The following is a 72,089-nucleotide window of genomic DNA, read 5'->3' on the forward strand; positions in this document are numbered from 1 at the left end:
AGTACGTGGTTGTGAGACTTAATGTTGAAATCTTTATTGCTGTATTTTGTCAGATAATGACAATAAATGAGGAAGCACAGTTATCTAATATCAGAGACATATGAAAAAGTTTGGGAACCCCTCTTAATTCTTTGGATTTTTGCTTGTCATTGGCTGAGCTCTCAAAGTAGCAACTTCCTTTTAATATATGACATGCCTTATGGAAACAGTAGAATTTCAGCAGTGACATTAAGTTTATTGGATTAACATAATATATGCAATATGTATCATAACAAAATTATACAGGTGCATAAATTTGGGCACCCCAACAGAGATATTACATCAATATTTAGTTGATCCTCCTTTTGCAAATATAACAGCCTCTAGATGCCTCCTATAGCCTTTGATGAGTGTCTGTATTCTGGATGGAGGTATTTTTGACCATTCTTCCATACAAAATCTCTCCAGTTCAGTTAAATTTGATGGCTGCCGAGTATGGACAGCCTGCTTCAAATCATCCCATAGATTTTCGATGTTATTCAAGTCAGGGGACTGTGACGGCCATTCCAGAACATTGTACTTCTCCTGCTGCATGAATGCCTTTGTAGATTTCGAACTGCGTTTTGGGTCATTGTCTTGTTGGAATATCCAACCCCTGCGTAACTTCAACTTTGTGACTGATGCTTGAACATTATCCTGAAGAATTTGTTGATATTGGGTTGAATTCATCCGACCCTCGACTTTAACAAGGGCCCCAGTCCCTGAACTAGCCACACAGCCCCACAACATGATGGAACCTCCACCAAATTTGACAGTAGGTAGCAGGTGTTTTTCTTGGAATGCAGTGTTCTTCTTCCACCATGCAAAGAACTTTTTGTTATGACCAAATAAGTCAATTTTTGTCTCATCAGTGCAAAGCACTTTGTTCCAAAATGAATCTGGCTTGTCTAAATGAGCATTTGCATACAACAAGCGACTCTGTTTGTGGCATGAGTGCAGAAAGGGCTTCTTTCTCATCACCCTGCCATACAGATATTCTTTGTGCAAATTACGCTGAATTGTAGAACGATGTACAGATGCACCATCTACAGCAAGATGTTCTTGCAGGTCTTTGGAGGTGATCTGTGGGTTGTCTGTAACCATTCCCACAATCCTGCGCATATGCCGCTCCTGTATTTTTCTTGGTCTGCCAGACCTGGGTTTAACAGCAACTGTGCCTGTGGCCTTCCATTTCCTGATTACATTCCTTACAGTTGAAACTAACAGTTTAAAACTCTGAGATAGCTTTTTGTAGCCTTCCCCTAAACCATGATATTTAACAATCTTTGTTTTCAGATCTTTTGAGAGTTGCTTTGAGGATCCCATGCTGTCACTCTTCATAGGAGAGTCAAAGGGAAGCACAACTTGCAGTTGACCACCTTAAATACCTTTTCTCATGATTGGACACACCTGTCTATGAAGTTCAAGGCTTAACGAGCTAATCCAACCAATTTGGAGTTGCAAGTAATCAATATTGAGCAGTTACATGCATTCAAATCAGCAAAATTACAAGGGGACCCAAATTTTTGCACAGCCAGTTTTTCACATTTGATTAATTTCCTACAACTAAATACCGCTTCACTAAAAATCTTTGTTCGGAAAACACCCCAGTACTCAGATGTTCCTAGGAAATGAAAGACATACCACTGTTATCTTTTTTGTTGAAAGTAGAGTAAATTATTATACAGGCTGAGAGGGGTTCCCAACCTTTTTCATATGACTATACCAGCATCCTATTACTTGATTGATTTTCTGGAATGCGAACAGAATGTGAACATTCACCTCTCTTGAATCATTAGCAAACCAGGACCAAATATTATCAGTTAGGTAAGTTAATGTTAATTTTAACCACATTTGCACACATAAAGGAAAACTGTGTTATGGCCCAGCAGAATTTTCATGCCAAAAATACCACTGCATTTACTGCAGCAGAGCACAGAAGTTAGCAGACATTCAGATGGTAAGGATGACCCAAATGGCCTAGCTTTGCAGGTTCTTTTCCTTTTTCTGTCATATGGGGTGTCTTTTTCAGATTCTCATATGACAAAATAGCCTCTCTGTTTTTCCACTGGTCTCTCTTCTTTCTTGACAGTAAGCTTTATCTCTCTAACTGACTACTCTACTCAAAATGACTTCATAAAAGCTTACAGCTTTTTTACAGGGTTTTTTTTACAGGGTTGGTTTGGTCCGTTTATAGGAGATGTATAGGAGATGGACGTCTGAAGCAGAGCTCCGCTAGCAGCGGCTTTATTTTCCCACGTATTTCATATTATTTAGAGGTATCCTGTATTTAACCCGACCAAGGAACTTCCACTACAATATACAAGCATGAGTAACAAGAAGAAAAGTCAGAAAGAACCAGAAAAGAAACTTAAAGCTGCATCGAAGTCCGGACAGACTTCCGGCCTGAGTGCAGGTGTGAGGTATGGCATCACGGAGACTGACCTGGAACAGGCAGAAGAGTGCGCAGAATTCCTGGGGCCCCGCTCCATTGTATCGTCTCCAGTCGAGAGTGAAAATGGGAGCGAAGGCGCAAGTGACACAGGTCGCGAGGGATCGCCGATTACTGAGGATCATTCGAGACTAGAAAGGGCTCTGCAGGACGTGCTCTCATCTACTCATCGCGAGCCTGTAACAGGAGCTGCATTTTCACTTGCGGAGCACGAAAGCAGAAGCGAACTGTCCGAACTGAAAGAGATGATCGCTACACAGATAGCTACACAGATAGCTACACAGAAAGAGATGAACACTACACTGGCCACTGCCATGGTTACGGCCATGAATGAGCTTAAGAAAGATAACACAAATGATCTTAAGAAGGTGGCCACTGAGCTCAAGAAGGATAACAAAGATAAGGAAACGCGTCTATTTGAACGTTTCGACGTGAACTTTAAAGGCATGTTGGAGAAATTAGTGGAACACATTGAAGAAACTAACTCCAAACTGAAAAGGCTTGATGATCATATTAATGACGTTTCAGACCAGCTGGAAGACGTTAAGCAGGGACTCACGGCTCGAGTGGAAACAGCGGAACAAATGGCATCTAACGCCGATGAAAAAGCCACAGCTGCGAACTCGGAATACAAAAAACTTGGAGACAGACTTGCAGCCCTGGAGGATGGGTGCAGAAGAAATAATATAAGAATTGAGGGTATACCTGAGAAACGAGAAAGCTCAAGCCCAGTGAAATTTGCAGTAGAATTACTGTCTAAAATAATTGGAGATGACTTTAAACTCGACAATGAGATAGCCACGGCTTATCGCACAAAGATACCAAGCGCCTTTAAATCTAGGTCTTTTATTGTCCGCTTCGAACGACTAAGATGTAAGCTTGATGTGATGGCACTTCTCAGACACAAGCAAGAGATTATATTCGAAAATAATCTTATTCGTATTTTTCCCGACTTCTCACCATCAACAGCTGCAAAACGCAGATCCTACAACGACATTAAAAGGATGCTACGGGAAGCCGATATCAAATACAGCCTCTTGTATCCTGCCAAACTGAAAGTGGAAGTTCAAGACGGACATTATATTTTCTTCAGCAAAGAAGAAGCTGAAAAAGAATTAAAGAAGCTGTTTCCGACACTTTTTTTGAAAGTTAATTAAAATTAAAGAGCCGTATTCTATCAAGGCACGGGAAAGACCGATGATCTGATCGCTGGATCCATGTTTAAAGAGACTGGTATTATAATTATACATCTCTTATTCTCTTTTTTTAAATTTTTTTTATATCTGGACTTTATATGTTATATGTTTATGTTTTAATCAGAGTTATAGAGCTATAGACGTGAGTGTGAAAATGTGGAAGTGATTAAAGTAGGATTCGTTTTATTTATTTATTTTTTTATTTCTTTTCCTTTTTTTTTTTTTTTTATTTTATTTTATTTTATTTTTTTTTAATTTATTTATTTATTTTTTTTTTTTTTTTTACTATACCTTAAAGTAGACTGTTTAACTTCATACCCTTGGTTTAATGCTTGTTCTACTATTTATACAATTACCATTATACTATTACAGTATGAATTACCAGGTTTATCCTGGACTAGTTTTTAAAATCACTCCCAGGGTTGTTTTTTTTTTTTTTTTTTTTTTTTTTTTTTACCTTAATATCTTAACTTAAAAGCGCTGAAGATTATTTCAAGATTAAATATTGTTAATGAGAACATTTTCGGCAGATAGTATTAAGGATTTAACTGTAAAAGATATCTCTGTTTTAATTCTGTAACGCCGCTGCAGGGTGGGGTTTGTTTTGTTTCGGACGTGCTCTGTCTCTTCGTATGTCAGAGGACTGGAACATCGCGAAGTGGGGTCTAGCCTCATGTGGGGAGGCAAAATGGGGGGGTGGGGGGATAAAGGGGGGAGAGAAGGAGAGCAGGTTATATCTAATCTATTCTTATAATCCTTATAATTATAAATATCAATGCAGCAACAGGCTAACATGCAACAACTCCTGGGGAATCTTGAAACTAAGATTAAAACTGCCATATTACCAATTAAAACTATAAAATGACATTAAAAACTCAGAATCAATGTCTCCATGATGGGACAGTTAACTTTGTGAGCTGGAATGTTAAAGGCCTGAATCACGAATTAAAGAGAAAGAAAGTATGCTCTCACCTAACAGGCTTAAACGCTAAAATAGTATTTTTACAGGAGACCCACTTACTAACCAAGGATCAGTTCAGATTACAAAAAGACTGGACTGGCCAAATGTTCCATTCTAGCTTTATAAAGAAAACTAGAGGGGTGGGAATTCTCATACATAGAACAGTTCCTTTTGTAGCATCAGAGGTAGTGTCGGACCCTGAGGGAGATATGTGATGGTCATGGGCAACTTATATAACAGTAAAATGATTTTGATAAATGTTTATGCACCCAATGTTGATGATAAGGAATTCATGCAAAATCTATTTGCATCCATTCCCAGTGTGAACACTCATAAAATTATAATGGCTGGGGACTTTAATTGTGTTTTAAATCCACTCTTAGATAGGACTCCTGTGACAGGGGGGACGACATCTAATACTGCAAAGATAATTACACAGTTTTTAAAGGATCACAACTTATCAGACCCCTGGAGGTTTCTTAACCCAAACTCAAGAACATATTCGTTCTACTCACCAGTGCATTATAGCTACTCAAGAATTGATTATTTTTTTATAGATAATAATTTCCTGCCTACAATTAAATTATGCAAATATGACACAATTGTTATCTCTGACCATGCCCCTCTAGTCTTGGAGCTAAAATCAATAAGCCCCTCGTACTCACCTCGCAGATGGCGTCTTAACCCTCTTTTATTGGCAGACGAGAACTGCACAGAATTTATATCCAAACAAATCAGCTTCTTCCTAGAGACAAACATGTCTACAGAGGTTTCTGCAGGAACACTCTGGGAAACTCTAAAGGCCTTCCTAAGAGGCCAGATTATTTCATATCTTTCCCATAGAAATAAATTAGAAACCAAGAAAGTGTCAGAGCTAAGAAATGAAATTACTAGAATAGATGAAGAACAAGCCAGGCGTCCAAGTGAAGCTCTTCACAGGAAAAGGCAGGCCTTGCATACAGAACTTAACATCTTAACAACTAAAGAAACTGAACAACTTATTTATAAGTCTAGACAGCATTACTATGAACACGGAGAAAAAGCTAATAAGCTTTTAGCTCAACAAATTCATAAACAAGAAGTTCACAATGCAATACCAGTAATCACCAACAAGAATGGAGAAGAAATCATCGACCATAATAAAATAATGCACACATTTAGAGATTACTATAAGTCTTTATATTCCACTGAGCCCAAAGAAGACAACACGCAATCTAATGCATTTCTGGATAATTCACAAATACCACAAATAGATGCTTTAAGTGCTGAGGAACTAGATAAACCTCTAACGCTAACAGAATTACTAGACGCTATAAAGTCACTACAAAGCGGGAAATCATCAGGCCCTGATGGTTACCCCGTAGAGTTTTATAAGAAATTCTCCACTCAGCTAGCTCCACTCTTATTGGTAACATTTACAGAAGCTAAAGACCACCAAATACTACCTCAAACATTTCGACAAGCATTAATCACCGTCTTTCCTAAACAAAATAAGGACTTGTTACAATGTGCATCATATAGACCAATTTCACTCCTGAATAATGATGTTAAGATACTCTCAAAAATCCTAGCTAGAAGGATGGAGAAAGTGCTGCCCTCGGTAATATCACAAGATCAAACTGGATTTATTAAAGGCCGACATCTATCTTCAAATCTCCGACGCTTGTTTAATGTTATATATTCACCAGCAAAATCAAACACCCCAGAGATATTACTATCATTAGACGCAGAAAAGGCATTTGACATGATCGAATGGAATTACCTTTTCACTGCATTGGAGAAATTTGGGTTTGGCCCGAATATTTGTGCTTGGATTAAACTACTGTATACCAGTCCAGAAGCTTCAGTTTGTATTAATAAAATTTGCTCAGACTACTTTAAACTAGAACGTGGTACCAGACAAGGATGTCCCTTGTCGCCACTGTTGTTTGCAATCGCTATTGAACCACTGGCGGTTCACTGCCGAAATTCTCATCAGATAAAGGGGATTGTCAGAGAAGGACTGGAACAGAAAATTTCTCTATATGCAGATGATATGGTCTTATATATATCGGACCCAGAAAACACTGTCCCTGCTGTTTTAACAGCACTAACAGAATTTCAAAAGATATCTGGTCTTAGAATTAATCTGAATAAAAGTATACTCTTTCCAGTGAACTCACAAGCATATAATATTAAATTAGACACCCTACCTTTTACCATAGCAGATCAGTTTAAATACCTAGGGGTAAATATCACTAGAAAACATAAAGCTCTTTATCAACAAAATTTTGGCGTCTGTATGGAAAAAATTAAGCAAGACTTGCATAGATGGTCAACCCTTCATCTCACTCTAGCCGGAAGAATTAACATTGTTAAGATGAATATCCTTCCTAAACTTCTCTTTTTATTTCAAAACATTTCAATATATATCAATAAATCGTTTTTTAAACAGTTAGATTCAATAATAACCTCATTCATTTGGAACTCAAAACACCCACGTATCCGAAGAGCGACCCTACAAAGACCTCAGGCAGAAGGTGGCATGGCTTTACCTAATTTTCAGTTTTATTACTGGGCAGCAAACATACAAGCCATAAAAACCTGGACACAAATAAATGCACATACACAGGCTTGGTCTGCAATAGAAGTAAAATCCTGTAGTACTTCTTTATATTCCCTGCTTTGCTCTCCAATAAATGAAAGTTATCGCAAATATACTAATAACCCAATTGTGCTTTACTCACTCAGAATATGGAACCAAATTAGGAAGCATTTTAAGATGGAAAATCTTTTATCAGTGGCACCTTTGCAAGGGAACCACCTCTTTCAACCTTCGCAAGTATATCCAGTTTTTAATACCTGGAAAAGTTTTGGGATTAAAATGCTCAGAGATCTTTATATAGACAACATATTTACATCTTTTGAACAATTACGTTCAAAATTTAACCTCCCAGCTACACATTTCTTTTACTATCTTCAAATTAGAAATTTTGTTAAACAGAAATTGCCCGATTTCCCCCACCTTGCACCCTCCACAATGCTGGAAAAAATACTGCTCAATTCCGAGGAAACAAACACTATTTCCGCAATATATAAAATCTTATTAGAGTCCCTACCTTTCAAAGATCCAAGAGGACATTGGGAAGAAGATCTCTTAATCAATATATCAGAAAAGGAGTGGAAGGTAGCAAAGCAGAGAATTCACTCGAGTTCTATATGCGCAAAGCATAGAATTATTCAACTAAAAATTATATATCGAGCTCATCTGTCTCGCTTAAAACTGTCCAAAATGTTTCCAGGCCAGGATCCGACCTGCGAGCGCTGCAACCAAGCTCCTGCCTCACTGGGTCACATGTTCTGGGCCTGCACCAAACTAACATCATTTTGGACAAAGATTTTTAAGTGCCTCTCAGACAGCCTTAGTATCACAATCCCTCCTAACCCACTAACAGCTGTGTTTGGTCTCCTTCCAGATGGACTTGAATTGGAGAAGGACAAACAAACGGTGATTGCATTCACTACACTCTTGGCACGCAGACTTATTTTGTTAAATTGGAAGAATCCTAATTCTCCTCTTATAAGTCAGTGGGAAACTGATGTTTTATATTATTTGAAATTGGAAAAAATCAAATTTTCAGTTAGAGGATCTGTACAAAATTTTTTCAAAACTTGGCAGGATTTAATCAATATTATTTTAGAATAAGAGAATTAACTATTATTGTATTTAACTCCCTTCTCCATCTCTTATTTATATAGATATTTACTTCTCCCCTTCTTTTGTCTAATGTTGCCTTATTAAAAAGCTTAAAGAAATTCTCCTTTAGCTAAGCTCTCCTTCTCAGGGATGGGGTTTGATTTGTTTTCAAATTTGTTGGGTTATAAATGGATCTGTTTGTATGGAATGATTACAATGAAAATTAATAAAATAAAAATATAAAAAAAAAAAAAAAAAAAAAGCTTACAGCTTACCAGACCATTGTGTGGCTATTATATAACTTCTGCTGTTGACCTTTGGTGGCCCTGAGTCCTGTTTTACCCTTAATTTGTCAGATCCCACTGGCAACATCCAGGTTAATGATGCATGTATGTGCTACAGGAGTTTTTGGAAACATGAGCTTATCACTGGGAAACTTTGCATCAACGCTTTTCAAGTGGTACCTTCCAGTGGGACAATTCAGGGATAACTTTTATTACCTTATTCTGCCAAGTTGTGAAGTTACCCTGACCCATTACTTTCGTCCATTGCACAAAAAAGTCTGGGTTACACCAGAATTGAGAATTTGCCATCAAACTGTATTTAGGGGGTTGAAATAGCAGGTGACACATTAACTAAGAAATAATATTGTTATTTATAATCAACTCCTAGCCAAGTTAGCACCTTGTTTCTGCTCCTCTTCTTAGACGCTATACTGCCTTTTCTGAAAAAGTGCAAGAAAAAAGAAACAATATAATTAAAGGAGAAGACTGGTATTTTTCAAGTTGATGCCATTCCTTCACAATCATGGTACTACTGTATATATTATTGTGCTACTTGAAACTGTGTTCTAAAGTGAAGCATTTTTTGTAAATTTAAAAAATTCCCTGTTCTGTACTTGCAGTTTACAATGAGGTATATCGGTCCATAGTCATGGCCGGATTAAGGTGGGTGCTATTGATGCTGCAGCATTAGGCCCATTCCTGAAATAGGCCCAGATGAAAACAGACGAGAATTTTCCGGAAGCTGAACAGTTTTCCTTTGCTATATTAACCTCAAAATAATTCTTAGAATGAAATTTGGAGTCCAACTTTCAGACACCTAGACACAGCGTTACTTACTATACAGTTACTATTGTTCTTTGTGCTGTGACATAACTATAACGTTGTTGTGTTTATTGTTAACCGAAGATTTCAAGTTAATGCTATCAATTTTACGTTAAACAGTTTACTTAGTAATTTAGCTGCGTTTTTTGCAATATCTTGGGGATTCTTGCCACTTTATTATTGTTCAGTAAGTGCCACGTAGTAAATTTTTCGCCTTGAAAGTTATTTGTACAGTAAAAATCGATGGCTATTTAAATGGTTATCTGTAAAGGTAAAACTAAAAGCCGGTCCGCGGGCCTGGCATGGATGTTTACAATTTTTAAAATCCTTGACAGGATTCTGGTCTATTATAAAATTTAAATCGTGGACAAATTTTTACCCTCAAGAGCCTGAACTGAGTCACTTTGACCCAATGTCTCTGCAAATTCATTTTTTCTTACTCTGTTTCGTAAGAGAATTGCGACATTTTCTGTATTTCATTGTTAGGTTTTCTGCATTATGTACACTTTTCAGACAATTGCTATTGAATGTTGATGTTACATAGTTTGATGTTAATCTCGAGTTGTTACGATACTACGTCGTTATTATTATTCATGTTCAATAAAGACTGGCTGGTTGCGTCGCAAGCAATTAAGGCTCCTTGGTCGGTCTGAGTGTGCATGTACGGTGAGTGTCGAATGCACATGCACCAATGGCGAGAAAAAATAGGCCTTTTTTGCGCTTCAGCATCAGGCCCAATTTCGTCTTAATCCGGCCCTGTCCATAGTTAATAGAAAAGACCTTAAAACGTACTAAGTATGTCCATTTTCCAAGCCAAAAATGTTATTGAGTATTGATCCAGGTCTTACAATTGCACACCTATTGCAAAACTGTGTATCCATGTTGTTTTAATAAGGAAAAAAAGCAAAATGACAGCCTGAAGATTAAAAAAAAAAAATCTGAAGATTCCGCCATTTTAAAAGGAGACCAGCTATGTACTTTACTACCATGTTTGTCTGACTCTACAGCAGTGCAGCACGTTTCAGGGTCAGCGGTGAGTGGATTTACCTTGGAAAGTCATCACAGTGCACCGTTATTTATATTGAATGTTGATGACCAGGTGTGAATTGTTGTGTTAGTTTTGTGACAGCTAGACAATAATACCTGAAAAAAGTCACATCATCGCTTACATTCTTTCACTATAAGGAAACATTTTTTCTTTTCTTGGCAAAGAAACTGTGTGCTGCTGCTGGATTATTAAAACACGCATGTACTTCAGTGAGAGAGAATTTTGAGCAGGCATGTAGCCTGAGCCTGAAGTGTGGCATTTCTCTGTTTAAGTAGGAGAGTACCTGCTGTGAACAGGGCAGTCTTAACAGCATCATAGGCCCCCGAGCAAAGTAGTGCGCTGGATCCCCTGTTTTGACAGCGAAACCAAAACATACATAGACAGCAGGAACATCGTGGAGCCCTGTGCTCCTGGGGCCTTCGGCCAGTGCCCGTTGTGCCCATACATTAAGACAGACCTGGGCCTGTAAATGGCTGCAGCACCAGGTGCTCTGATAGCAAATGCACAGTACAACAAACTTTTTTGTGCTCTTTTCACTACGCTGCCACTTAGCATGCATCTTGCTCCATGGGTCATGTAAAATAACAACACAAAATGTAATGTAGGGGATATTCAGCATTGGGTTGTCATAACTCCATCCATAATGGCTGCTGCAAACAAACAAATGAGCAAGAAACATACAATTACCTTGACAAACTATTACTAAGAATTTTTGAAAAAAATAGTTATTTCTAGTTTCATTATGTTATCACAAGAATGCTTCATAAATATGGAAGATTTTTTTTATTATTAAATTGAAATCTTTGCTGCTTCAAAGCAGACATATTTGGTCATTTTTAAGGCTTTTTCTGTCTTCTACAGACCGTTGTACACTAAAGCCCCACTGTAAACTGCAAGGACAAGGCATTTTTTTAAATTTACAAAAAATGCTTCACTTTATAATATAGTTTCAAGTGTCAAATTAATATATACCATGATAGTGAAGAAAACGCTTTGACTTGAAAAATGCCTAGCTTATTAATTAAAACTAATAATTATCAAACAAACGCCACCCCATTTTGATCATAAATGCCCTCAGTTCTAAACCCATATGATAAATATGCATTTGGTTGCGATTGTGAATGGACAAATTTGTAAGGAGCTCAGAATTACCTCACATATACAAAGAGACACCTCATTGTCCAGCTTGTCCCCAGTTTCCTCTTCTGACTATAGTACATACTTAAAAGTACGCAGGATTTCTTCTGGTGACTGCAGTTTGAGCTTGGTTCAACAGAATGTGTGCAAATGTCAGCTTAGACAAAACCAGATTTCTCCAAGTTTACTATGTCAAGCACACACACACATCTTCAGGGCTCAAATAAGACAACGATACCACTCAAGCAAAGAAGGGGCACAGATGTGTGAGCAAATTTCCACTTCAGCCCTGAAGCCCCGCCCTTCTGGGTTGGCGGTATAAAAATGCAGAAGCCATTGGAAGTTAAAGTTCATTTGGGGGATGTCACTTGAAGAAGGTGGAACATTATCCTTTGATTTGTCCTATATTGAATTATTCCAGTTTTGCACCCATGTGTGTTCTTTAATTTTTAATCATTTTTTTTTTACCATTGTTAAACACGGTTAATGGCTGGTATCCTAATTCTTTGTTGACTAATTTCTGATTCTTGAATCCTTTACAACTAATAAGATGTCTACTTTGTCTCCCCTTTTTTTCTGTGTTCTCTAGGTTAAACTAAAACTTTTTTTGCAGTTGAATTTTTAGTTTTTCAAAGTATTTACAAATAAAAAACAGGGTCTTATTGTAATGCATATCTATGACCCAACTACAAAACATTTGGCTTTGTTGATAATCTTAAATGTATAAGCCAGAATACACAGATAAGAATCTACAGCAGATTGAAGATGAGAGAAAAAAGAAAGAAAATGAACTTGAGAGACGACAGACAAATATACAACCTGTAGTTATGGCAGGGCTCTGAGTAACTGATGATTGTACTGTATGAGTACTTGGAAATTGTAAAATAGTGTGTGTTGAGAATGAATATTCCAGAATGTTGAGAATGTTCTCTTTGTTCCAGAGTGGGACTCCTACATTATTTTTTTTTTTTGCCAAAAGTTCAATGTGTCTCACAAGGCCACCATTTGTGTTACTGATGGGTACGATATTCCAGCTATCGACAGTAATGGTTTTTCTATTTTCTGAAATTAAATGCAGAAAAAAAAGCCAGAAAGACTAATGGACAGCCTTCATTATAGTAAGCTTGTTTATAGATCTTGTGATCTGCGGCGGCACATTGCTGAATACTAAATTCTCACAGCTTCTGCCTAAGTGCTGTAAGGCATAACTTTAAAATATCAGGATTACAGAAAGAAGGCCAATGAAAACTGTACAGTCTATTGTTTAATTTTATTTTCTTATATTAAAAATACATTCGCACCCTGTGTTGGCTGGGATTGGCTCCAGCAGACCCCCGTGACCCTGTAGTTAGGATATAGCGGGTTGGATAATGGATGGATGAATGTTTCCAAACTGTTTAAGGTGAAAGTCAAAAAGCAGTTCGGAACCTGTCTATCTTCTGGATTATTCGTCATATTCTATCTAAGGATTCCTACAATTGGCTCCATAGTATTCTTTATACAAACTGTGTAGGAAAAGACCACTCTAGTCAGTCATAGTGAAAGGAAAGCATGTATCCTTTACTCAGAAAAGAATGTCAGGTATCAGAAAGCTGTGATTTGTGTTGCTGTTGGTGTAACGAAAGCATCTCCAAAATGCAGAAGAAAGGCTTTTTTAATCTAGAAACTTTATAGCTTCTAAGTGGGAATTGAGCCCTTAGTTGCTTCTTATACTTGTAAGTAGCTGAATTTGCTATTTTATTTACTTCATTTAATTAACTAGCCTTTAGTTAACAGTGAGATGTCAATGACAAAGGAACAAGCAGGCCTAATTTACATCTACAGTATGTATCATTTTAATGAAAGTTTAAAAAAGGACTAAAAAATGAAGAGAAGTGAAATAATGTTCTGATCAGGCAGAACGTGAACACTAACAAGCTGAAGAATTATATAACGTTACACTAATAGCAAAGGAGGACTGTCTTTCTCTCCATAGCAGTGGCTTAATTTTGAATGAACATGTGATATTAACATAGCCAGGTGTACACATGATTCGGTTACATGTCCATTATTCTCATGACCAAACAGTAGGGAGACATTTTTTAGATGTGCAAAAGCAATAGCATTTGGAAAATAGTGATTGTAGAATGTTTGTACTGACACTCTATTGCACTAGTGGTGTTTTAATGAAGTTACCTTCCTTGTCTTTGAGATTTGGGTGGAAAAATATGTGTATTCAGGTGATAGAGGCATGGAGACACTCTGAAAACTCCAAAGAGGTAGTAACCAGGACAGGATTCAGATCTAGGACCCTTTTTTATGTCTGTGGCCGCAGAGTGTACCACTGAACCAGTGTGTGTGTGTGTGTGTGTGAGTGTGTGTGTATATAAAGCGCATGCATACACACCATATACAAAAGCATACTAGATATTTGGAACAGCTATTCCAATTTTCAGAACTGCCTCCCAGGACCGTTGAGAAATTGTGCACTGCTGCACACATCAGTTTGAAGACTGCACACAGTGAATGAAGGCTTGGCCTGGAACCCACTTGGCAAGAGCTGCCGTCTCTTAAGAATCACAGGCAGACCAAATGGCAGCTGCAGCAACAGCAGGTTGTAAATAATACTTGGAGGGACAGAGGAAGGGAATTGGTTTTATTTATTCTGTTCTGGCTAATTAGGTAAATACGAGAGGAGGCCGATTCCCTTTTCCCAGTAAACACAGTGCTCTTCAGACACAGTTGGGGGAGCTCAGCTGAAATATGCAAGCTATAAACAGGATATGTGTGGAAAATTGAGCTGCCAAATTTTTTACCTTATAGGAAAACAAAGCCCACTGTATCCTTAAACTGCATTTGTTTTCTTTACCTTAGGTGTTAAATAAAATCTGTAAAATGTCAGTGCTACCTGTAAGAGAAGCTACTTGACACACACAAGCACAATAGTAGCTCTAATAGATTTTATCTTTTTTTTTTTATTTTGAAGTCTAGACAAAAAAAACGGATAACGGAGCCTTAGATTTGACCTTTAACCCCATCGCTTCCAAAAAGACAGTTGTGATGAATTGCAGGCATTAATTTTTAACTGTTTACTTACACTTGCTTACATATTTTGTTCCAGAGTTTCCTTGTCAACCACAATTATGGTCCTTTTAATATATAACGCTGCTGTCAACATATTGACCAAACTCTGCATTGTCTCGTCTACCTAGTAAAAGACATGCCAGTAGAATTGAACATAGCAGTAGTACCTCACAAACCTTTATGTCAATTCCACTACTTTATCTTTTTATCCTACAAAGAGAACCTAAAAGGCAGGAGTTGCTCCCAACTAGCCCTTTACCTACACTAGTAACCAAAGCAGACTGCAAGCAATTAACAGACAGCAGTTGCAAAAAAATAGAAATAGACTTCAAACTGTGAGGATTTAGATACATTCTATGTCTGATGTTTACAATTAATAAATGCTCCCAAGCTGGAGGTAGAGGGAGAGTCACTACATCAGAATAAATTCCCTAAAACTGGTAGCATTTTTTTCTTCCAGCACTTTACATAATCTGCAGTAACATTCTATTTGGTGTCTGAGCCTACAGCACACTATACAGGACCCACAGTTTTAAAATTTACAGCCGTACCTAAAATCTTGGAGTAAGTGTGACGGCACTTCACTGGGAATTAAAAACATAAACATCATTTTCTTTTCAAATATAAACACTGCAACCATTTTTTTCCTTTTTATTTGACAGCAGGTATACAGCATAATGTATATATGCATTAGAGAAATAACCAAACCATTTGACACAAAAACCTGTACATTTTTGGATTTGAGGCTATAAACAGCACAGTCAGTCTGTGATGCACTTTTGAAGAAACACATAATTTAAAATTTGAAAAATGTAAAAACATTCATTCACACTTTAATATTTATTTTTAAAAAAAGACATTAAAAGTACCAACATTGACAAGCTCCTTGCCTTTGGATTAAAAGAGCTGCCATTTTTAATACCAGGGAACACATTTTAACATTTACAGAAACAAAGCAAATCTTTTCCATTGTTTTTTTTTTTTTTTTTTCTTTTGTAAAGTTATCCCTGGTAGCAAACTAGCGTCCCACATATTTAATGTTTAAATAATTATTCTGTACAAGTAAACATTATCAAGTGTTTCACCTGAATCTGAGCATCCGATAAAACAGAGAGTGGCTTGTTACCATCAAAAGACAGTTTTGTACTGCAAACAAACGCTCAGTCCTAAATGTGATTGCATCAAAGTATTAAAGGTTTATGCTAATAAGCCAGGAAACTGGAACTAAAGAAATCAAATTTCTGGATCGCCCAATTGTGTTTAGAGTAGCTCGGGGACATTCATAATTGGAGACACTTGTTATGCATCCTGCCAGGCACTGTTACTTGGCAAAGACTCTAAACAAACAGTGGAAGTATATTTGGAGAGTCTTCCCTCCTTACTATAAATATTTCGCCTTCCTTTTTCTGAGCCACTTATTTCACTACAGGGTGCAGGAGAGTCGCAGGCAGTCCCAGGATGCTGTGCCGGTATATTACAAGGCACACTTTTGCCTACACTGTGACAGTTACAAATTGCAAGTTAATCAAGATTTTGTGTGTGTGTGTGTGTGTTTGGGATATGGGACGAAACCAGAATGCCTGCAAAAAATTCACATGGACAAGAGGAGAATGCGTAAACTCCACATGGACCGTAACTATTCTACTTAACCTATAAACTCATCTTGACAATATTCATCCAAATGACAGCTACTTCTTGTTTGAGATACTTGCCAAGCACCCATCCATGTAGTTGGTATTCCCTGGCAACTGAAACCCAATTGATGGCATGTTTTACTAGTTTACTGACAATATTATTATCTCACTACATTATTCAGATTTACAGTGTCATAAGCACAGTAGTTAGAGAATGATGCTTGTAAAAGTTTTAGTTTCATTGCCAATGAAATCTAGTACAGTGATGTTAAAACAACAATGGGTTACCTTAAATGAGGCTATTAATATGTGAAAAAAAACTGCAGTGTATGCATTCCCATCCTCTGTCATGATAGGCTGTTTAAATTAAACTGTAGATTTTAAGATTATTTTTATGGCATCTATAGCTAATTCACTTAACATAAAAGGCTTCTTGCTTACATACTAGCCAAATGGCATTTCCTTAACAAATAATCCTTTTGGATAACAATCAAAAATTTCTTACAGGTAAAGACAAAGGTAAAAGGAAAAAATACTGCCTGATTGTGGGTTGTAATGGTGATGCAGTATTTGGCACTGTTGCCTCACAGAACCAGGATTCAAATCCCAGCCTTGTCACCAATTCTCACATTCTCTTAGTGTTTGTTTTCATTTTTCATTAGGTCATCTGTTTCCTTCCCAAATACTAAAACCATTCAGGTTAGGTTGGCATAGTGCATAAGAGTGTTCCTTGTGGTATACTGATACCCTAACTAAGGTTGGTTCCTTCTTTATGCCTGATGCTGTTAGGATGGGTTAGGCATATTTCAAGCCTTAAATTAGATTAACTGGGATCAGTAAAGGGTAGGAGTGAAGGGTATGGAAAGCTAGTAAAATATGTGATATTGCAGGGAAGCCAACTTGGTTAAAATGATTATTAAGTGCTGCGGTTTTTGTATGAAAAGAACAAAAATGAGGCAGCAGCAAAGAAGTGCAAGCAGTCAGTTGGTGAGATTATACAAATGTGCAGCATGTTAAAGCGGTGTATGCACTTGGTAAATGTAGAAACAGCAAAAATGAAACAAGGCCATTTTGTGTGATGTGAATGACGTACTACACACAGAAGGGTTCCTTTAAATGACATACAGTATTACATTTTCCCTATTTAATATTTTATCATCATTCATGTATCTCTTTTCCATTTAATGCTTACAGAAAGTACATTTTGGGATAAGATTTATACTTTTTTTATTTTTGTCAAGACTTGGTGTGATATTCAAATTAATGTTAGTTTAGGATAATGTATCCATTCTTTTCTTTTGATTTTCACAGACAGGCCTGACCCACCTATAATGCTTCCCATTTACTGAACCCGCTTATTTCATAATTCAATGTTTCAATGAGATGAAAACAATCCTGGCAGCACTGGGCCGAGGCAGGGAGGACATCAGACAGGACATCAGTCCATTGCACACTCATACTGATGCTAAGATGCTGATCAAACTATCTGCCTGTACTGAGCAGCTCCAACATGTGAGGTGCACTTAATTTGCTACTGCTAGAGTCACAAACAATTAATGGAAAAGTAACAGCTTTGTTGTACATCACCAGATTATCAATTCACAAGCAAAGGTAACACCTTGAAAACACAGATTTTCAGTTTCCCCAGCTCCTCTATGAATGCTGCCAAGTATGATGTTATTGCTATAATTTTTCAGTTTTAAATACTTATACCACCTCTGGCCTCTTAAGTGTGTTACTTTTGAAAAGATAGTTTTGTTTTGTTTTAAGCAAGAGATTTGTTCACATAAACACTTGAGTGCACACGGTCCAGAATCTGTAGCACACAGGTGGTATAACATCGACCGTGTACTAATGTCTGTTGCAACCAACGGAACAGAAATGCCATGTTTAATGTCATACTGAAGTCCCTCTGCATGTGATCTCAGTAAGCCATTTTAATGGGATTTGGTCAGCACACATGACAGTCTCACAGTCCAATGGCATGTTAATGCATCTGATTCTAACTCAAAATTAACAAATGCCAACCTTTTCTGATTGTCTGACGCAAGTCACTGTAAAATGGAAACCCATATTATCAGCTATGGCATTCCTGTCTCGATTGGTCCTGGCTGTGCTCCATGTAATTTTTTCTACCCTGTACACTGACATTCTGAGGTAATACATTTTGAACCCCCTTAATATCTACAATACATACATTCATTGCTAGGCATTTCAAAAACAATTTTCAAAATACTAAACAATGTGCCAGCATTTACCACACAACGCAGTTCAGGGTCAGGTGCGTATACCTTGCCAACCTGAAACATAAAAATGAACCAAAACCTTTCATGAAGTAGGCCTGAACAGGGTCCTTATAAAGCTGATATTCAGCGATCAAAAAACATGTAGCTGTCTGAAATGTAATGGCTCCTCATAATATGTTGACAGTTTTGTTAAGTTGGTCTTCCATTTATTCATTTTCAAAATATTAAATATTTTAATAGAGCGTTGTGGGGGATTGTAGCCTATCTAAGTAACACCAGTCAGAAGGCTGGAACCAACCTTGTATTTGATGCCAATCAATCACATGGCATACAAGGCCAAATTACAGTCACATGTCAACTTAAACCACGTCTTTGACACAGAAGGAAACCCCCAAGAAGAGTTGGGTAGAACATGTAGAATCCAAACAGACAGTTACCAGGTCAGGAATTGAACCCAGGACTCTGGCTCAGTGAAGCAGCAGCACTAACCACTGTGCCACTAGAAAAGCTTTAGGGCGCTGCTCTTAGTAAACTCTCAGACAGCGCTACAGCATATTTTTTCTCTTTGCATCTGTTAACGCTCCATTGGTCTACAAATTTATTTCAAACTGCACTGTGCTATTCAAAAACTGCTTTCAAACTGTTTTTCCAGCAAAAGTGAATTCACGGTTTTCATGACCTAATGTTACATGAGACACTCGGGCACTTATTGCATCTTTTGTGTAGGAAGTGCCGTCTTTCACTTTCATGCATAAACTGTTCCTGACTGTTTGATGGGACACAGCCAAATATGAATATTCAATACAAGGTGAACTCCATGAAGGAATTTTCCAGAATCATTCTATTCCGATGTGGTGTATGTAGAAGCCTGCTCTATGTTCCTTTTTAAATGCTTCCAAACATTATGACTACGAGTGAATGCATACAAAGCAGTGCACACCTGCTGAAGATACAAAGGGGACTCTTAACACATTGTTTTTTAAGTATATCCAACAAAGACTTTGTATTTTGTACTGTGTGGGTCTCCGGTGAGTTGCAATTGAATCATTCCACGTTTCCTACTGGGTTGACATGATAACTAATCCAAAGCCACCTCCAAGTACCAGTAAGCTCAGCCACAGTAAGCAAGCCATCTCTTTCAAGCATGGAAAGTCTGTTGACATGAAATGTGCAATCGCTGTGAAGTGGCACACCCGTGCAAGGCTGTTGTTCATAAATCCACTCCCTGCTCCTTATCCTGGGACATTATTAAAAAAAAAATAAGGACTTTTTTTTTTTTTTCTTTAATAGAAAAAAATCTTTTCTCCAGGTTTTTTTTTTTTGTCTAGACAGTTACAGCTGGGTATTTCATTTGTTCACTGGCTGCACTGTTAGGAGGAAAGGGAGACTGTATTGGCCGGTACCCTCCTTGTAGCCCATCTAGGAATGGGGGGGCAGGTGTCATAGCGATTGGTGCCTCATGCTGAACGGTGTATCCCAGATACTGGGGGTGTAAGAATTGCCCTTGGTGAGGCATCATTTGGGCAGCCTGCTGGCAGTTTAGAACAGAGAAATTGGTGGGCATGTTGACGTACACATTGTTCAATGGCCCTTCAGGTGGAAGGCAGCAGTTGGCCTGTGCTCGAACTATGGGTCCCCGGGCTCCTGAATTGGCACTAGAACTGGAGCTGGCAGCTGTGCTGGACTGGCGTGAGGAAGAACCACGGGAGGTGCTAGCGCTGGGGATCATTGGAATGGTCTCCATCAGGCGATTGCCACCAGGTGCACGACTCTGCTGGGGTTCCTGCTTAGGTCGGAGACAACGGCAACAGCAGGCTGCCACCAATGAACCCAGGATGATGAATGCCACAAACACAGAGCCAACAATCAGAAAAGGCACGTAGATTGGCACTACAAAAGGAAAAGAGAGCAAAAATGTTAGAAATAACACCAGATTTTTTAAGACAATAGGAATACAGAAGCAATCTTTTTTTTTTTTTTTTACTCTGACTCCTTCCTCTCTACATCAACATTGCTTTCCTATGAGTGACCTAAAAGGCCAGTGTGCTATCAAGCACCTTTTTGTTTCAATAAAGACAAGACTCCATACAACATTAACCGTCATTTTAAAACTCATGCTGCTGAAATTTAAAATAAATGTACTGTTGAGCAGAGTCCCAGACGACAGCAGATAGTGAAAAAAACAGTTCCAAGACTCTGGAAAGACAATGAGTCAGTGTCTGAATCCTTTTGGCTTCTATATGGAGTCTGACCACTAGAGTACATTTATTAATCTCCTGTTTCATCATGTAAACCTTTCGAAATAAGTGCTGATGCTGCAGGATTAGAGAAAAACTGCCAAAATGTACAGTATGCTTCCATCCCCCAAGAATAATGGATGTTTGTCAGATCTTTTTCTAGGAAGGGTTACAAGGAATGCTCAACCAAAAGCTGCAACTCAGAAATGTTAAAAGCAGCTCCAGCCAGCACTTTTATATCAACTGTTCACACAGTGTGTCAAACAAAAAACACACACTTTACAGACTCACACAAAATATAATTAGTTTGAACCTTACTGACATCTGCTCGTTGCACAGAAACCTAAGGCACTAAGTCCATAACAGTGAAGACATTTAGGAAGTGACTACATTCACTCATCTATATTCTGATACTGATTTTACTAACCTAAAATGGCAACAGACCAGATCAATTTCATGAGCCATGGATGTAGCACAGCAGTTCATCACAGGAAGAAAAACCAAAATGACTTACACCAGTGTCTGATGCAACAGTTCACCAAGTATGAGACAGCGATTCCCAAATGCCATTTCTCGGATTTAAAGGAGAAAGTTCACACTTTGATTTACAGTATGGGCTCAGTTATAACACCAGATCTTATGTCAGTATTGCAATCTGTTGTTTTTATCCATTGTTCAGATTGTTAACAATTGAAAAAAGAAGAGTTCCATAAACTGCATAACAAATATGTTTACTGTATTATTAATATTATATCATCATTCCACTTTTAAATGACAGCAGTTTAAAAAAAATACAATATGTCAGAACACAAATATACCTTCTCTTCTTTGGCTGTTTTCTGTCATATTCACAAGAAGCAGGACAAAGCAGCATTTTTTTTACCACTGCTTGTTAAATAGAATATCAGAAGTAGATTTATAGTATGCAGAAGCAGTGTATTAACATTTTGTTATAAAAATACAGATTTCATTTGTAAGGAATACTTGTATACTATGGGAAGGAACAGAGTGTGTTCATGAAGGAAATATACTGAAAATGAATTGGTTTATATTGGAAATGGTGAAGCAAAGCTGAAAGTGTACAAGAACTGCTTTTGCTGTCTAAACTGGCAACATTAGTATTGTCATCAACACAAGTTACAAAGTTATCTTAAAAATGTGTACAAAAATGTTAGAAAAATCAGCATTACTTTGAAATAATGCAATGGAGACTTTATCAGACTAAATAACATACTGTATTTAAAACAGTGCTTACAACTCATGCAAAAAGTAAGCTTTGGGAAACAGAAAACATGCATTATTTGAACTTCAAAAAACCAAAAAGGTTTGAAAAGAAAATTAACTGTAAACAAGATTAAAAAAAGATTATTTAAAAATATTAAACCAAACTTAAGTCTTAAGTATTGGGAAAAATGTTAAAGGAACAGGATATATTAGCAGTGCATTCAAATTTTGTAACAACGTCACTGTGGTAAAATGAGAATCCAGGATGAGAATTTGTATTCATTGCAGACGTCTTTAGTCAGCCTGGGATCAAATTTGAGTCACCAATCCCCCTAACAACTTGCCTTTCACTCGTGGGTGGACGCGAGAGTCCAAATAAGGTGCACCAAATGCAATGTACAGTGCATACATTCATTCTATGAAACATAAAAATCAAGTTCACTGTGTAGCACTAGTGCCTTGATTGTGGAAAAAAGAATTCAAAAAATATAAATAAAAACTGGATAACAACTGATGTTCACAGTAACATTTAATGAGCCACAATGCCCAAAACTGTCTTGCCTCCTTTTAATAATAAATTAAGGGAGATTTACAAAATATTAAAAATACTAATATCCAGAAAGCAGTGGGAGATGATCATTTCAGTTTCAAATATTTGCAGGTTTAAAAAAAAGCTTTTTATGACTTTTTCTCAAATTGATGTTATCTTTAATTTGTTTACTTCCCTCAAAAATTCCTATTGCTAAATAACCTTTCATTTCCATATATCATCTGACCCCATATTTTTATTCATACTCAGTTATTACTTAATGGAGAAAGAAAAAAAGTAAAGTTTTTGTTAATATTTTATGTGATTTCAACATCTGTCTATGAATAAAACCAGAAAAACAAAACTAAAAGACATGAAAAACAAAGTAGGTGTTAAAATGTACACACCACTTGAATAAATCATGTCAAAAGGATTCACATTAAAATTGTAAGAAAATAGGATAGGGAGAACTCTTCCAGATTTAAGAAAAAAAGCATTTTGTTAAAAAAAAGAAAAAAAAAACTTGAAAACAGAGAAAAGTCGAATGCTGAAGTGGGCCACCTTCTGTAGTCCTGCAGCTCCCAGCGTGGGTTTAAGCAAAAGGCTCATTAAAAGGTCTCATTTTCAGGTCTAAGACGCAACTGCAGGGTGTCAACTAAATCACCTCCAAGGTGCGGCGTCAGCAAGTTCTCAAGGCGCTCAATAACCGCAGCTTTCAATGTCTAAACTCAGTTTCAAGATTTACCTTTGAAAATGTAAACTAGCAATAAAAACCTGCTATTTGGGCCTAGTTATCCAACATTAAACAATTCTATTTTGTACTGTATTTGGGTTATTTCTTCAAATCGAAAAACATCTGAAATTTGTGGTCAGAATAAATTTACACACCACACTCCCTTTTATAAAACGGAAAATTGAAATGTTAAACCACCTTGGTCTGCTTTAGTGCATAAAGAATGCAACTTGAACAATTCCGTCATACTTTGTGACACAAAAGGAATAGATTTTATTACGCTCGAAAGATTTGCAGCTTTCCCATTGAATGTTATAACAATAGAAGTTACTTAGTTTCAGATGGATAGATTGTTTAAGCCATCATAATGTTTCAAAAAACAAGTGAAAAATACCTCTGGTTACAGTTACTAGTCAACTTGGGACCTATCTAAGATTACTTCTTTGGCAAAATCAAAGTTTTTGATTACTACATGCCACTCCTTTTAATTCGCTCTGTATGTACATTATACATTATAAAAATATAAATGTTGTGTGAATATATATATACATTGTGAATGTTTATATAATAATACATTACCAAAAGACCACATATACTGTACATATAAAGGTGTATATACAGTAGATAAAAATTTTCTTTACCACAATGTTGTATCTTTCTTTATGACACAGATCTCCCCAAGATGACAGATAACCAGATATGATTGGTAAGGATGGTAGCAAAAGTATTGAATGCAAATCTAGTCACATCCAGAACTCGCCAACAGCTGTCCTCACATGTGTGGATGATACTATGGGAGTCAGCTAAATACAGCAGACTGCCAATTCGAAATTTAACACTCCTAATCCTCTGCTGCATGTAAGACCCCAGCAACAGCAGAACCTGACAAAAATATAGAGATTTAAGAAGAAACAATGTGTAAATATTTATTTTTTTGTTAAATGTAGTTTAACTGAAAGGGGAGGGTGGGGGGTATCATACCATTTTAAGATAAATGGTAAGAACTGCTGCCTCATGAATCCTGCATCCTGGGCTTGACTAACAAGCCAAGTGACGGTCTATTCAGAGTCTGACGTTTCTCCTGTATCTCACGTATCAACGTGTCTTAAATTAAACTGACTGTTAACTCTAAACTCCGTGAGTGAGAGGGCTATGCGACCGGGTGGCACCCCACCTAGGACTACTTCCAGCCTGGTGTCTGATGCTACCCGAGTCAAGCTTTTAGCTATAAAAAGGATTTGAGAATTTTATGCAACCAAACAATCGGCTAAAACCTCAAACTGAGTTTACACAACCTTGAAAACCACCACATCCTAATTTAAACAAAACAATTAAAGTACACAAATCAAATTCTTTCTACAAAACTCTCTTCCTCTAATTCTTGCAGTGTGACAAACAAGGGGAGCCCATTCAGTATATTAGCTGTGTTTGGTCACTATAAAAAACTGTTCAAAAATCTCATCCTTATATATGTTTTAAAACGGTCATGGTTTTCTCTCCAACTACATGACTCAGTTGCTCGTTCCTGATTCCCTCAGCTCTTTGTTTAAAGCCGAAGTCACATTATATGACATTAAGTCATGTCAAACTTGATCTCCTCACCAGACTATATGATTGAAAATCGCTGTCCATGTCATATTTACCGAGTGAATGGCGACCTTCCAGCACAGTCAGTTTTTGTGGCAGCCAACAGTGTGCTCCCTGACACAGCCAGTGCTGTATGAAGGGTTAACAGCTATGGTGAGTTGAGTGGCAATGTTGGCACTTTTTTTTTTTTTCTTTTTTCCTTTTTGTAGTCTTACATAAAACATGGGACATCAGACCGACAAGCTTCTGTTTTATTTGCAAGGTCCAAAACACGTGTGTTCCTTATTCTTTGTCTCTGCACTCAAATGCATTGTACTTCCAGATGAGCATTCATTGGTTTGCAGCTCTCAAGAACACAGAGCCTACCTCTATGACTAAAGACAAAATCTAACAGGTCAACGGGTTTGATCTGCTTGGAGTGACTCACTGTGCAGGACAAATTACGTGACTAAATTCACAGAAATGTGTGCCGCCAACTGCCTCCAGCTCGGTAAGATTAAGTAAATGACTGAAAATTGCAGGAGAACATGCGTAATGTGACATGGCCTTATGGCAGTGTCTCCTGACTTCCATCTTAAATACACTTTCTCTCAACTTTCTCTGGTTTCCTTGAGTGCATATAACGCACAGTTTAATTGAAAGGATTGTGTGGAATCAATACCTTTGAGACCTGAAATGAGTTATTGTAGTGAATTTCATGCTTCGTAAGCTTCTTTGTAAAGATCAGTGCCCATCACTTTTAACACTTCACTCTTTCCTTACGGCAGTGTGACGCAGCCATCGACATCTACAAGGAGTTCATTTCTGGACACGATAGCACAACGAGCTGCAGCAAATTTGTTTCTTGGTCCACAAATTTGCTCAAAGCTCACCCACTGTCATCTCCCTTCCAAACATTCCAATGAGTTTTCTTGATCAGTCTCCTGTTGCTTCCAGGGGCATGACTGGAAAGGTTTCTTCTAACACTATGTGGGCAACCATCATTTGCCAGAATATTCTTTTACTAAGCCGATCATTCTTCCAGACCCACTTTATTATTTCTATTATTCTGCTTCTAGTCACACTATAAAGAGCACTTTATTGGTTTCTAATCCATATGTTTAAAAAATGTAAATCATAATTCAGTTTTTAGGTTAAAGGATAATGTTAGATGTTAAAGTAAAACACACAAAAAAGAAAAAAAATAAATAAATGGTGACCACATCTGCAGCTGCACAACCGGTCAGCACTAATTGAGTCTCGAAGGTGTAAACCAATCATATGCAGGCCTTATGTATTTCTATCATTTTATATATACATGTAGTTATAAACATATGCAGATATGTGTGCATCTGTAAACAAAAAGTAAATGCCAATTAACACAGAAACAAATCAACCCATTTTATGGATACAGCTTTTCTTTTACGGGGTGACAAGGAGCCGGCTCTACCCTGTATAACGTTGGCCAAAGAGTAGAAACCTGCCTAGCACAACGCCAGCCCATCACAGGACACATTCCCTGGTATATCCAAAATCACCTACTGTATACCAGGCCAGTTTAGAGTTGACAGCTGGTCTAAACTCCCTGTCTTTGGGATGTGGAGAAAACCCAAGGAAAAACTAATACAATCGAGAGAGAACATGCAAACTCCACACACACAGCCTGTGACTGGGATGACAGCTGAGCCAGGTCCCTGGGGCTGTGTGGAAGTGTGCTGTTTTGTATCTTACTACACACACATTAGTTATACAGTACAATGACCAGAGTCACAGAATTGTATTCTGTGATTGTTATTTTACAAACATGTACATACCAGTCATATGTACACATTAGTCTATGTGCGTTAGCTGTGTTTATATTGATTATATATATACAATTACGAATTTATCAATATATGTAATTACTAAATACAGTATGCTGTACACACTGGCAGATGTAACACGGGGTAAATCAACACACTATTCATGTTGGCTAGATATTAGAACAATTGTGAGGAAAACAGACCATTAAGTCCAACAATCCTGTTCACACTGATTCTCCAAAATAACACTGAGTCAAGACCTGAAGGTCTAAAGCAGGCTACTGTCCACCACACCACTTGGTAATTTTAATGTACTTTGATCCTCTTGATTCAATCGAAGCCGATCCCAGCAATATATGGGGATGGGTAGGCTGAATGTAACTCTGGACGGGTGACCATTTTATTTCAATATTCTTATACTGATGCAGTACATTGCCGAATTATGAGTTGCGTTGGCCATTCAGTATGCTGCGTATCTTTTTCTCATTTTGAGTTTGCATGATTTGGACTTAAAGAGGTGTCGATGTCGGAACCTGGAAATATCCTGTAACCTCAGAGTCAGGCAAGCGAATACACAGTCGGGGCGTTTGATGTTAATATTTGTAGGTTATCAAAAAGTGCTCGTGACTTTTTTTTCATCTCTCTCACTCTCTTTGCAACGTCACTTCCATATTCCATAAAATCTCGTTGGGTTTCTGTCAATGAAAAGTTGGACAAGACCCACTTATAATGACGTTGCCCCCGTTTCCAAGAATGGCCGACACCCCTTACATTTTTTCTCCACCCCATACCCCCGTCCTACCTGCAGTGTTCTCTTTGCTGTCCAGGCTCCCTTTGCCCTGTTCCGGGGCTTGTCTGTCGTTCTCGCACGTGCCCTGGTCCAGCCTAGCCTCAGTACTGGAGCAGCAGTATCGGAGGGCACACTTGCCGCAGCAGATGGTCGCGTCCTCGGCGTCGAAGCGCTCCGGACATTGGAAACCGTCGCGCCAGCTGCCCTGCGCGTCCAGCCAGCCGTGACAGTACTCGCCACTGCTCTTCACCCTGCCCACTGACAAGAGCAGCGGGCATATGAGTAGAGCGATGCACGGGACGCTCTCGCACCACATGGCCAGCGCTTTCACTGCGCCCCGGCTGCTCGGTCAGGAGAATTGCCTCAAAGTGTGTCCACTGAGCATCTGGCAGATCAGAGCTGGTGATCGAAACGCGCACTATGAACGCGCGCAGCGTTTTTTGCCGCTCGAGACACACATTCGCCTGTCCTCGGCGTGTCCTGATCAGTGGTCCTGCAAGTGTTCCCCGCGGATCTCATTCTTCTTCATCTCTGGTGGGGGCAGTCCGAGGAGATCAGTAAATCGCCACAACCCGTTGAACGTGCTCTCCCAAACTGTTCCGGTCACAGGTACTCCACGGTGTCGCCTAACTTTATTCCAAAACTTTTTTAAAGTGGCGGAATGCGCACACAAACTTCAGTGCAGTATCCACCGCCACTTCTGAGCGCCAGCAGGTCTACCACTTGTGAATCATGAGTTGACTGGAAGACTAGAAAACAGGGGGGCGGAGGAGGGGGGGGGGTGTTGGAGGGGTATGATAGGCAGTTCAGCTGAAGTGACAGCACCGCCCGTCTACAACTTCAGGAGCGGAGCGCCTTTCAACATAAAGGAGCGCTTTTGTGGGCGCGCGCATGCGCATTCCCAATTCCAACCACCGCGATTATTGCAGACTTGTCCATCTTAGGTTTGCAAGGCGCTCCGATTTGAGGCCAGGGCAGCGCTCATCGGCTCTTAGAGAGAGCCCCACGGGACCTCTAGCCATAAAGAACCAAGGCTGAGGGTATTGTGAACTCGGTGCTGTTTGCAAAGCAACATTAGCAAACCAAATGCGATCGACCTACACACGCGGGTTAGGCGGCATGGCTGGAAATAAAAAGTAGCACCGCAGAAAACGGAAAGAGAAAGACCGTCGTCGCCTGCAGTGCACTCTCCCCTTTATCGATCGTCAAGGTTAAAAGGGTCAGACTATCGTAAAACTCGACCCGAAACCTGTCTATCAATGCATTTAACTTTGTTGTCATTCAATCGATCCTTTCTGGCAGAGCGCAGATTACATTGTGACCTGCCTAAAGAGTACTACCGTATTCTCTTGATAAAAGGTAACGCTGTAGCATACGTAGGCTTACGTTTTTCTTTCGCCTTCAAGAATGTTTTGTTGCAGAAGTTTCACGTAATAGTAGTATTGTCGGATAATGCGCAATTATACAGATCCCATTCGGGGTTCTCTGTATTCCCTCGTCCGAAGGTTCAACTTCCTCGACCAGGTAACAGAAGAAGAAAGGTTCGGAAATTCAGAGAATACTCGTTTAGATGCCGTATCTGCGACAGTGGAGAAAAGGCCGCACGGCGCTCTCTGGTGGTGACATAACGTATTTCATTGTCAATTCAAGCGTACACAAACAACGGGGTATATTTAAAATTGAAAACAAATATCCGATTAAAAACGTTACATAAACATAAATACAGGAAGCACGCACATTTTAATAAGGGGCAATAAACTAGAATAAAAACACAAAGTCCCGCATAAAAAACATAATTTGTGATACAAATGCAAATCTCAACGAGAGCCTGGACAGAGTCGGTAAGTTAAAAGAAAGGGTCACAATACAAAAGTGCCTTCCTGAGCAAATGTTATTTTTTAAAAGAATGAAATGAGTCGGCTGATCTCATTCATTTAAGGTGGTCGTTCCAAAGTCAGGGTGCTATTACAGCTGAAGGCTCTGTTTCCCATAGAGCACAAGTTAGTTTGAGGCACCATGAGAATGGCAGAATCAGTGGACCTTAGTGGGCGAACAGGTTGGAGAAGGATACTGATGTACGTACAGTAGTCCAGTGCAAGGCCATCAATGCTTTATTGTAATTTCAGTCCTATAAGACAGTGCTCCGCAACCGGTGTGCCTTGAGCCGATACAGGTGTGACGCGGTCAAATAAGACAATTTTCTAACTAAATAATATTTCAACGGTCCTCCTTAGAAACACAATAATTAGAATACGTGCAATGAAATATTCGTGTAAATGGCCTTTTAAAGGTTTAATAATTTTATGTGTCATTTCTCTGAAATAATAAATCCCATCGCCTGTCGCCTACGACGTAGGCCCTACGTAGTCGCCAGACAACTCCGTAGTATGCTTTGATAGGCAGAGCGCTCCGTGCCCTCACCTAGATTCAATTCAAGCCGACGTATTAGTCGTTCTACGTCGCATTCACTCGTCTTGCGACAATAGTTATCATTCATTACTATTAGTTGTGTTGCTGAATTGTGTATGGTTAACGTTCTTCGTGTGATTCATATTTAGTTTTATACCCCTTTAAATATGGATAAATATTTACGTGGAAAAGATTCGTCTTCACGTACAGATGATGAAGAACCCAGCACAAGTGTTGCAAAAAAAACAAAGAAGATTGTGAAAAGGAAGTACAACGAAGACTACATTCGATATGGATTCTCGTGGTGTGGTGACGAAACGGCTCCAAAGCCACAATGCATCATTTGCGGCGATCAACTATCAAACGGGGCAATGGCACCCAGTAAACTAAATCGCCATCTAAATTCAAACCATCCCAGTTACGCCAAAAAAGACAAACAACTCTTGTGTTAATTAAAAATGATAAGCGGTCATGCTTAACAGATCTTGACCAAGAACTTCGGGTTGCGCTGTCAAATATTGAGCCGAATATAAAACTTTTGTGTTCATTGAAACAAGCGCAGGTATCACATTAATCAGTCATTATGTTATAATAATTATTAAGATTGCATAAAAGTAAATATAGTATAGTTTTTATGTATGTATACTTATAATAAATGTATACTTATAATAAAAAATGAAAATTTATTGTAAAATTTGTGTATTAAATTAATATCTATATATCAGTGGGGTAGCTGGAGATCATGTTGCCCGGGGCGGTGAAAAATTTGACGCCTCAAAGCTGAAAGAAATTTTTTTTTTGCGCCTCCTCAAGGAACAAAAAAAAGGAAACTGCAGTAGTTTGGACGCCCCTAAATAGCTGGCGCTCGGAGCGGACCCCCCCCCCCACCCAAACCCCAGCTACGCCACTGCTAAATATTATAGCTTTTGACGTGCCGCGGAAATTCTAGGAAGAACTTTGGTGTGTCGTAGGTGAGAAAAGGTTGCGGAGCACTGCTATAAGACACGGAGCCAGTGAAGGTGGAGCAGGATGGCTGTTATGTGCTCGCTGGTGCAGGTCTGTGTGCGGACTCTTGCTGTAGTGTTGAACCAACTGGAGCTGTGATTACACATTAGAATGGGCACCTGCCAGCAGGACGTTACAGTCGTCTGTGGGATGTAATAAAAGTGTGGAGAAGTTTATTAGCATTGGAAAGGGAGAGGAATAAGTGAACAAAGGATGTGTTAAGGAGGTGGAAGTAGGAAAGTTTCTTAATGCAATTTATGTGAGTAGAATAAGAAATTAAGGAAACAAAAAATGACACTAAGATTCCTTGCAGAAGAATGAGCTCTAATGATATCATCACTAAGGGTGATTGAAAAGGAACTCATTTTCATAAGTTAAACTTCAGTGCCGATTAGCAAGTTATATTACATCCAGATTTTAATTTCACTTAGGCAAGTTGAGAGCAGAGAAATTGCAAGGGACATTCACTTTTTACAATGAAATAAATATGGGTATAATCCACATAAAAATGATTGGCCAGTTCAAAGCTACGAAAAAGGTCTATTTGCCGTGACACTTTCCTTTTTACCCTAAGATCACCTTCTTCTTTTGGCTGCTCTTATTTAGGGGTCGCAACAGCGGATCATCTGTCTCCATCTACCCCTGACTTTGACATCATTTTCTGCTACACCGAGTGCCTTCATGTCCTCCCTCACCACTTCCTCCTCCTCTTTGGCTCTCCTCTTTTCCTCTTGCCTAGCAGTTCCATCCTCAACATTCTTTTGTCGATGTACCCCTCATCACTCCTCTGCATGTTCCCAGACCATCTCAGTCCGGCCTCTTTCACTTGGTCACCAAACTGTCGCGCCTGTGTTGTCCCTCTAATATACTCATTCCTAATCCGGTCTGCTTTCGTTACTCTGGGTGAAAATCGTATCATCTTCGGCTCTGCCACTTCAAGCTTTTTCCTCCTGTCTTTTCATTAATGCTACCGTCTCCAAACCATATAACATAGCTGGTCTCCCTACCGTTTATTCACTTTTGCTGTTTTTCTTCTAATTACAAATCACTTCTTCCACTTTTCTCCACCAGTCCACCCTGCCTGCACTCTCTTCTTCACCTCTCTGCCGCACTCTCCGTTGCTTTTGGACTGCTGAACCCAATAATTTCAATTTGTCTGCCTTCACCACCTCTGCTCCTTGTAGTCGCACCCTTCCGCCACCTTCCCTCTCTTTCACACACATGTACTCGGTCAAACTGCTACTAACTTTCATTCCCCTTCTCTCCAGTGCGTACCTCCATCTCTCCAGATTCGTCTCAACTTGCTGTCCACTCTCACTGCAGGTTACAATGTCATCATTGAACAATCATGGACCTTGGAGACTCCTGTCTGACCTTCTGTCTGTCAACCTGACCATCACCATTGCAAACGGGAAAGGGCTCAGAGCCAGTCCTTGATGTAATCCCACTCTCACCTTGAGCCAGGCTGTCATTCCAACCACACACCTCACTGCAGTCTTGCTGTCCTCATACCTATCATGCACGACCCTCACATACGTTTCTGCTACTTTCGACTTTGTCATACGGTACCATAACTCCTCTCTTGGCACCCTGTCATCACCCTGTCACCTTGCCCCTTCTGTAAGTCCACGAACATGCCTTGCGATTCCTTCTGATCTTCTCTGTACTTCTTCATCAATGCTCTTAAAGCATATATTGCATCTGTAGGACTCTTTCCTTTTTGCCCAAGACCTAAAGTTACGAAAACACAGCACTGACATTTTTCCCTATCTTATATAATACGCTACCATGGCTGTTCGTTTGTCCAGGATTTTGAATCACCTGCAGCTCACAAACCATTTGAACTATTGACCTGAAATTTGGTACACAGATACTACGTGACGTCTACTGTCTGCTTTTGGGGTGATGATTGACCTCCAAGGTTATTCCTCTTATTATTTTATTTTACTGTAGAATCAAATCTTAGCAGCAGCCAGCAGGGCGGCCTTGTGGCACATGTGTACGGGTGCCGTTCTCATTCCCTACCACCTTCGCCGTCACTTCCTCTGCCTCTTCATATCTTAAATCATTCTTGAGGCAGATTGAACACTTAAGTGCCAGTTTAAGTGAAAAATTAAGAAAAATGTATTAAGTAATTACAACACAAACACTGACTTAAACAGTTTTAATGCGAAAAGATGCCGATGGAAGAAGAGAATAAGCGGGACACTAGGGTGGAGAAAAGAAGAGCAGCTCAGGAAGCAGCAAGCGCATCAACCTCTGAGCAAATAAATGCTAAATGTACAGAGAAAGAGGATGAAAACTAGGAATGCTCAAGTCAAGTGTATTCACGTGCAGTGTGCCGTTACTGTTTTTTTTTTTTTTTATAAAAGCTCTATAAAACTAGATATCTAGAATAATACTGCGTCATCCTTCATGCTGGGCGCTATAACTCTGTTTCTAGGTGACTGGCTGGGCCAATCGGCCCTGCAGTGTTCTCTGTACCCCTCAGTGTGTGCCCACGAGCAGCCTGGACTTTCCATTTTAGCAACAGGCCCTAATGGTTCATCAGCCAAAATAAAATGAGGACTGCCTGTTGCTTTTTCTGTTTGATTTTTTTACTAAGTTGTTCCCTCCTCGAACCGCCACCTTATCGTGGTGGAGGGGTTTGCGTGTCCCAATGATCCTAGGAGCTCTGTTGTCCGGGGCTTTATGCCCCTGGTAGGGCCACCCAAGGCAAACTGGTCCTAGGTGAGGGATGAGACAAAGTGCGGTTCAACAGACCTCCTATGACGAATAAAAAATTTGGACGGCGTTTTCCCTTGCCCGGACGCGGGTCACCGGGGCCCCCCTCTGGAGCCAGGCCTGGAGGTGGGGCTCGATGGCGAGCGCCTGGTGGCCGGGCCTGCACCCATGGGGCTCGGCCGGGCACAGCCCGAAGAGGCAACGTGGGTCCCCCTTCCCATGGGTGAGTTGAGTAGTGGCCAAAGGCGGGGACCTTGGCGGTCCGATCCTCGGCTACAGAAGCTGGCTCTTGGGACGTGGAATGTCACCTCTCTGAAGGGGAAGGAGCCTGAGCTAGTGCGTGAGGTCGAGAGGTTCCGGCTAGATATAGTCGGGCTCACCTCAACGCACAGCTTGGACTCTGGAACCAATCTCCTTGAGAGGGGCTGGACTCTGTACCACTCTGGAGTTGCCCCCGGTGAGAGGTGCCGAGCGGGTGTGGGTATACTTATTGCCCCCCGACTTGGAGCCTGTACATTGTGGTTTACCCCGGTAGACGAGAGGGTAGCCTCCCTCCGCCTTCGGGTGGGGGGACGGGTCCTAACTGTTGTTTGCGCGTATGCACCGAACAGCAGTTTGGAGTACCCACCCTTTTTGGAGTCCCTAGAGGGGGTGCTAGAGGGCATACCTTCTGGGGACTCCCTCGTACTGCTGGGAGACTTCAATGCTCACGTGGGCAATGACAGTAAGACCTGGAAGGGCGTGATTGGGAGGAATGGCCCCCCCGATCTGAACCCGAGTGGTGTTTTGTTATTGGACTTCTGTGCTCGTCACGGATTGTCCATAACAAACACCATGTTCAAGCATAGGGGTGTTCATATGTGCACTTGGCACCAGGACACCCTAGGCCTCAGTTCGATGATCGACTTTGTGGTCGTGTCGTCGGACTTGCGGCCACATGTCTTGGACACTCGGGTGAAGAGAGGGGCGGAGCTATCAACTGATCACCACCTGGTGGTGAGTTGGCTTCGATGGTGGGGGAGGATGCCGGTCAGGCCTGGTAGGCCCAAACGTGTTGTGAGGGTCTGCTGGGAACGTCTGGCAGAGCCCCCTATCAGAAGTAGCTTCAACTCCCACCTCCGGCAGAACTTCGACCACGTCCCGAGGGAGGTGGGGGACATTGAGTCCAAATGGGCCATGTTCCGTGCCTCTATTGTTGAGGCGGCTGACCGGAGCTGTGGCCATAAGGTGGTCGGTGCCTGTCGTGGCGTCAATCCCCGAACCCGTTGGTGGACACCGGCGGTGAAGGATGCCGTCAAGCTGAAGAAGGAGTCCTACCGGTCCCTTTTGTCCTGTGGAACTCTGGAGGCAGCTAATAGGTACCGGCAGGCCAAGCGGAATGCAGCTTCGGTGGTTGCTGAGGCAAAAACTCGGGCATGGGAGGAGTTTGGGGAGGCCATGGAGAACGACTTTCGGACTGCTTCAAGGAGATTCTGGTCCACCGTCCGGCGTCTCAGGAGGGGGAAGCAGTGCAGTGTCAACACTGTATATGGTGGGGATGGTGCGCTGCTGACCTCGACTCGGGACGTTGTGGGTCGGTGGGGGGAGTACTTCGAAGACCTCCTCAATCCCAATAACATGCCTTCCAATGAGGAAGCAGAGCCTGGGGACTCGGAGGTGGGCTCCCCCATCTCTGGGACTGAGGTCACCGAGGTGGTCAAAAAACTCCTTGGTGGCAGGGCCCCAGGGGTGGATGAGATACGCCCGGAGTTCCTCAAGTTTCTGGATATTGTAGGGCTGTCTTGGTTGACACGTCTCTACAACATCGCATGGACATCAGGGACAGTGCCTCTGGATTGGCAGACCGGGGTGGTGGTCCCCCTCTTTAAGAAGGGGGACCGGAGGGTGTGTTCCAACTACAGAGGGATCACACTCCTCAGCCTCCCTGGAAAAGTCTATTCGGGAGTTCTGGAGAGGAGGGTCCGTCGGATAGTCGAACCTCGGATTCAGGAGGAACAGTGTGGTTTTCGTCCTGGTCGCGGAACAGTGGACCAGCTCTACACCCTTAGCAGAGTCCTGGAGGGTGCATGGGAGTTCGCCCAACCAGTCTACATGTGTTTTGTGGACTTGGAAAAGGCGTTCGACCGTGTTCCTCGGGGGATCCTGTGGGGGGTGCTCCAGGAGTATGGAGTACCGGACCCCCTGATAAGGGCTGTTCAGTCCCTGTACAACCGGTGTCAGAGCTTGGTCCGCATTGCCGGCAGTAAGTCGAACCCGTTTCCAGTGAGACTTGGACTCCGCCAGGGCTGCCCATTGTCACCGATTCTGTTCATAACTTTTATGGACAGAATTTCTAGGCGCAGCCAGGGTGTTGAGGGGGTCCGGTTTGGTGAACTCAGGATTGGGTCACTGCTTTTTGCAGATGATGTTGTCCTGTTTGCTTCATCAGGCCGTGATCTTCAGCTCTCTCTGGATCGGTTCGCAGTTGAGTGTGAAGCGGCTGGGATGGGAATCAGCACCTCCAAATCCGAGACCATGGTCCTCAGCCGGAGAAGGGTGGAGTGCCCTCTCAGGGTTGGGAGCGAGATCCTGCCTCAAGTGGAGGAGTTCAAGTATCTTGGTGTCTTGTTCACGAGTGAGGGAAGAATGGAGCGTGAGATCGACAGGCGGATCGGTGCGGCATCCGCAGTGATGCGGGCTCTGCATCGGTCTGTCGTGGTGAAAAAGGAGCTGAGCCATAAGGCAAAGCTCTCAATTTACCAGTCGATCTATGTTCCTACCCTCACCTATGGTCATGAGCTATGGGTAGTGACCGAAAGAACGAGATCGCGAATACAAGCGGCTGAAATGAGTTTCCTCCGCAGGGTGTCTGGGCTTCCCTTAAAGATAGGGTGAGAAGCTCAGTCATCCGGGAGGGGCTCAGAGTAGAGCCGCTGCTCCTCCGCATCGAGAGGAGTCAGATGAGGTGGCTCGGGCATCTGATCAGGATGCCTCCTGGACGCCTCCCTGGTGAGGTGTTCCAGGCACGTCCAACCGGGAGGAGGCCCCGGGGAAGACCCAGGACACGCTGGAGGGACTATGTCTCCCGGCTGGCCTGGGAATGCCTCGGGATTCTCCCGGAAGAGCTAGAAGAAGTGGCCGGGGAGAGGGAAGTCTGGGCATCTCTGCTCAAGCTGCTGCCCCCGCGACCCGACCTCGGATAAGCGGAAGAGAATGGATGGATGGATGGATACTAAGTTGTTTGAGCTTCACCCAGTCAAGGCTATACAGTGCAAGCCAGCAAAGAGGTGCAACAAAAATCAGGTAACATTTGCCCCCTTAAAGATAGCCACAATAATCTGGAAAAAAAAAAAAGCAGGTCAATAGTAGGAATGAGTTGCTCTTTCATTTTCACCCACTGCTGAGGAGGACGGAGGTTGATTTGGGACAAAAGCCGTCATGGGAGCCAATGTTTGTTCCTTCCAGTCTGAAGAAAAAAAAGTCAGCATTGTGATGCTTCTGAAGTGAAGAAGAACATGTCTGTAGAAAAGCGTTCTCTCGATTGTTTGCTGGGTTTGCACTGACCAGAAAACATCTGTCCGCCCGGCCGTTAGCACTGCCACTGGACCTGCGGCGACGAGTTCAAGTCGTGCAGTGTGTGTGGTCCATGTGTTCCGTGTGACGTATTGCGGCTTGTCCTTTTTCACCCCAAAGCCATTTGATTCTAAACTTGAAGTGTTGCCATTTCAAGACACTTTATTGCTGATAGGTTTTTCTGAGCAGCATGTGGTTACAAGGCAGTCACATTATTATTATTATTATTTTTAATAGCTTTTAAATCTGTATGGTTGCATTTTGTCACACAATGACAATGTGAGGGGGGTATCTCAATGATCTGATACCAGTCGGGACAGACTAAGCATCGGCATCCCATCGTTTGATTTTATATGACATGAAAGGTGCATGAACGTGCGTGTTTTGCTAATCATTCACAAAAGAAGGACATACATTTTTAGATAAGTTCCTGTAAATGTTCATGAAGTCTGCACAAATATAGGAAACGTCTGGGACAGCCCCACTCCAACTATTGTACCGTAAGCTCTAGCGCTTGTTTTGCTGGTAGTAGAAGATCCACCTCCATGAGACTCTGTAACAGAGAAAAAACTACATTCAGAAAATACGTAGGAGTACTAATATTATGAACAGACTCCCTCTCACGTGTTAGCCCCGGTTGACTGATCACATATTTGTTTGGATTTTCATTATACCACCGAAACACAGACGATGTTAGCATAATGGGTGACTGAATCAAGGTGTGTGCACAAAAGACATTTAACCCTGGGCTTGAACCCACCCGTGATTGCAGCTGCCAGGATAAACTGGTTTGCCTTGACCCTACAACTGGATCAAGCTGGTTCAGAAAATGGTTTATTCCAATACAGGGACACAGATGGGATGGAACCTCAGCCTGGACAGGGTGCCATTGGATAAACTAATACAGATATGGAAATGAAGCTTTGTCTTCTGTGTCTGATTTAAAGACTTTAGAAAGAGATTCAGGCCCAATGCGTGTTGGTGCTTTTATGCGTGAGGAATTTCTAATATTTCACCATCAGTAAAAACACAAAGTGTGAACTGACAGATACCAAGAGAGTTAGGAACAAAGTCTAGATGAGAGACAGCGGCCAGCTTGAAGTGACACACGCACTTCATGGCTGTAAAAATGTCCAGCAGCAGCAGATCTCCATTCCTGAAATGCAGATTCCTTTCACACTTTATCAGCTGCACTTCTTGAAAGTTAATCACCATTTCAAAAGGCATCGCCATCATCACCAGAGTGCGCGATGCCCTTCAACATAAGGCCCATAACCCGCATGAACTGTGCACTTGAGGAAAAAGTGTAAGGCAAGGACATTCTACAGACACGTAGTTCAGTCCTTAGTCCAACTGGCCTACTTTGGTGGTGAAAAGCAGGACAGAAATATCAGCTGTCAACACGCCGCACTTGACAGGAAGGGACACCATATTTTTTTTAGCTGGTTTTGGACTTCCTTAAACATAACCTGTCACTGGTGAGTGTTTCTCACAAATGTTCTTTGCAATCAATTTGGAGCTGTAATATGAAGGGCAAGGGGTGGGGGGGGGGGGTTATATTGTGCCACTAAACCTTTTGAAATGAACTGTGGGAAAAGTCCACCTTAACAAAAGGACAAGTGTCTAAATGTGTGTCTGTGTATCTGTGCATGTCTGTCTGGGTTGCTGTGTCTCCATTATGTGCCATTTGGTATGGGAGTCGTAAAAGCAGTGCTAATGTTTCTGATGTGCCATCTGTTGGAATGAAAATGCATTTTATTAATACACGCATTTCAAAGTGTATTCCAATAATTGGTGCACTGCAAGATGTTTATGCTGAATACATCCCACAAGGAATAACTGGTGGATCGACACAAATCGGCTTCTCCATATTAATAAAAGAACAAATGTCTGTATGCGAGTGTGTGTCTGTATATCTGTGTGTCTATCCAGTTGCTAGAGTTAAAAAGAAAAATGTTAAAATAGGTAAAACATGTAGAAGAATGGTAAAACAAATTAGAAATGGTAATACCAATATCAAATAAGGGGTTTATTGGCCTATTCTGTTGTCCGATGTTATATATTGTGCGAACAGCAGCGTGGTAGCAACGTTTGTGGGAGCTAAAGAGCAATATGACCTTCTTTGGAGAATGGTTGTGCACAGTGTTTCAAACAGCTCTGGAAAAACAAGCAGGTTGTAAATTTCATACACAGACTTCAAGCTGACAAACAAGGCCAGCAGCTGTGCCTGCCCAGGGGAGTGCTGCTTGGGTTCAAGGGCCCAGTATGGGGAACGGACTCTAATCAGTCAGAATAAAGGAGATAAAGCGTATGGCACTTGATTTGTGAGGTGTAACAATTCATCCATCCATCCATCCATTTTCCAACCCGCTGAATCCGAACACAGGGTCACGGGGGTCTGCTGGAGCCAATCCCAGCCAACACAGGGCACAAGGCAGGAACCAATCCAGGGCAGGGTGCCAACCCACCGCAGGACACACACAAACACACCCACACACCAAGCACACACTAGGGCCAATTTAGAATCGCCAATCCACCTAAACCTGCATGTCTTTGGACTGTGGGAGGAACCGGACCACCCGGAGGAAACCCACGCAGACACGGGGAGAACATGCAAACTCCACGCAGGGAGGACCCGGGAAGCGAACCCGGGTCCCCAGGTCTCCCAACTGCGAGGCAGCAGCGCTACCCACTGCGCCACCGTGCCGCCCTGTAACAATTCAGTGAAGTTTTATTAAGGTACCATATTTTTGTAGCCAATAAGATGTATTCTTTTATATCATATAACTGATATTTGCAAATGTGTTATATGAGCTGAGGGATCTCCCTTTTCATTAAAAGAAATACATGTGCATAAAGGACAAGCTTCCTCCTGCCTGAGAGATAGATTTGGGTCCTTTTCTTCCACACTTTCTTGTGAACAAAATTTATAGCTGTAATGCTAATGACTGATAATTTTGTATGGTTGGCAATGGATGAGTGAAACTAACAATAAATCAAATTGCTCGACAAAGGCCCAACACGACTAAGCTGGAGTCACTAAACCAGCCCATTACTGCATTTTCCTGGCAAAACACTTCAACTATAAGAGTGGTCACCTTGACAAGCAATGCAGTGAGGAAGTGGCAAAAATGAGTGGCTCTATCTAACGATGAAAAGGCCATCGCAATGAAAAGAATTTGGGTGTATATTATCATACCAGACCAAATGGACACACCAAGCATCAAATAAAAAAACATGACTTCTACATCAATTATTATGATTTCAGTCGATCTTCGAAGGGTAGCACATCTAGTCCACCTTAATAATAGGATTAGTCGTCTGTGTGTTGTCTGTGTGTCCATCTGGTTGCTATGTCTTTGTTATTCCAAAAGATGGCAGATCACAAACATTTGTAACAATATGTGTTGCGTTGGTAATTGTGACAGATGGCACATCATAAACATCAATACTGCTTTTACAAATCCCATACCAAATGGCATATAACAGGGACATGGTGCACTGTAAACATTAATACAGAGGTCTATGTTCATTACTTAGATTTGAGCCTATCTACTAGTACATATGTTCCAGGGGAGCCACCATGAGCGTCTCAGTACCTCCCCTGGGACGCTTGGTGGCAGGCTGACGATGGTGCCTCAGTTTCCCGCAGGGCTCCATGGGAGATGGAGTTCTCCACAGCCCTATTGGGATCTGGTGTGGCCACCAGGGGGTGCTGCATGGGTCGCTGAACCGGCCTGGACAACTATACAGCCCCGCCTGGAAGTGCAATCAGAAACAGGTGATCAAGCACCTGGAGCACTTTCGGGTGGGCTGTAAAAAAGGGCCAGCAACCACCACTCAGAAGCCAGAGTCAGGAGGTGGAGGACGAAGCTAGACAGGAGGAGTGGTGGTGCCAGGAGGAAAGGACTGTGTTGTGTGCTTATTTGGACTGTGTTGTGGCTGGGGGGTTCATGGGGAAGATATGCCCTCCAGATGAAGAAAAATAAAGTCTTCTTGTGTTTTACATGTGCCTCAGTGCGAATCTGTGTCAGGTCGGGTGCAATATAGCGCCTTTTATCACAATATATACATATATATCTATTATATAAAAAAAATCTTGGGTCAGGACGTGATCATATCAGAGAGAAGTCCCGCGAGACTTCTTGCACGTCATGTCCTACTTACAAACATTTACTTAGAGACACATTAATGTCCCACATGACAAGGAGGTGAGACAAAAAGGCAGCTGCTGCACAGGTTTTTAAAAGATTGACGTGCAGCGCGACATGCAGAACACGCAGAACACCCCCCCCCCACAACGCATTTAGCAGAGACACAAAGTGGCGATCGTGAAGTGCGCCCCCTTTGGTTGAGGGGGTTTGGGGTTAGGTGGAGGATTGGGTGGTGGGCAATCAAAGCCCCCTAGTGTGTGTGTGTATCTATCAGATAGATAGATAGATAGATAGATAGGTGTCCGTCTGATTACACTGGGGCTAGAACCTTGATATTGGGAGGACTGGTGGGCCACATGTTTTCTACCTTTTAAACTGAATCAAGCCCACACATTTGTGCATACTCTCCAAATCTAGAGCTAGCTGATCAGGTATGGCACTGCCATAATGCCAAGTGAGAAAGACTTATGGAGGACAATAGTGCTCAGCACTATCAGCTTCATTTCAATAAGTACAGTAATCCATCCTCCATCATGGGGGTTGCGTTCCAGACCCCCCGCGAAAGGTGAAAATCCGCGAAGTAGAAACCATATGTTTATATGGTTATTTTTATATTGTCATGCTTGGGTCACAGATTTGCGCAGAAACACAGGAGGTTGTAGAGAGACAGGAACGTTATTCAAGCACTGCAAACAAACATTTGTCTCTTTTTCAAAAGTTTAAACTGTGCTCCATGACAAGACAGAGATGACAGTTCAGTCTCACAATTAAAAGAATGCAAACATATCTTCCTCTTCAAAGGAGTGCGCGTCAGGAGGAGAGAATGTCAGAGAGAGAGAGAGAAAGCAAACAATTAAAAATCAATAGGGCTGTTTGGCTTTTAAGTATGCGAAGCACCGCTGGACAAAGTAGCTGCAAGGAAGGGAGCAAGCATTTTTCAGCATTTTTTAGAGGAGCGTCCGTATCCTCTAGGCCAGTGTGCGAACAGCCCCTCCATCAGGAGTAGAGAGAGAGAGAGCGCAAACAATCAAAATTCAATACGTGCTGTTTGATCTTTTAAGTATGCGAAGCACCGTGCGGGAAGCATATCGCTTGCAAAGCAGCCACATATAAGCCCAGCAAGGAAGAGAGCACTGTGAAGGTAATCTTTCAGCGTTTTTTGAGGAGCAGCCGTGTCCTCTAGGGGTGCGAACAGCCTCCGTGCTCACAATATATTTGAGGAGTTTTATTTAATACGTAATACGTGCTCTGGTTGGGTAGCTTTTCAGCCATCTGCCAATAGCGTCCCTTGTATGAAATCAACTGGGCAAACCAACTAAGGAAGCATGTACCAGAAATTAAAAGACCCATTGTCCGCAGAAACCCGCGAAGCAGCGAAAAATCCGCGATATATATTTAAATATGCTTACATATAAAATCCACGATAGAGTGAAGCCGCGAAAATTGAAGCGCGATATAGTGAGGGATTACTGTAATATTATCTAGCACTAATATATATATATTTTTTAATTATGATCATGTATCTTGCATCCTTTATACACAAAAACATGTACTCCAATCTAGTCACACATTTTTTAACTCGCTTGTCAAGTTCAGGTATGTGGAGTTCAACGAACTTGCTGGCACAGTCACAATGGGCCATTTTAAGGTTACCATTTAAATGAACCTCCACTTCTTTAGGATATGAGATAACAAGTAGAGCACACAAAGACTGTGCAAACTGTCCAGACAGCCATCAGGCTAATATTCCAAGCCAGGACTTTGAAGTTGTGAGACAGCCGTGCTCATGACTGTGCTACCTTGCTGGCCTAATACTTCAATGGACATGAAAGAGTCAGGCTTCCACTTACACATAAGGGCCAATTCACATATCATATGTACATGGAGCACACTCATTCATGTGGACAAGATGATGCTATTTCAAAGGTAATACAGACAAGATTAGTCATCCACCTCCATTATTTTGTGTCCAGACTGACTTGTTTTGGTTAATGGTATAAACAGTGTGCACAGACATTTGTGAGGAGAAGAAAAAAGCACACATGTAAACTGTAAGGCAACTGTGTGGACATGTAGGTATACATAATTAGGTCTGCTGACGTATGAGGAAAAAATATCTGTCTATTCACGCAAAACTGGCAGTCATGGGCATGGACAAAATAACGACATTTAGGTGTCAATCTGAATGACTGCACTCTTAGAATTTCTAAGGCTATGAGAAACGCTATATGGATAGGAGTAACTGACTGAATGGCTCATTTGTCATGGGGTCCTCCCTTACAGTTTAAGAACCTATATTGGTCATTTGGGAATTGCTCCAAAGCAACAGAGAAAAACCATAACATAAGAGAGATGTCAGAGCTCCTTCACATGGAGCCCAGTCCAAACTCCCCAGTCACCTTCTTTTGAAGTTTGTCAAACACCTCTACTTACAATACTAGTGCATTAAAATTTAACAGGCATACAACTCTCGATGATGTAATTTGCAAACTTTATTGAAATAGTTGCATGGTGTCAGACACTTACCAAGTGAACAGGAATAGGGGGACAAAAGTCAAATGACAGCCATAGTGACGGTCTGCCTGGTGTCGCTCACTTTGGCCTTGACAGTTTACAGTTTATTTTTGTATCTGCTTAATTCAGCTCAGGGCAGTTTGGAGAAAATGCCTGTTTAGGAAGAAGGAGAATTTCAGCCCTTTATGGGATGTCAGTCCATTACAGGGACTGCAGAAACACGGCCACACTCCCATGATGGTCAATTTATAGTTGCTTGTCCGCCTCTGAAGATATGCTAGAAATGTGGCAGGAAACCAGAATCGGCAAGTAAGGCTGCACTAGGCCAGAATAATTTAATACTGAAGAAATAAGTGAGCTTCGCCGACACAGGCACATAAAATGTCCTGGAAGACACTATAAGAAAAGCACAATTGAATATATAAAGAGAAACTGAAAGGTCACAAGCTGACATAAAAGAAATTCAGAAATTGACCAGACATTTAGCATCTGTATACAGTGTTTTATTACAGCAATGATGCCTCATGTTGTTTTTTTCCCCATTTGCATCGTCGATGGATCACAAAGTGGACTCCTTATGGGTTTACACTTAATTCTGCATCCTTTAGGAACCATTTCTGGAGTATTTATATGAACCCTGGGGACTCAGTAACAGTGTTTGATGCTACTGCCTCAAAGCTATTGTCATGTGGACACTGCTGCGTGTTCTCCATGTGCTAGTAATACTGTATGTTTTCTTCACATAAATGAAAGATGTGCGTGTTAGGTAAATCAGCGACTTTAAATGTGTGGAGGGGGCTTCTGTGAGTTTCAAAGGGTAAAAAGTAGATGGAAATTGAGAAACACAAAGGATCACTTTATATTATATTTTTAAAAAAAGTATTCATTGTCCATTTTTATTCTTAATCTATTATAGAGAATACAGTACATGGGCTTCCCTAACAGACAAGCACATGTCATAATTAGCAAGAAATACTTCACTCAAAAATGTACAGCCCAACTCGCCATCTTAGTGAGCCGAAAACAAAGAGTCACATTTCAGTGCTTGGGCGACCCCTGCAGGAGAGAAGCAGCACTAAACTGCCTAGTGGCTGTAGGGTACCAGACGACTTGGCACGTCTCACAGTTACTGTCTTTTAGAAAACATAATCTTGTGACTTCCCATCTAGCCAGGCATGCACAGTTCATTAAAACAAATGAGTTTTTATGTTGTATGTATGACAGAACTGAAGCCGAGGCACAAGGCCATGCAACACAAACTTAACATTTTGCTTCATACTAAACTGCTATCTTACAACTGACTGGACCAACCAGACTTTTATTTTCTTCTACTGCCTGGATTTTTTGTTTCCTTCTCTCCCACTGTTACAGTACATGGCTAATAGTTCATCAATTATTTAATAGATCATCATTTTTGGTTTATGTTAATCAATTTCCACTATTTTCTGTTTGTTTAAACAAATCTACAGTATACCTCTATGTGTAGTATTTCTGTATTTAGTAACTTGCAAAGCATATCCCTGCATTTTACACAAGAACTTGTTGCAGCTCTCAGCACCTCCAAACAGTGAAAAGCGCTGCCCAAAAGTAAACTGAACTGAATTTCATTGTGTGGGTGCAGGCCCAGGGCTTTCAGGATGCTGACTAGAAAAGTTACAAAAAATAAAAGTACAAAACTGTCAGGGCTGAGAATGATTCACTGAACACAGATGAGATGTGCATTCCCAAAATGCAGTTTTCTGTTTGAACATTTATTATCCTTACTTACCTCAAGGCTATCAAAAAACAAAAAAAACATTTTTTACCTACTCACCCTCTGCATGTGCAGATTCTGTTGCTGTTTCCATAAAACTAATTTGTTATGTAAAATCTTTGCTCTTCTTGATCCTAATGATGAATTAAATGATCCACTGAGGATTACAAGGCGCCAACACCTTATTTTTACTTTCTATACACAAGTTCATATTAATAAAGCCATTGACTACCATATCACTTTGAGAAGACAGCATGGTTGTTTCATTCCAATTAGGATACCAACTGGATGTAGCATATAAAATTAAAATTTGTTATTTATAAAAAAAATGTTATTTAATCAGTACAGTGAAGTATTAGTGAAATCAAAGCCCTTGAGATGCACATTTCTTAGGGTTTCTCCATTTCCTTTCTGTGAAAATGTCACCATAATCAGCTGGAAACAACCAAACAGCAGAGTATTTCAAGATTCATTGGTACTCCTAGAATATCAAACTTCAATCTGGACACTAATAATAATATAAATTAAAGACTTTAGATACAGTTGCTCCTCTAAAAAGGTAATTAAAGCGAGAAGGCATTCAACCCTCTTGATCTGAATTACAAGGCTGTAAATTCAAATTGTAAAAATGGGAGAATAAGAAAAGTTACAAGTTTACTGACTTGATTTGTCTGAGCTCTGATTACTACTGTAATTAAATGTTAAAGAAATACTCCACCACCAAATTCTGTTTATATTTATTTATATATATATATATATAATATATATATATATATATAAATAAATATAAACACACACACACACATACATGTACACAGTATATTATATATATGACAGAGAGAGAGAGAAGGATTTCTAATGTAACTAAACTAATTGAATTTGTAGTGATGGGAAAAAAGACATTTTTATCTTATGTTGTCCTGCAGAATAGAGATAAAAAAACGTAATGATATATAATACAAGGCAAAGTACAATGGGAAACGATAGAAAAAGAAAATCTCATAGAATTATTAATACACACCACAAACAGGAAACTAAAGCCTCCTGGGAGTCGCATTTTAAAATAAAGACCTGCCTCTCCCCCTCATTCATTGGTTAAGAGTCCTGTCTTCAATTCATAAAGTCAATTCCTTGAGGCTTTAATTTCACGTTTATGATGCAAGCTAATTATTTCAGAAACAACTAACAATATTTAGCGAAAAGACCATGCATTTTGCATGTTTTATGCATACCACTGGACAGCTGACTTGTGGATAACACGACATGAGTAACATGAGATTTTGTTTTTCTTTTCTCCATGGAGGTTTTTCATGTTGCAGTGCACTGCTCACTATTGCCATCTATTATGTAAACCTTTTTCTCTTTCCCATTCTGCTTGAAGCATGAGATTCTTTTTCCTCAACCACCACTACAAATTGCATGGGGTAATTAACATATTAAAAATACAGTGATCCCTCTTCGATTGCAGGGGTTGCGTTCCAGAACCCCCCGCAAAAGGTGAAAATCCGCGAAGTAGAAACCATATGTTTATATGGTTATTTTTATATTGTCATGCTTGGGTCACAGATTTGCACAGAAACACAGGAGGTTGTAGAGAGACAGGAACGTTATTCAAACACTGCAAACAAACATTTGTTTCTTTTTCAAAAGTTTAAACTGTGCTCCATAACAAGACAGAGATCCATCTCACAATTAAAAGAATGCAAGCATATCTCCTCTTCAAAGGAGTGCGCGGCAGGAGCACAGACTGTCAGAAACAGAGAGGAAAGCAAACAAATCAATAGGGCTGTATGCGAAGCACCGCGGCACAAAGCTGTTGAAGGCGGCAGCTCACACCCCCTCCGTCAGGAGCAGAGAAAGAGAGAGAGAGAGAGAAAAACAAACAGTCAAAAATCAATACGTGCCCTTCGAGCTTTTAAGTGTGCGAAGCACCGTGCAGCATGTCGCTTCACGAAGCAGCTGCACACAGAAGGTAGCAACGTGAAGATAATCTTTCAGCATTTAGACGAACGTCCGTATCGTCTAGGTGTGCGAACAGCCCCCCTGCTCACACCCCCCTACGTCAGCGCAAGAGAGAGAGAGAGAAAGTAAGTTGGGTAGCTTCTCAGCCATCTGCCAATAGTGTCCCTTGTATGAAATCAACTGGGCAAACCAACTGAGGAAGCATGTACCAGAAATTAAAAGACCCATTGTCCTCAGAAATCCGCAAACCAGCAAAAAATCCACGATATATATTTAAATATGCTTACATATAAAATCCGCGATAGAGTGAAGCTGCGAAAGGCGAAGCGCGATATAGCGAGGGATCACTGTACTGTCAACTGCCCAGATTATATTTGGAAAACAGAATGGCTCCTTAGAGTCTAAATCGGATCATAAGATAGTCAATCATCTAGGCAAAAAAACAAAAAACCCTGCCAGTCCCTAAAAATTCTTTCCTTTGTATATGACCATTTGTCTAGTTTTCAAACACCACCAAGCAAACCATACTGTATCAAAGTTATAGGGACCGATATTTATAGTTTTCTTGCATGTAGAGAGCCAATCATGTCTGTGGTTTTAGCATGCATTGCCTTCTAATCCTAAACTGACCACAATAAAAACCTTGTTCAGTGCAAATATGCAAAGGGAACTAAAATAGTCTGTACATCATAATCATCACTTTTGAGCTTTAATATGTTGGTCAAATCAACACACATTTAAACAACAGCTTAGTTATAAGAACTTTTGAATGCACAATTTGTCATTTAGCCAATTTGGATGCATTTCCCTACTTGATCAAGGGTGTAATTTTTCACTCAGAAGTGTTCAGTACAATTGGGTCAGAGTTCCCATAAGTAGACGCACATTATTCCATCAAGATTAATTTTTAACAATTAGGACTTATGCGTGAAGAGTTGCATATGCACATTTCAAGCCTCATTTTGTACATATGCATGTTTATCAATCCGATCCCTGATCAGGGGGCTTTAAAAGGTTACTTGCTATAAGCCTAAAGTATCTAACCATCTGTTACCCTTTAATGAGGTTGCTAGGCGGGCACAGTACCCATATGATCTCCTTATTTAAGCTAAAAAAAAAAAAATTATAATAAAGGATGACTAAACTAATACATCATACTATAACTAATTTCATGTTTATTGTATATCCATCATAAACGTTAACATATGACATAAAAATATGGTGTTACAGCTCTGTAGCAGTGACAGATACATCGGTTTTCAAAATGGAACAGACAACTTAATTCATCTCCTAGCTATTAAATATGTGGTTTCAACTCAATCTTATCAAACCTTTTCTTCTTAACAACCTTTAAGTCTTAAAAGGGTATTCCTGTTATGAGCCAATTTTGAAAATATCTTCAGTATTACTCTTTTCCTTACCCTTACTTTAACATACACATAAAACATATAAAAAGTGGAAATCACTTGTATGATTACCTATTTAATTACGTTCCCTCACTTCTTATACTACTTTTATTTGATGAAAGCCAAAGGTCTCAAGCTTATTATTTAATTGCTTTGAAAAAGAAACATTATTTAATTAGATATTTCAGATCATGGTTATGACACATCTCAGTCCAAAAGGTCTCTTAAGCTGCAGTCCACAATATGGGAATCATTTTCTGTGGGTTTCCATACCTTTTATAGATCAGCCATTAGAGCTATTGGAAACTTTGCACACTCTGGTTGACTTCTAAATGGTCTGATTAAAATGTTAAAAGCTCATGTGTTAACCTTGGTTTTTAAGGCCTTGAGAATCTCCAGTCTATTTCTGTCATGAATTGGCTCTTTGCTAGTGGGCCAATGTAGCTTGTTTCAATGATGGCAAACAACAGACCACTTGTCAGCCTTTTGTGACATTCTGCTATAATCATCATCATTTGCCTGCACTAGGTATTACAGAGTGCAACTGACCTAAAACAGAACAATGCTTTTGACACTTTATGAAATTAACATCTCATCCTGCTAGTATGTGTTAAGAATGTATTTCTTTGTGTATATTGTATAGTGTGTTTTTGGTTTGTTTTAACAACGTTTTGTGTTTCAGACAGCAGAAAGTATAATTAACAATACATTGAATCCAACAATATACTCACATAGCTGTAGCTACACATTTTTCATTTTTACAAAAGTTGTTTTGCTGTTATTTACCAAAGAACTACAGCTCCTTGTACTTGTAAAACATTATCCAAGATCAAATAGAAAACCAATAAAGGTAAGTCACAGGCACTCTACATTGTACTGTGTAGTTTTTTTTTTATTAAATCTGTTATGTCTAACTGAGAAAATACAGTTTTTCAACATACATATTGGTACAAGTATAGCAAATGGTTTTCAATTTGTGTAACAAAAAAAAAAAAAAAAAAGATGCTCCACCTGATGAAAACAAGAACTGCATCAATCGGCATTTTAACTAATACATTCACAAATTAGGAGGAAAAAAATGAAACAACTACTACTGTATATGAAAAAGTTAACAAGAACAGCTAATTCTCACAATAATACCAAAACAAGTGTGTCTGATTAGCCCAGCATGTGAGGGGAAGGGAAGAGAAAGGGGAAAAAAAAAACACAAACACAAAAACAAAATTCAAAATTTCGTTTAGGAAATAAACAGTATTTACTTTTGTAAAAAGGTCCACAGTTAAGAGAGCTATTATGATTGAACCCCCCATTGTTTTCGCAACACATACAGTCAAAATGACCTTGTAATATTATGCACAATCTAACATTAAACAAGTAGTATTTATATTTCTAAAAATAAAAATCTTAATCAAGATCGTGTCTTCTAAATATAATGATTCAGTGGGTTGAGAAATTTATTTAGGAAGTTGCTTGATGGAAAAACAGAAAAACGGAATAAAATCAAAGCCTACTTTCCATATCTGAGAAGCAAAATACTGTTATAAATGTCCATGCATTAAAAAGCATTATATTTGTTTACTAAAACTTTAAGCAGAACATGATCACATACTCATATGTGCATATAAATTTTGCAGTCTTTGTAATTCAAAGAACATATTACTTTTTCCGGCATCACTTACTTTCATTGCTCTTCTAACAAGAATTGTTTCTATAGTACGTGGCATGCTGAGTTTTTATGTAAAAGAAAATTATCACAAAAAAACATGAACTAGGACAAAATGAACAAACATACTCTGGCATCTGGATGTTTTTTGTGATGATTTCAGTACTTGCACTATATCTGCAAGCAAATCAAAAATATGCATACTAACTTGTGTTATGCAACCTGTCCGTGAAAATACCATATATGTGGTAAAGCTTAAGCTGTAAATAAGTAAGTTTAATGGTTATTTTTTTACGTTGGGAATAAAAAAAAAATTAAAAAAATCAAATATTTAAGCATCAGTGCATAAGTTTCCTCTTACTTACATTACACATCCTTAATGCACAGTTTGCAAGAAGTATATTTTTAGATGAATCTATACCAAGTAATGCACAAAAAAAAAAAAGTTTTCTACATTCAAATATTCAGAGTATGTGAATGTTTTTCACTTTGGTAAAACTTTCATTGATTGGTTTATTACATGTGACATTTACAATTGCTTTATTACAAGCCAAATGTCTTTACTCCTAAAGATGAGATCTGTACTTGTAGCAAACTTTGGGCATCAACACATTTCCTGTAAAGAAACATATTTACCAGTTATCTGGTTAAAACAAAGTTGTTTGATAATAATAAAAAAACATTGAAAACATTAATTTGTAGAAAGATGTTTTTGACCCTCTCCCAAATAGAAAACCTTGGCTTCAAACCAAACACGTATTAGGAAAACATCAAAAATGAATCCACACAGTGTGGTCTTGTTTATCTCCAATTCTATACATATATACACAGACACATAAAAAAATAGATATCTTAGAAGCTAACAATACAGAAATGAGCACTAGAAACACTATACTAGTCTACTCCCTTTTATTTTTAAGTCTATCTTTTGCCCCTCTTATTTCCAGCAGGAGGTTTTTTCAACTGAAGCATCTGTCCACCTGTACTGAAGCTAGTAGAAGAAGGATTGGACACACCAAAGGTTAAACCCGCCGATGCTGTTATGCCAGGGCTGCTGAAGTTAAATCCGGAAGTACTTGAGCTGCCAAATCCTTGAAAGCAAAGAGAACAAAACAAGTTAATTTGTACTGTAAAAAGTACCATTTCATTGTGATGGCAGAAAAGGCTGCATAAACAAAAATAACTCCCTTTTTTATTTATTGCATTAACCATTTCAGGGCACTATAATGTTAGGGACTTAGCAATGGTCAGTTTATTAAAGCTGTCATTATTTAGTACTTTATTGCATATCCCTTGCATGCAATGACTGGTTGAAGTCTGTGATTCACAGACATCACTAGGTATGGAGTATCTTCTCTGGTGAAGCTTTGCCAAGTCTCTGATAAAGCCATTATTAGTTCCTGCTTGTTTCTAAAGCTTGTCTCCTTATGTTTTCTCTTCAGCATATGGAAGGCATGCTCAATTAGATTTAAACTGGGTGACTGGCTTGGCCATTCAAGACTTTTCCATTTTTTAGCCTTGAAAAACTCCTATGTTACCTTAGCAGTATGTTTGGAATCATCATATTGATGTAGAATAAAGCTTTGTCCAATGAGTTTGGAGGCATTTACTGAAACCTCATTAGAATTCACTGTGCAACTGCCTTCAGCAGTTACATCATAAATTAATATAAGTGTGCCACTACCTGTGGCAGCCATAAAGCACACATTGTAAGATCCCCATCACCATGTCTAACATATGAGGTGGTATGCTTTGGATCTTGGGCAGTTAGTTCCTTTTTGTCTCCACACTTTGCTCTTGGCATCACTCTCAGAAATGCTGGTTTTTGTCTCATTTGTTCACAAGTTCTTTTTGCAAGATTCTGCAGAATCCTTTAGGTACTTTTTCCATAAACTGCAATCTGCCCACCCTGTTTTTGTAGATAACTAGTGGTTTTCATCTTGCAGTACTGCCTCTATTTCTTTTCATAAAGTTTCTTGTGGATAGTAGCCTTTCACATACACATCTGCCTCTTGTAGGCTATTTATGATCTGCTGGATGCCGTTTTGGGCTTTTTCTTTATTATTATGAGGATTCTTCTGTCATTGGCAAAGGGGGTCTCTTCCTTAAGCTATCAGTTCTTTTGTGATTACTAAGCTTACCAGTGCATTCATTCTTCTTTCAGAGAGTTGATTTAGGTAGTCCTAACGTTTTACCAATATCTGTAATATTTTTGTTGCTTTCCAATCTCAATGGTTTCTTTGACTTTCATTGATACAGCTCTTGTCTTCATGTTGAACATTGGCAACTACAGACTCCAAAGAGTAGAAGCAAGCCTAGGTCTCTTATGCCTACACCAATGAAGCAGTGGAACACACCTGAAAAATCACAAACACCTGTGATGCCAATTGTCCCAAACATTACAGCTCCCTAAAATGGAGGGACAAGGTCTAAACAGTGTTGTAATTTCTACATGTTGTGACTGAAATGTATGCAAACACTCTTAAAGTCTGTAATATGCACTTTACTCACGTCTGAATCTTTTGATTTATAATTTTAAACTGTGGAGCAGAAGGGTAAATCACGGGAAAATGTGCATATAAACACCGTACTAACCATGGATGGAGTGGGGAACAAGCAGGTAGGGGACACTGAGTGTTAAGTTAAATTGTCTACATACAAGTGACTGCGCCTGCAATAGACAGTCGTATTTGGTGCTTTGCATTTGATGTTGCATTGAAAAGCCTACGTTCACCATGACACTGATCTGGACTAAACAGGCTTGAAAATCGATGGGCATACAGTACTTTGAACTTTTTGGTTATGGTCTTTATTACTAATTTGAAGAAGAAAAAAAAAGACCAAAAAAAAGTAACAACAAAAGACTTTGTAAATTTAACAGTTATCACATCCTAACAAATTACAGTATAGAATATTGCCCTCTACAGTGGGGGAAATAATTATTTGATCCCCTGCTGAATTGTAAGTATGCTCACTTACAAGGAAATGAACAGTTTCTAATTTTATGCTAGTTTTATTTTAATGGAGAGAGAAAGAATATCAACCAAAAAATCCAGAAAACACACATTACATAAAAGTTATAAATTGATTTGGATGTCATTGAGTGAAATAAGTACCAAGTTTCCAGTGAACCTCTGAATCATTACAGGCCTGTACGTGTGCCTTCTTGAGCAGGGGGACCTTGCAAGCGCAGCAAGATATCAATCGATTATGGGGTATTGTGTTACCAATGGTGTTCTTGGCAACTGTGGTCCCAACTGCCTTCAGATAATCAACAAGCTCCTCCTGTGTAGTTTTGGGCTGATCCCTATACCTTTCTCAAGATTATCCTCACCCCATGAGGCAAAATCTTGCATGTAGCTCCAGGCCGAGGGTGACTGATGGTCAATTTTATATTTCTTCCATTCCCAAATGATCGCATCAATAGTTGTCACCCTCTCACCAAGCTTCTTGCTGATGGTCTTGTAGCCCATTCCAGCCTTGTGCAGGTCTACAATCTTGTCCCTGGCGTCCTCTGACAGGTCTTTGGTCTTGCCTATGGAGGTGGAGAGGCTGGAATGGAAGACATTGACTCTGAACAGGTGTGCTTTATACACACAATGAGTTCAGATCAGGAGTGTCTGTAACTGATTGACTGATTGATTGCTTGATTGTAATGTGTGTGCCACACGGGTACACAGCCAATCTGTTGGAACCAGAATTCTGTCTGGGTTGTAGGGGACCAAATACTTATTTCACTCAATGACATGCACATCAATTTATAGCTTTTATGTAATGTGTTTCTTCTGGATTTTTTGGCTGATATTCTGTCTCTCTCCATTAAAATGAAACTAGCTTAAAAATTAGAGACTGTTCATTTCTTTGTAAATAAGCAAACTTAAAAATTCAGCAGGGGGATCAAATAATTATTTCCCCCACTATATTTAACTTTTCTTAAAATGGATTAACTACCAAACTTTGAATGTATTTACTATTTTAACATGCATCCATAGTTTTCACTTTTCTTTGTTACAACCTGACAGTTAGTTAACAAATCATGAGAAAAATACATACTGTACATTTGCTTTTAGCATAAAGCATGTGTTATAAGAGGAACGTGTATGTACAGAGATCAGAATTACAACTGGCACTCTTGAAGTGTGCAAAATAAACCTAACCCCACAATTCAGTCTGGCAAGAAAGTAACTGAAAATGGACAAACCTGCACTTAGACTCCCTGAGGGTTTGCTTGTAGAACCAAATCCAAATGTGGAACTTCCTGTAGAACCACCTCCAAAACCCGGGCCACTGCCAAATGCTGAAAAGATATGTTTTATTTAATCAGTTGCAGTTCAATAAAAAGGTCAATTGCAATAGAGAATGCTTGATCTATTGAGTGTTTAATGCAACTACGGAAACACAAATAAGGTTTAAGTTCTCCAGCAAATTTAGACTTTGCAATATTTTTATCTAGATGGCCAATGCAACATGTAGGCATAATTTACTTTTATAAGGAGTGGCTAGTAACTTGGGTATGGTTTTATTATCTACAACTTAATTATTATATACAAAACCTTTCTTATCATATGCACAATGGCAAAAAATGTCCACTTTAAAGGAAGAATAACCTTAATTATAATATATAACATTTGCTTTAAATAATAATGCCTAATGCTTAAGTAATAACACTTTAAACTCTTTACATAATTATTTTAATCCAATGGGGGGGAATCAATCCCACTAAAAACAAGAACCTAAAAAATTTTAAAATACTATAACTATCCATTCTATTAACCATTTACGCAATTTAAACTTGTGGAAGGACAGTTTTTTCAGGCCACATTCACACTGGATCAATTTACAGTCACCAAGCAAACAACCTTCCACATCTTTGGGATGTCGGAGCAGAAATTACAGACAAGGGAAGAACATTCAAACTTCACACAGACAATGACCATTTTTATAAATAGGTATAAAGCAAAGATATTTAAAACTATGCACATATTCTTCAAAAAATGTATAATGATGCAACACACCTTTAACTCCAAAAATAAATACATTGTCTAAAACTGCCAGTCAGAATTGACACAAAGTAATTAATTCAAAATGGATACTCTAAGCTATAGATGACACATTACTGAAAAATGACAGCAAACAATCTCAGATGAGGCTAATTTCTTGCCTGGAAACTAGAAGAACTGGGTCTCTGACCAGATGGGAATGGGTATCATTACCTGGCTGGGAGGCCAGTCCTTCCAGTTTCTTTTATAGTGGCGTCCCGTCCGGGCAAGGAATCAGCCTCTACAATGGCCATCCATCCCCTGCAGCACTCACACTGCATTCTATAAAGACCCCACCAAAAATCATGTACATGAAAGATAGGATAAGCACTTTACACTGCAAAATAGCATTTATTTGTGACTTTTTTTTTGTCTTGCAACACTTCCAGTGTGCACAACACACATATTGCTACTTTTTCCATTAAAACTGTTCCCACTTGTGCAACTATAAAATCATTACATGTCCTGGCCTGTCTAACTTAAGCTGGCAAGAAGTTACAGCATAACCTGACAGCACTAAGCATGAAACAGCCTTGGAGAGGGTCAAAGTCCTCCCGCACTCACTCACTCACTCACTCACATACACACATGACCACTTTGGAATCAGCCGAACCAACAGTTATTTGTAACAGATGTAGAAAGCGACACTACTAGACCCAACCTTTTTAATTTGACAGTTACTTTAAAAACATACCTTTACTACAAATGGACATTATTTCTGTATATTATCAAAGAATAGTTTAAGAATAGTAAGTTTTCAAGTATACAATGTCATCTGACTGGTTGCAGAATAGTTTAGTTTCACTTGAACTTCAGATGACTTTCTCTGTAGTCGTCATGACTCTAGTTAATTCAATCTTGGTGTATAGACTAATGCAACATATAGTAACATAATACATAGCTCTCAATATTCACAAATTCATGCTCTGTCTTGACTGAGAATTGGAGGAAATGAGGGAATTCTGATTGTTGGAGAATTAAACATTTAAGGAAATGATGATCTATCCTTGTCCAACATTACCCACATAAAATACACAGAATATTCTCTGGAAGAAAAAGTCAAAATTATTATTTTTGATGTATGAACAAGTAATTCAGAGATAAGGAAATAAATATGAGGCAAAAGCAGAGAATTGCACCTTTTTGTTCTGGGTATGTAGACAAAAGAGTAGAAGTCTGTCAAATAAAATACTTCTGATGATCATCTGATGCACAATAATGAAAAGCAAATGCTTTATTAGCTCTGACAATAGAAACCAAGGTATTTTAAGTGAAATCTACTCCATCTGCTTGTATGATAACCAAAACAAAAAGGCTTAAAAGGTATTTTACGTAGGACCTTCCGAAAGTGTGCCAAGGGAGCATGGTTACACTGTTCTTAGCACTGTGGCTTCACAATATCTGAACCCTGCATTTAAATCCCAGGGTGGGCCTTGTCTCAATGAGGTGTCTGCTTTCTGACAGAATGTGTGTGGATGTTTCTGAAAAATGTATAAGTAAAACTGAATCATAGCTATTCACATGTGCAAGTACACCTTCATTAAAGAGAAAGGTTCACTAATAAATAAAATTCCACTCTGATTCTTTAACAATAAGGTCTCCCCTGAAATATACAATCTAGTAGCAGTATCCTAAATGCAAACAGTTGACACTGCATTCACACTCTCTAACAGATGCACAGTATGTAATATGCTTCATGCAAATTTGTAACTGCATATTTTTGTTAGCGAAACATGCAGGAACATCATATAGTGTATTAGCACCAGTTTATTTTTTTCATGCAGCAAAATATGTCATAGTATGAGTTAGGCTAATAATTATTTAATGAAAAAGTGAAATGAATGCCAGGAACTGTTTACAAGGTAATAATTAAGTAGTTGTTTTGTAGAAGGCAACAAAGTCATGCTATCTAGGTTACGTGTTGAACATGGATGGTGGTGAAGACTTGGTAACTTGGTAGTGATAATAAGGATGAAATATACAAGAAAGCAGCAAAAGGGCATAGGAAAATAATGAGGTGGGTGTGCAGAATTTCTTTGAGGATTTTACTACAGAAGCAAAAGAAATGCAAAGTGTTAAGAGACAGGATACGTAAGCAGTTTGACATCCCATGACCTACAGCTGGTTGTAATTGTTCATTGTGATTTAAATAAAGATGTGGCTACATAAAATATAGAGAGAGGTAATTGATGCATGATAATTATAACCCCTAAATGTATCCTACATCACAGAAGTAAAAGTACATTTAAAAGTACATTTGGTATACTGTTAGTTTAACAACTGCTATCTGAATTTATCCCAGTTCACTACTTTTTGTTGAAGTGTTTATTATTTTGGCCACCTATTAATTTTCTAACAATTCATTTATCTAATTCTATGTGCTTGTCTTCAACCAAATGCGGAAAAAACAAACAACCTAATTAAAGAACATACGTTGTTTTAATGTTAGTCAATCCGTCAGCTTTATAATGATACTACCAATTCTAGAATTAAGAAAATATATATTTACCTGCCTATTTAATGCATTTTTATGTCATTTAATGTATATAAAACTTACTCCTTAGGAAACATAGTGGCATGCACTTTTACTTTTTGGACTGAATATGGATGCAAGACCACAAGAGTGCCCAGAGATGGATTAACTGATGGCTAATGCTGCACAGCAACTATTGCTTTCTGCACTATTGTAAAAAAACAAGGGGATTCAGAAAAAAACTGACATTCCCATTAACACCAGGATTTTAGTGCAGAGATGGCACTACTTTTCACTTCAGTTTTTGAATATGTGTTAATTTTAAAACAAGTACATCTTGTTGCCTTTTTTTACCTTTGATTCAACCTATTTGTTACTGTTTGATTCTTTCAGTGACACAAAAACAGCAGCAGGTTTAGAGAGAAACATACATGTATTGCATGACTGACAACTTATATGGTACTCAATCTTTTCTTTGCAATGTCTGGTGTTTGTTAATATGTGAATTATTTGCAGAAATTGTGTTTTATCGGTGTATGTATAGACCTACACTGCAGACAGAAATACAGATAGACAGACACACACATATTGTATATTGGTATTATATACCAGTTAAACTATAGTAGTTTGATGATGCATTTACAATTGCTATTGTGACTTTATATTTATTGGTACACAAGTTACAAGAGACAATGAATGCTGTTTCTGTTTTATGTGTGCACGATGACTGCCAATAATCTCACATTACAGTTTCTTGAATCTTAAATCAATAATCTTTCACAGCCAAAATGCATTATCATCCACATTCTATATGAATTCCAGTTTATGCTAATGTTTTTTTTAAATGTATATCTTGAGCTTTGACACTGCAAATGGCTATCTGGCAAAATGTTTCTCACAAAGGTAATGCATTAAATGCTTTTGACTTATTTACAAATCTAAAGGAAAAGCGAACAGAACAAAAGAAAAACAGATCTCTACGCAATAAACAGATATTAAAGAATAAGTAAATTACTAGTTGAGTTCAAACATTGAACTTTCAGTAAATTACAGTACTGGTATAAAATTGCTTTAAATTTTGGAAGAAAGTATGCTTTAAATGTTTTTTTGATAGCTTATGCTTTAACTGTACATACAATTACTACATATAACATTGTTGCAAGACATAAAATCCCTGTCTGTAAACTTTTTATTTTACTTAAAAAATAACTTTAAAAATTATCAGAAGATAGTGGGGACAATAGAGATTTATTTTAACCCTGCATCCTGTAATCAGTCATTTGAGGGGTACTATAATAAAAAAAAAGTATTCACAGGCTGCAATGCTATTTTTCTGTTTATTTTAAGTTAAACTTTAAGATATTTCTTATTTGTATTCATTCAACCCATTCAAAACAGAAGTTTAAATTATTTTAGTTCTAGAAGCAAACAGAATACTGTTCCCAAGTGAGCAGTGAGAATGTTTGCAAAATGCATATTGCCGACTGTTTGGCATGTAAATTGTTTCATGTTGAAGTTTCTAAAGTATTATAAAGAGGATAAAGTTTAAAAAGTACCTCCAAAGCTTGAAGAGCCTAAGCCGCTTGATTGCAGCCCAGTGCCAATACCGGAGCCGAATGGTGCACCAAAACTAACTCCCAGTGTTGGCTGAGGCCCTGGTATAGAAAAATCAGAAAACTTTCCTTACTCTATAAGGTCATTAGTTATTAAAAATTATGCTTTGAACATAAGCAAGACTGAAAATTAGTTGAAATTAACAGCATGTTCACAAAACACTACTGAATGCTTCATTTAACTCTGTCTAAGAACACACAGTGCTTTACACGAATGTGGATCTGATTTCATGTTCCAAAAAGAAGTGTTTCAAGTCAACACGTGAATCTTGTATTTTTCCAATAACTTCTGTGGTGGTCAATGTCAGGTAGCTTTAACTGCTCCAATGATTCACTATTTCAGCAGGAAAAATTGTAATTTTAGTATGCTTTATATATTGTACAAAGCAGAACACAAAATGCGTATTAAGGTGTAATTTAAAAGGGAAAAAATGGATGCTTGCACTAAAAAACTAAATTAATTTTATCAGATGTTACAAGAAAATTTAGTAGTCAAAAAGAAACAAGACAGTGTCTTTCTTTGAGAGATTTATTGCAATTTTAAAGCAATGCATTTACAGAAATCATGACAAACAAAACCAAAAAAACTGTGGTAGACTCGTGAATTGAAATAATTACATAACTAAATTCAAAGCTGCAAATCAATGGAGGCATAATTCCAAAACTGAAACACAAATACATTCTCAATGTTTTGTTTAGGTACACCTTTCTATGATTTCAAAATATATTTACACATTCACAGTAATATAACCAACAAAAGGTGAAAAATGAGTATGCTTAAAGGGATCTGGGTTTTCTTCAAAAACTACTTTAAGTCAGTCCCGCAGTATTATGATAAAGGATATACATATAGGATTACATGACAATTAAAATCTTTCATAACTTATGAACAGTTAAAAGTTCCCAAATGCTCAAATGTAAAACCAGCTACACTGGATTATTTGTATTATCTTTTTCTTATATGGGAAATAAATTGACAGAATAAGATTTTTCTACAGAAGTCAAATTATTGTTTGCAAGGAAATCTGGTGAAATGGCATTTAGAGTAAAATGACTTATCAGCCTTAAAGAAGCAATACATTGGTAATTTTTCCAAATGAAATTACAGTATTTTTCTCAAGAACATTTAAAAATTTAGACTAAATTCAACAGAAAAGGTCATGATTTTCTACTCTTATTTTCAAACTTTCCAAATTTATAACTGATCAGAAGCTGTAAAAGGTTTAAAAGAAAGAAAAAGAAAGACAACAGTCTATGATTTTTCCAGAAAAACAGTGGCACTGCTAAACATTTTATAGCCGACTAAGACAACAGTGGCTAATATTCAAAGACTGCAAAAAATGCAACTGGTAAAACACATTAATAGGGTAATATGAAAATTTCTTCTATAAAATACACATAAACACACACTCACGGATGAAGCAAAAAATTAAGACCAATCCCATATGTCGCAAATGACACTGACAAATCTCATAACAACGCCTCAAGTTATATTAGACAGTGAGCTGAAACTTGGTACTTGAAGTCAACGTGTTGAATGCAAAAGATATGGGCAGGTATAAAGGCATGAGAGATTTTGTTAAGGGCCAAAGCATTACGGCCAGATGACTGGGGAAGACCATTTCCGAAATGGAAAGGGGTGCCAACTGTCATCCTTGGCGAGTACCTCCTGGTAACTTCCAACAGGGCATTGGCCAGACAACAGTAATCAATGCAAGGTGTCAAAGAAAGCTGTTCTGTGTGGTACGAACCAAAAGAAGGGATACTGTGGCACACATCGCAGAAAAGTTTAATGATGGTTACAGCGCTAATAAGCCAAGACACACTGCTGCATATGAAACTGCATAGCTGCAGGCAAGTCAGAGTGATCATGCTAAGACCCTGTCATCTATCAAAAGCGCCTTTATATATATTTAAAAAAAAAAAAAAAAAGGGGGAAATGCAAGCACTTGAACTGGATCAATGAAAGAAGAGTCATCTGGTCCGCTGAATCCCATTTTCTTTTGCATCATGTGGATGGCCAGGTACATGTGCATCTGTTATCTGGGGAAGAAATAGCACCAGGGTGCATTGTGCAAAGATGACAAACCAGAGGAAGGAGTGTAATGCTTTGTTCAATGTTCTGCTTGGAAACCTTGGGTCCAGACATTAAAGTGGATATCAATTTAACATGAACCACCTACCTAAACATGGTTGTATATCAAGTATACCTATGGCAACGGTACTCTCTGATATAAAAAGCATCTTTCCACAAGAAAATGCACCCTGCTACAATGCACTAATTGTGTGAGAATGGTTTGAGGAACATGATAAAGAGTTCAAAGTTTTCAAATGTCCTACAAACTCCCCAAATATCAATCCCAATCAAGCACCTGCGGGATATGTTGGAACAAGTCCAATTTGTGATGGCTCCTCCTCACAAATTGAAGAACAGAGTTTTAGGATCTGCTACAAAAATCCTGATGCCATAAACCACAGGATACCTGCAGAATGCTCAACTGTACATCACAGCCTGTGTGTGTGTGTGCTATGTATGTATTGTATTATATATTTACACATACATATACATATACACACACACACACACAGTTCTATCAAAATATTAGTATCACATATATACACAAAAAATTAACATGATTTGATTACTCCAAGCTAAAAACGAAATACACAAAATCCTTTCAGAAGGGATAAAACCTGATAACATTTTATATAATATAAAAACCCCACATAGCACCACTTCACAATTTCCAGAGAAAAGAGAAGTAAAATCCAAGTCAAAACAATGAAGATTTTCTTATTTTGCTAATAAAGAAATAACAGTCATGCCATTTCATATCAATCTAGGATACCAAAAATATCTTCAAAGAATGCAGGAACCAATCTGCTGGAGATCTTTAACTGAATCAGCTGAATGTTGATTTAAGGCAAAGCATTCAAACCAAAATTTGGTTCATATACTACAAAATGTGTAGTTTAAGATGTAAATCTAATGCTGTTAATCTGGCTTTTTAAATTCTACAGAAACCAATTAATCACTGAATCCTTCAAATATAAAGAAGGTACGAGAAAAAGTTGACTACAATAGTTAATAACCATACTGAATCCTATTCAGCATGTTCTTTGAAATGTTTCATACATTTTAAAAAATGCAGCAAATGCTAGAGATGTAATTGTTTCCAACAATATTTAACCCTTCCTATTAACAGTCATTATCAAGTAATACTTTCATTTAAAATATAAATTTAATACGGCTGCCACACTTTTTTTTGTATCTGGCAAATATCTAACACACACACAACAACAAAAGGCAGCTATTAGTAATGAAGTGCATCTATCAGAAGTAGTAACTAGATTGAAGTGTACTTGTTAAAATAGTACCTAAATACCTGCACACTAAAATGCTTAAATTAAAATGTCTGATTTTTTTTAATGAACTGAATATTAAAGTAAATTACCTCACTTTTTTTTTTTTTTTTAAATTGACAATATACAGCACTTTCTTTGGAACAAGAACTGTGCTTTCTTTACATTGTGTGTCTGCCTTTACAGTGACACAGTGCACTAAATTTTACTAAAGTTTCCAAATTAACCTAAATAACATACAAAACACATTTAATTTTTCTCAATTAAGCAGTGATATGTCAATTTTTCAAAGTAGGTTTTTGTTTAAATGTAGCAGCATAATTCATTATAATAAATTACAAACATGAAAATAATTGGAATATTTAAAATAGCAACTAAATATAAACAATTTAGATTATCTTTTAATTAATTAAGCAAGTCAAATTCACAAAATGTTGGAAGACGCAAGATCTGCTTAAATAAAGTATCCTACTTTTAAACAGTGGATCAATGGAAAAGGAAACAATCAGTACAATGCTTAAGATGATTTACAAATTTAAACTATCTCGTACATAGAAAACACAAAAGTTTCTTTTTCTTTATTTCAGTGCTGGTTCCTACAGTGTGATAAGTACAAGTAATGCATTATTTACTATACAATTCATGTTCTCTCTTTAACAGCAAATTTAAAGTCCCATTCCAAAGAGGATAAGCCAGTTTTAACTAAAGGATTCTAAGATATTATCGAAGCTTCATGAAACAAAATCCAGTTTCTACAGTATAAAGCTATCCAACAAAAAATATTTGTAAAACGCTTAAAGTGATTGCAGACACACAAATACAGTATCTTTCAAATAAATAACTGAAATATTCAATATTTTAGGCAACGGTTACCACAACCTGAATTAGGTTAGCACACTGCACTTTGTGTCAAGAGCAGATACATTTGCTCCTTTAAATAATAATAAAATTAATATAAATCCTCAAAACACACATTTAACCAGATAAACCCATAAAAAGTGCCCCCCCTTCCACCAATTACTTAGTATGAGTTCAAGTTATGTCCATATGGATCTGTCACTCAGAACTTTAAAATCACACTTTAAAGTCCACCATCTCTCCCATACAATTTATATCTTTGATCTCTCTGTGTGTGTGTCTGTGCGTGATATATATATATATCACGCACAGACACACACAGAGAGATCAAAGATATAAATTGTATGGGAGAGATGGTGGACTTTAAAGTGTGATTTTAAAGTTCTGAGTGACAGATAGAGATTATTTTTATAATTTTTTTTTTTTTTTTTTAAATCTGAATTCTCACCATCCAAATTTAATTGGATTGCCATTCAGCTGACAGCGATATTCTTTCAACATATATATATATTGTGATCTTATACTAGGACTTTATAAAGGACCCTCCCACCACAGTGTCTAATTTACTTCATAAAATTAATATGAAATCTGACAGTTTTTCTTTTCTCATTTTAAACTTCAAAGAATGCAGAAACCAATCTGAAGCACCAATCTGTGAAGCATTTTATAATTGCACTGAACATTCAAGATAAAACATGGAATAAAGACAGTTTAACATAAATTTGAGAAAAGTTTTCACAAAAATCTTTCTGATGTTAACATTGTAAATTTTGAGTCTTCAATGTTAATGACTTTTTTATGGATTGCAAAGATAATATTACAGCTGATGCAGAATAATACAAGAAATATGTGAGATTCAGATTATTACCAAGAAAAGAAGGCTGGTTATGCCTAACATCATACCACTGTAAAAACACTTAAGTGTTTGCTATACATATATGTTGTATTTCTATTATATATACACACAGAAACACACACACACACATACATATATATTATATACATACATATACATATACATACATATATATATATATATTATATATATTATATATAAATAAATAAAAAACCACGATGAAAGAAAAAGTAAATACAAATTAGTTCCTGGCTATCCAGGGGTTTCCATGGACAGGGGCACCAGCAATCGGTCAAAGAGCATACAGAAAACCTGGGTGAAACCCCAATAAGTGAAATAACAACCACGATGGTAGGAAGAGAGTATCAACCCATCATGTCATTGTAAGCAAGGCTGAAACTGGATGCTTCAGAGTGGCCAGAGGCACAAATACTATACCAGGAAAGAATAAGTTGCTACCTGGAGATTTCCCCAAAAAAACCTGACAGAAGAAGAGTAGAGAAAAGAAGGGATGAAGAGAAATGCTTTGTTTACTTCATACATTCAGTCAGTACCTCTAAATCCGAGGCCATGGTTCTCTGCCAGAAAAGGGTGGAATGCTCTCTCCGGGTTGGGAACACATTACTGCCTCAAGTGGAGGAGTTCAAGTATCTCGGGGACTTGCACACGAGTGAGGGAAAAATGGAGCAGGAGGTTGACAGATGGATCAGTGCGGCATCCGCAGTAATGCGGGCTCTGCAATGGTCCGTCGTGGTGAAGAGAGAGCTGAACCAAAAGACGAGGCTGTCGATATACCAGTCAATCTACGTTCCTACCCTCACCTATGGTCACAAGCTTTGGGTAGTGATTGAAAGACCAAGATCGCGGATACAAGCGGCTGAAATGAGTTTTCTCCGGAGGGTGGCTGGACTTTCCCTTAGAGATATGGTGAGGAGTTCAGTTATCCGGGAGAGACTCTAAGTAGATTGGCTGCTCCTCCGCATTGAGAGAAGCCAGTTGAGGTGGTTCGGGCATCTGGTCAGGATGCCCCCTGGACACCTCCCTAGGGGGGTGTTCCAGGCATGTCCCACTGGGAGAAGGCCACAGGGCAGACCCAGGACACGCTGGAGGGATTATATCTCCCGGCTGGCCTAGGAATGCCTCAGGGGTCCCCCCCAGAGGAGCTGGAGGAGGTGGCTGGGGAGAGGGAGGTCTGGGCTTCCCTGCTTAGGCTGCTGCCCCTGCGACCCGACTTCGGATAAGCATTGGACAATGGATGGATGGATATGGACAATGGATGGATGGATACTTCATACATTGCCTTTCTCACTTGTGTACCACTACCTGAATAATAATAATAATAATAATAATAATACATTTTATTTATATAGCGCCTTTCCCATGCTCAAGGCACTTACAGAATAAATAAAGAACGGCAGAATATACAGTATATAGCATTGTACAAACCAGATAAATAAACAAAGAAGATTAAGACAGTAAATTCTGAAAAAAAAAACAAAAAAAAAAACAGACAACATAATTGATGGTCTCGCACACACATACAGGTTACATGAGCATCTTGACAGAGAAGTAAACTGAGAGAAAGGTAATAAAGTCAAGCAGAGCTAAAAGCCTTCCTGAACAGATGAGTTTTGAGTTGTTTTTTAAAAGAATTCATGGAGTCAGCTGACCTGATTAATTTTGGTAGGTCATTCCAGAGTCTGGGCGCTATACAGCTGAAGGCCCTGTCACCCATGGAGTGTAGATTAGTGACGGGCACAACAAGATTGCCAGAATCAGAGGACCTTAGTGGGCGGGCAGGCACATAGTGATGGAGAAGGTCACTGATGTAGTTTGGCGCGAGGTTATTTAAAGCTTTGTAGGTTATTAGTAGGATTTTATATTCGATTCTGTAGGACACAGGGAGCCAGTGAAGGCGGAGCAGGATGGGTGTGATGTGCTCGCTGCTGCTGGCTCGAGTAAGGACTCTTGCAGCTGAGTTTTGAATAAGCTGGAGCTGTGATATAAGATTAGAAGGGGCACCTGCCAGTAGGGAATTACAATAATCGATGCGGGATGTGATAAAAGCATGGACAAGTTTCTCAGCATTAGAGAAGGAGAGGAAGGAGCGAACACGGGATATGTTGCGGAGGTGAAAGTAAGAAAGTTTCTTAATGTGATTTATGTGGGCGGAATAAGTGAGGGAGGAGTCAAAAATGACACCAAGATTTTTTACAGTAGAGGCAGGTCTGATGAGATCACTGCCAAGATGGACTGGGAAGGAGCTCATTTTATTAAGTTGCATTTTAGTCCCAATTTGCAGGAGTTCAGTTTTATTGCAATTTAATTTTAAAGAGTTCTGCTCCATCCAGGTTTTAATTTCACTAAGGCAGGTTGTGAGCTGAGAAAGCTCTGATGAAGTTCCACTTTTAACATTGAAGTAGAGCTGGGTATCATCTGCATAAAAATGATAACCCAATCCATAACTACGGATAATATGGCCAAGGGGAAGCATATAAATACAGAAAAGCAGAGGACCGAGGACAGAGCCCTGAGGGACTCCTTGTGTGACTGGCGCTGAGCTGGATCTACTGTTGCCAAGACTAACAAACTCTTGCCTATCAGTCAGATAGGACTTGAACCACTGGAGGGCAGTGCCAGAGATACCCAGCATGTTCTCCATTCTGAACAGTAGGATGTCATGTCTGACAGTGTCAAATGCATAAATGAATGATTTCGTTTAACATACTATTTTGAAACTGCCGACATCCTTGGCATTATTCTGCATGTATTGGGTTCCCAGAAACCTGGCCTCTCTGGTTACAGTACTTATTCATTGTAAACAATTGTTTATTAATTTTCACTGCTAAATCCAGTTGCAATTCGAAAACTAAGTGAAGCAGAGAAATCATTTTTTGTTCCGAGCTTTTATTTCCGCTAGTTATTAAAGACAACTGTGCGTCTTATACATGCACAAGCACTCTACAACATTAGTAAACCAAGACAGTAGCTGTTAATCCTAGATGTTTTATACATATGCAATATTCATGTACAGATGTATAAATCATTCATTCAATTTAGATGGACATGACCCATTGTTGTCACCAACTATAATGCAAATTATATACAGGCAGTACTAACTTTTCTATTGCCTATATTTCAAAGATACACAGTCACGTCATTACGTTTTTAAAAACTAAAGCGTACATTGAGCAAAATTAAGTTGGCAGGTTTGACGAACCTGAGCACTGCATCTACAACAGAAAAGCTTTCTTATTTTGAGCACTGCCAAATCTGAGAACTTATGTAAACACCCTTGTAAACAAATCCAAAAGACAAAAAGTGAAGTTTAATTTGCTAGTAAAGCAAAGGCAAGAAGATGCCTGCTAATACTAATCCATTTTGAAATAAGCAAAGACACATAGAGATTCCACCCCTGAAGCACTAAGAGTGGCAATATACACAGGAGGTCTCTGCATGAAACACAGCAAGGCATTGGTTTGGGGGATTCCCTAATAATGCTGAATATCTTTTGTAAAAATTTAAGAATAATATTTTGTTCTTACATGTTTGGTTTAAAAGAACAAGATAAATATTTATGTCTGGGAATTGTGTGGTTTTTAAACAAGTACTAAATGATAGATAATTTACACACTAGTATTTGTCAATATTTTGAGAGAACAACTGACAAATGGTATCAGTCTGGACAAATCTGCAAAAGTGTACACCAAACATATCTATGGATATCTGTCCAAACATTACATTACCCATCACCTCTCCCCTTTACAGGATATGCAACACTTTGCTGACTGGCAGCATCAATTACACTGTCTAGTGAAGTAACTATTTACAGTTGAAGTTGGACGTTTACAATTCTTTAAAACTTCATAATCACTACATAGATTTTACACTAGTAAACTTGAATTTGGCATATCAATTAAGACATCTACTTGGTGCTGGACAAAAATAATTTTTCCAACAATGTTCACAGAGAGAGTATTCCACTTTTTATTGACTATCACAATTCCATTGGGCCACATGTTTAAATACATTTTGCTAATGAATGGTATTATTGCCTTTAAATTGTTTAACTTGAACCAAATGTTTTGGATATCCTTCCACAAGCTTCTTACAATAGGTTGCCGTAATTCTGGCCCATTCCTCCAGACAGAACTGGTATAACTGGAGCAGGTTCGGAGGCCTCCTTGCCCACACACGCATTTACAGTTCTACCCACAAATATCCCACTGGATTGAGATTAGGGCATTGTGATGGCTATTCCAATACCTTGACTTTGTTGTTGTCAAGCCATTTTGACGCAATTTTGGAGGTATGCTTGGGGTCATTGTACATTTGTGACTGAGCTTCAACCTCCTTGCTGAGCTCTTCAGATGTTGCTGCAGTAGATCTACATAATTTTCCTTCCTCATGATGCAATCTCTTTCGTGAAGTGCACAAGTCTCTCCTACAGCAACGCATCCCTACAATAGGATGCTCCCATTCCCAAGCTTAATGGTTGGGATGATGTTCGTTGGCTTTCAAGCCTTACCATTTTTCCTCCAAACAAGCAATGCTCTCATTATGGCCAAAAAGTTTGATTTTGGATTCAGCAGACCAGATGACATTTCTGCAGAAGGTAATATCTTTGTCCCCATGTGCCACTGCAAACTGCAGTCTGGCTTTTTTTTTTATGGTGGCTTTACAGCAGTGGCTTCTTCCTTGCTGAGCAGCCTTTCCGGTTATGTCAGTATAGGACTTGTTTACTGTAGATGTACAGTACATACTTGTCTACCGGTTTCCTCTGAAATATTCACAAGGTTTTTTGCTACTGTTCTACTATTCTTCTGTAGGAGACAGAATGCATCTCCCTCTGTGGTCCCATGGTGTTTACACTTATTATTTATACAAATGAACATGGAACCTTCAGCCATTTGGGAATCATTCAAGGTTGAACCAGATTACTTTAGGTTCATAATTTTTTTCTGAGGTCTTGGCAGATTTCTTTTGGTTTTGCCTTTATGTCAAGCAAAGAGACAGCAAGTTTGATGGCTGGCCTTAACATACATCCACATGTTGAGTCCAATTAGGCTAATCAGCTATCAGAACCTAATTGACTAAAGGCTTGACATAATTTTCTGAAATTTTCAAAGCTGTTTAAAGACACGGTTGAAAAAGTGCATATAAACTTGTGACCCGCTGGAATTGTGATATAGTCAATAAAAAGTGAAATAATTTGTCTGTGAACATTGTTGGAAAAATTACCTTGGCCTGCATATAGTAGATGTCTTACATATATACCAAATTTAAAGTTTGTTAGTATAAAATCTGTGGAGGGGTTATAAAGTGACTTTTAAAGAATCTACCTTAAGTGTATGTAAACTTCAGACTTCACCTGAAAATATACTTGGGACTCATTTCTTCAGTTTTTTTGCACTATGAATAAACTTCTACTTTTTCCCCTGCAGAATGTGAGTATATTACAACTGGCTTTAACTAATTTTATAAGCCCAAGGGTATGTTGGACAGTGAGCAACATGCTTCAAACTGCATACTGAGTAGGAAGATTTTGTGAAAGTCATTTCAGTTCCACTCAGCTGGACTGTTGGTAGTCCATAAAGAAGCACTCTCCCAACCACTTTTGAGAAATCAAAGAGATTTACAGGTAATGAAGCTGGAATACTCCTGCCATTTGAAAAAAACAAACCAAAAAAAAAAAACCTAGTAATGCTCCACAATTTCAGTTGAGCACTTCAGTACTTAGGCATTATTAAACATTTTAGTTTCTACTTGGTTATTGACAGAACTTAAAACAGCACAAGGAGTATGCTTAAGACAGTATTTTAATTATTATATTTAGTTTAGTTATATTATTTTAGTATATACTTGAGTGTCTGCTATTTAAAACTGGAAATGTATTATTGACATGATTTTTAATTTTGACAGATATTTCACTTGCGGGTATTTTTGTGCCTATTTTTGTAAATAAATGCATACATTTTAATTTGTTTAAAATGAAATGTTTTGTTAATATTTTTCTTGTTCATTAAATGTCTGGGGAATTTTGTGTTTTTTCCTTTTCCAAGGAACATACTGGATTTTACCTTCACAGTATACAAAATATAGATATTTGTAGCTAGAGATCCACAAAGGGAGAAAATGAGTCATGTATTTAAAAATAGTTTTTTATTCCTAAGCTTTTAACAACCTACCAGCTGTCAGAGGAAAGTGATTAGACATACAGGAATCAAAGGCAATATACAGTATAGCAGGTGAAGGGTGGGGGTGGAGGTTCTAAGAGTGCCTGAGAGCTGGCTGAATCTTGGCTCTCTAATGAAAATGTCATTAACAGAGACTTGAAATGACCATATGCTGGCTTAAAAAGAACATTCAAATAATAAAAAAAAAAAAACTAAGACCAACACCTTCTGAACTTCACCTTATTAATCCACTGACACCCTCCACCGGCTACGTATTGCCTTTAATTCCTGTATGTCTAATCATTTTACTCTGTTGATAACACCTAATAGGCTGTTGAAAGCTTAGGAATAAAAAACTATTTTATGATACACGACTCGTTTTCTTCCTTTGTAGATCTCTATCTACAAATATGCAAACTGTATTACAGACTTACTTCCAAAATACTGTATATACAGTATATCTGCATTTCAATTACAGCCTTGGTCATCTAATGCTGCAGGATTCCATTTACAGTCAGACTAGACCAGTTCCTTCTTTCAACTGAACTTCTACCTCAATGTTGTTTCTTTATTTCTGCCTTCTCTGTTGTAAATCACAAAATGATTAAATGGGTTTATCCACTTTTTACAAGTAATTGTTTTCCTGACCTTTAATTTTTTATTAATAATCACAGAAGTGATGGTTGTAATGTTCTTTGTCACTTGTATGTGAATCAGCTCTTTTCTTTTTTGAAATTATTAAAGATTCTTGAACCTAGTTTAATTTGCTTGGATTTTTTCCCACTTTATTATCATAACTATATGGTACATTCTGAATTTCTTGCTCACTAAAAAGTCTTGGTTTCATTTTGTCTCTCCAGCCTGGAGAGTAAATATGCTGCATGATCTCTCTTACTAAAACCACAGTTAATATATGCACAGTGGACGCACCGAGGCGCATGCGCACTGCGGCCTTGGCGCCCGCCCCAGAGTCCAACGCAGCGGCTTCCCAGAGTCAGAAGGTGGCGCCCGAACAACACAACCTCTGAGCGCCCAAACACAACCTGTACAGTCAAATGCAGCGGCTTCCCAAAACGCGGCAGATTCCCAGAGTCAGTAGGTGGCGCCCACCCCAGAGTCCAGAGTCAAACACAGCGGCTTTCCAAAACGCG

At 38.9% G+C, this 72,089-nt stretch overlaps 2 protein-coding genes across 4 annotated transcripts in view; both read right to left on the bottom strand.

Moving 5' to 3' along the window:
• Positions 1-15,266: 15,266 nt before the first annotated feature.
• LOC114650071 (protein shisa-2) lies at positions 15,267-28,736 on the bottom strand. Its single transcript, XM_028799511.2, has 2 exons — positions 27,431-28,736; positions 15,267-20,427 (listed from the first exon to the last, which is right to left on the bottom strand). The coding sequence occupies exons 1-2, from the start codon at positions 27,732-27,734 to the stop codon at positions 19,862-19,864; spliced, it is 870 nt and encodes a 289-aa protein (XP_028655344.1). The 5' UTR covers positions 27,735-28,736; the 3' UTR covers positions 15,267-19,861.
• A 21,016-nt stretch (positions 28,737-49,752) lies between these two features.
• The window catches only part of nup58 (nucleoporin 58), a 129,615-nt gene continuing 107,278 nt past the window's right edge, over positions 49,753-72,089 (bottom strand). For 2 of the 3 annotated variants that reach the window (XM_051926391.1, XM_051926389.1), the window contains 3 exons: positions 59,629-59,727; positions 54,762-54,857; positions 49,753-51,651 (listed from right to left, as the gene is read on the bottom strand). In XM_051926391.1, coding sequence (XP_051782351.1) covers positions 51,482-51,651; positions 54,762-54,857; positions 59,629-59,727 — 365 coding nt within the window. In that variant the 3' untranslated portion in view covers positions 49,753-51,481. The remainder of the gene's footprint in view (positions 51,652-54,761; positions 54,858-59,628; positions 59,728-72,089) is intronic. The other variant, XM_051926390.1, reaches the window with a different exon arrangement.

The sequence above is a fragment of the Erpetoichthys calabaricus genome, chromosome 4, assembly GCF_900747795.2.
Source record: "Erpetoichthys calabaricus chromosome 4, fErpCal1.3, whole genome shotgun sequence".
Classification (NCBI taxonomy): domain Eukaryota; kingdom Metazoa; phylum Chordata; class Cladistia; order Polypteriformes; family Polypteridae; genus Erpetoichthys; species Erpetoichthys calabaricus.

Coding starts and splice junctions, on each gene's coding strand:
- LOC114650071 (XM_028799511.2), bottom strand. CDS start 27,734: ATGTGGTGCGAGAGCGTCCCGTGCATCGCTCTACTCATATGCCCGCTG. Junction 20,428..27,430: donor CAGCAAAGAGAACACTGCAG/GTAGGACGGGGG, acceptor TTCCTTTTGTAG/TGCCAATCTACGTGCCTTTT.